This window comes from Archocentrus centrarchus, chromosome 6, assembly GCF_007364275.1.
Source record: "Archocentrus centrarchus isolate MPI-CPG fArcCen1 chromosome 6, fArcCen1, whole genome shotgun sequence".
In the NCBI taxonomy this organism is placed as follows: domain Eukaryota; kingdom Metazoa; phylum Chordata; class Actinopteri; order Cichliformes; family Cichlidae; genus Archocentrus; species Archocentrus centrarchus.
This window is the reverse complement of record NC_044351.1, coordinates 22244369-22316457: the sequence shown is the minus strand read 5'-3', so window position 1 is coordinate 22316457 and position 72089 is coordinate 22244369. Positions and strand designations below refer to the sequence as shown.

At 39.3% G+C, this 72089-nt stretch overlaps 1 protein-coding gene across 3 annotated transcripts; it reads right to left on the bottom strand.

The window, feature by feature from the left end:
* Positions 1–22876: 22876 nt before the first annotated feature.
* Positions 22877–49883, bottom strand: sema3d (sema domain, immunoglobulin domain (Ig), short basic domain, secreted, (semaphorin) 3D). Of its 3 annotated transcripts, none has more exons than XM_030731535.1 (19): positions 49622–49883; positions 49408–49440; positions 43307–43564; positions 40047–40207; positions 38186–38248; positions 37938–38057; positions 37756–37849; positions 37297–37425; positions 35467–35603; positions 33322–33436; positions 33052–33121; positions 32822–32966; positions 31981–32203; positions 31560–31648; positions 31345–31386; positions 29963–30120; positions 28420–28484; positions 27715–27854; positions 22877–24240 (listed from the first exon to the last, which is right to left on the bottom strand). In XM_030731535.1, the coding sequence occupies exons 3-19, from the start codon at positions 43527–43529 to the stop codon at positions 23776–23778; spliced, it is 2439 nt and encodes an 812-aa protein (XP_030587395.1). In that variant the 5' UTR covers positions 43530–43564; positions 49408–49440; positions 49622–49883; the 3' UTR covers positions 22877–23775. The 3 variants fall into 3 exon arrangements, with proteins under 3 accessions (XP_030587395.1, XP_030587394.1, XP_030587396.1); XM_030731534.1 differs by having other exon boundaries at positions 49408–49435; XM_030731536.1 differs by lacking the exon at positions 49408–49440.
* Between the last annotated feature and the right edge of the window lie 22206 nt (positions 49884–72089).

Here is a 72089-nt window from a genome sequence, read left to right as displayed (position 1 = left end):
ACGTATACATTCAGTTCAATTTAATTCAGTTCAATTCAATTCATCCATCCATCCATCCATCCATTCTCTTCCGCTTATCCGGGGCCGGGTCGCGGGGGCAGGAGCCTGAGTAGAGAAGCCCAGGCTTCCCTCTACCCAGCTACCTCCTCCAGCTCATCAGGAGCATCCAGATGAGCTGGAGCAATTGAATTGAATCAATTCAATTCAATTCAATTAATTCTTATTTATATAGCAACAATTTACAACATCAGTTACTGCAATTATAAGGCAAAGACCCTACAAGAATACAGAGAAAACTCAACAATCAAAACAACCCCCTTTGAGCAAGAACTTGGTCACAGCGGGAAGGAAAAACTCCCTTTTAACAGGAAGAAACTTCAGTTAGACTCACAGAAGGGTCAGCCATCTGCTGTGACCAGTTGGGGGTGAGGGGAGGGAGACAGGACAAAAGACACACTGTGGAAGAGGGCAGGAAAGTGATTAATAATAACTAATGATTAAATGCAGAGAAGTGTATAAACAAAGAGTGAAAAGAGGTGAGTGAGGAATAAACACTCTGTTCATCATGGGAAGTACCCAGCAGTCTATGCCTATTGCAGCATAACTAAGGGAGGGTTAAGGGTCACCAGCTCTAACTATAAACTTTATCAAAAAGAAAAGTTTTAAGCCTTATTTTTAAAAATAGAGAAGGGTTCTGTCTCCCAAATCCAAACTTGGAGCAGGTTCCACAGAAGAGGGGCCTAAAGTTGAAGTTACCTCCCATACCTTAAGAACCACGTACTTGTGGTGGCCAGCAGTCTGAAAGCAAAGTCCTCTATTGGGCTGATGTGGTACTATGAGGTCTTTGAGATAAGATAGGGGCTGACTATTCAAGACCTTTTATGTGAGAAGAAGGATTTTGAATTCAATTTTAGATTTGAACAGGGAGACATTCCTACAGTTTAACTAATTGGTGTGTGTCATGTGGATGAATAAAGCTGGCATCATCTACATAGCAATGAATATGTATGCTATGGCTTTTAATACTTGGTCCTAGCACTGAACCATATGGAGCTCCATAATTAATCTTAGAAGAAGAAGAAGACCCCCCTCTTTAGATGAACAATTTTGACTCAGTTAGATAGGCCTTGAAGGCCTGTGGTACATAGCCCATTAATAAAGCTAGATTGATCAAATTTAAGTCTTAATTTATGATATGACATTTTTGAGCAGTCTTGTAGGAATGGAGTCTAATAGACACATTGATGGCTTGGAGGAAGTAACTATTGTTAAGTTAACTTAGATAGATCAAATGGAGAGAAAGAGTCTAAATAAATATCAGTAGAATTGAAAATAGCTGTACATAATGATACATCTAAAAGGGGGGGTTATGAATAAATTTTTTTTTCTCTAATGGTTAAAATTTTATTTGTGAAAAATTCATGAAGTCATTACTAGTTAAGGTTAAAGGAATACTCGGTTCAACAGAGATCTGACTCCTCGTCAGCCTGGCTACAGTGCTGAAAAAAAAATATGTTGATCAGTTAATAAATCATTTGCCAACAGGGACTTAGAGAAAAGAGACATATTGTTTAATAATCCACAATTAACTATTTATCTTTGATTTAGTTCAGTTCAGTTCAATTTTATTTATATAGCACCAAATCACAACAGTCGCCTCAAGGCGCTTGAAGTTTAGGATGCTATATTGTTTTTTCTTTGTGAATGTTTATGCTTAAATTGTTTTGCTAATTTTTGGTTTGTTTTTTGGGTGGTCTGGGAGCAGACACAGTCTCTATAAGGATGGGGTTGTGGGGGGATGACAGGAGGAGAGATGATGCAGAAAGGTGTGCAAGACTGTAACTCTGCTTCCTGGTCTCAACCCTGGATGGTCATGTTACACCTAATCGAGCTAAACAGATTAAGCTACACAAAACACCAGTGCGCATTGTAAGAGATACCACAGTGAAAGTCAAAACCAAGTGAGAGCCCTTCAGTGAAACATTTACAAATCAAGCATAACATTATGACCACTGACTGGTGAAGTGGATAACACTGATTATCTCTTCATCATGGCACCTGTTTGTGGGTGGGATATTAATTCAATTCAGTTCAATTCAATTTTATTTGTATAGCGCCAAATCACAACAAACAGTCACCTCAAGGTGCTTTGTATTGCGGGTAAATACCCTACAATAATACAGAGAGAACCCAACAGTCAAAACGACCCCTATGAGCAGCACTTGGCGACAGTGGGAAGGAAAAACTCCCTTTTAACAGGAAGAAACCTCCAGCAGAACCAGGCTCAGGGAGGGGCAGTCATCTACCGTGACCGGTTGGGCTGAGGGGAGAGAAAAAAAGACATGCTGTGGAAGAGAGCCAGAGATTAATAACAATTAATGATTAAATGCAGAGTGGAGTATAAACAAAGTAAATAAGGTGAATGAAAAGAAACAGTGCATTATGGGAACCCCCCAGCAGCCTAGGCCTATAACAGCATAACTAAGGGGTGGTTCAGGGTCACCTGATCCAGCCCTAACTATAAGCTTTATCATAAAGGAAAGTTTTAAGCCTAATCTTAAAACTACAGAGGGTGTCTGTCTCCTGAATCCAAGCTGGGAGCTGGTTCCACAGAAGAGGGGCTTGAAAGCTGAAGGCTCTGCCTCCCATTCTACTCTTAAGTATCCTAGGAACCACAAGTAAGTCAGCAGTCTGAGAGCAAAGTGCTCTATTTGGGTGATATGAGACTATAAGGTCTTTGAGATAAGATGGGGCCAGATTATTCAAGATCTTGTAGGTGAGGAGAAGGATTTATATTCTATTATAAGCAGTAAGCACTGAGAAGATACATGTCTGTACACCATATAGTAAAGATAGTGTATATAATCTCAGGTTATCCTGTTTAGATAAAATCAATTTTAAAAAGCTCTCCAAATATGCCAGGGAAAACTGTCAAATGTTATCATTTGCTGTATCCAAGACATTCTTATTCCTTAATCTTATTTCTTATTCTTCACTCTCCTAAGTCCAAGAGGTCATTTTCTGACCCACAGGAATACTCCTCAACCATCAGTTTAGGAGGCAGAGTAGTTCATGTCACAGTCACACAGCTACCAGTCAGAAGAAAACATTTTAAAAAGATTCAGCCTCTTTACCTTCACCTTTACTTTACCTTTTCTGTTGCCGCTTGGTGAACTGCAGGAGTGAAATGACATATGGTGCTTACCAAATTTATTAGACCACCACCCAATGTAAGGTTAATGCCAGAGCTTCCCTGTTTTATCAGCATTGGTAATTACCAATATAATTTCTTCTGTTTCTGTAATGGTTAATCCACTACTATGTGCAATCTGTTTAATGTAAATGATATTTTTAATGATAAAATATGGCTATTGTTGTTATCCATGAGTTTTCAAATTTACTGTTTTACAAAAAAAGCAGAAAAATATTAAAGCACATTATAATTTGTTGATTAAGATTCCAAATTACCATTACTTGCTTTGCATTCTTGAACAGAAACATTAGTTTCAGCAATTGAATGTTATGCTTCATTAATTTCTGAGTTCTCAGAGAAGTCTAGTGTGCCGCCTCAAATTTGGGTATAAAAGGGTGAATTCAGTTTGTTATTTCTCTAATAAATAATAATATAATTTTTAGCTTTAAACAAGTTTTTGACAAATTTCTAAAATATTTGTTCGTAATTTTTTTATTTGTGTCTTGTTTTATTACAGGTAGTCTAATATATTTGTTACGCACTGTATGTTTGGGGGGGAAATTTGTGGAATGGGCTAAAATACACCCTTTTACAATGTTAAACATAAGATTAAAGAAAAGATATTCTATTCTATTCTATTCTAGGAAATATCTTACCACAGTCATGGGTCATCATACCTCGGGACACCTACTGCACTCTGCCAGATTCCCTTGCATGTGTCCTGACCAAGTGTGCTTCAACTTGGGAGTAATAACAGGTTGCTGTTTACAGTATTAGATTTAACATGTTTTGGAACTTCAACTTCTTCCATTCTATTACACTAAAAGATTTTTGACTTCTTTTTTTTCAACGACTTGTTACAGCTATTGTTTTTATAGACGTTGTATAAGCTATAATCATGCAGGGAAGGGGTATTTATCCTACATGGATTTTCATCCTGTCAGCAATTAGTCTGGCAGGATTTTCTTGTGGCATTCATTCATTACTTAGATTTTCTCCTGTGAGACATTTTAAAACTATAAATATCTAAAGTTTTGGTTTTTTTTTGTTTTTTTTTTGTTTTTTTAGGAAAATGGTATTTGCTTTATTCAAAATGTTTTCTTCAATTTTATTCACATAGCACCAATTCACAACTGTCACCTCAAGGTGATTTATATTGTAGACTGACCCTACAATATTGAAAAAAAATAAAATAAAAGACAAAAGTGGCTGCTTATTTCAGTGTAAAATGTTGAACATGTGATACAGAATATGGCAGACAGATTGTTATTTAACACTGTAAATCTATCACAGATTCTTAAGAGTGCATCCTCCCATCATGTCTACACAGACAGCATCAGAGGTCTGGTCAAGCGTCAGCATATCAAATTGCCGGAATAGCAAGAGGGTTGCTAGTTAGAGTGGAACCATCTGCAGGGCATTAGAGCTTCAGTGTGCAGTCCGTGTCCTCAGCTGTATAAAAATACACACTGTTCTCTCTAATCTGGCCTGCCCAGCCTCACTATTTATTTTTTTAACCTGAGATGGAAATGTTTGGTAACTGAATCTGCAGTACACTTGTGGGCTTTGTAGACTGTAGGTGAGTAGAAGCTGAGAAGCTGAGGTGTGTCCAACATTGATAGCAATTATGGTCTCCTTTAAAACAGACAATTTTGGGCCTTACATGGGTGTTTGGACTGCATTACAACTGCAAACAATTTGCTTGATCAGTTACCAGTAAGTCGTAAAAAATAAAAAATACAATTCAGAAATTCCAGTCTGAATGATATTCATGAATGTTAGCCTTATGGACTGTACAGAGTTTTAGAATAATCTGAGAAATACTGAGTGACAGTTTATGTAACTTTGTACACCACCACAATGGATTTGAAGCTAAGCAATCAAGATGTCATTGAACTGTAGACTTTGCTTTAAAATTGTTTAGGTTGAATTCATTTTTTAAGTATTACATTAATACAAGAATAATAATTGTTTGCATAAATTTGAAAAAAATTACAAAAACTGAACCACTGCCTAAATACTGTATCTCAGTGGCCAGTGGTGCCAAACCAGTGTTTTAACTTTCATGCTACATTTTGCCACCAATTCTTAAAATCTGTTTACTTTTGTGTTATTTTACTTTAGTAGGACTTTTAAAATGTTTAAGAATTTACTAAATCTGGGTTATTGTGTTGTTTTCTGTTTTATTTTGAAAATATTGCTACATCTGTCCTTTACTTGCATTGTTTTCCTGCCCTATGACCCTAGTTGTTTCCAACTGTGTTCTACTGTCCAGTGTGTGTGCAATTATAGTCCTGTTATTATGTATCTAAATTTTAGTTAAAATATATTTGGTTCATTTCACTTACCTGTTATGTATTTAGCATTTAACTTCTCATTTTTGAACCACACATGACAAACTGACTAAACATGGGCTGAGCAGTAGACTAATAAAGAAGACTAATAAACTAGACTAATAAATTTTAATTACTCACTTTAGTTCCTGCAGGGACTTTGGGGAACCAGAAATTTGTTTGTTATTAAGTACCTGACATGTTGGCTACTGTCTAGAGGTAAGGACTCAATTTTGGACAGAATGTCACCTTCAGGTTGGAACCCTTTTACTTTCGGCCAGTGGCTCCTCCAGTCGTTCCTCCTATTGTTCCAGTGCCTGCTACCCACCAGCCTGTTACAAAGTACCAGCTTCCTGTCAGCTTTGGCACAGACCAACACCTCTCTTGATTCCAAGTTAGCTGCGAGCTCATCTGCTACAGAGTCAGAATCAGCTCTCATCTCCCCTGTTCCTGAATTTAAGTCTGATGAATTCACTCAAGTTCTGACTCCAGGCAGCTACATGGTTTCCTCCAGTCAGTTGACCAATGATGAATCTTCTTGGATTCCTTGATTCTGATTGTGTGGTTCTGGTCCAGATTTCCCCACCTATCCATAAGCATGTTTTCCTGAGTTTTAATTTGTTGGATTCTCCTCTATTTGGCGTATTTGTATTTATGTTTCAGTAATGTTACTTTTTGTCCATCTTATCTTAAAGACCTTATAGTACCATATCACCCCAACAGAGCACTCTGCTCTCATACTGCTGGCTTATTTGTGGTTCCTAGGATACTTAAGAGTAGAATGGGAGGCACAGCCTTCAGCTTTCAGGCCCCTCTTCTGTGAAACTAGCTCCTAGTTTAGATTCGGGAGACAGACACCCTCTGTAGTTTTAAGATTAGGCTTAAAACTTTCCTTTATGATAAAGCTTATAGTTAGGGCTGGATCAGGTGAACCTGAAGTATCCTTTAGTTATTCTGCTATAGGCCTAGGCTTCTGGGGGGTTCCTATGATCCACTGAATGTTTCTTCTTATTCATCTCTTTTTACTCTGTTTATACTCCACTCTGCATTTAATCATTTGTTATTATTAATCTCTGGCTCTCTTCCACAGCATGTCTTTTGTCCTGGTTCTGCCGTGGGTTTCTTCCTGTTAAAAGGGAGTTTTTCCTTCCCACTACCGCCAAATGCTTGCTCATAGGGGGTCATTTTGACTGTTGGGTTTTCTGTGTAATTATTTTTTACCTTACAATATAAAGTGTCTTGAGGCGACCATTATGATTTGGCGCTCTATAAATAAAATTGAATTGAATTAAATTCCACTTGCCTGCCTACTGTGGATACTGCATTTGGATTCTTACTACAAAAAAAAAAATTGAATATTTTCACACATGCATTTTAATACATTGGTGCTTTCACTTAAGTAATGGGTGTTTTGTCCATCAACAACAAAAAAGAACAACTGTGGAAGAGCAGGAAAAAAAACGTCATCTATTTCTCCACTTTTTTTTTTTTTTCTTCCTCCAGGCATTTTGTCACAGGTGGCTACCGTTTGTGTCTGACAAAGGCTGATTTATTCTCAAAGCAGGAGGGCCACATGGTAGCTAGGAAGAAGAAAAAAAAAAACGTGAGCTATCACAGAGTGAAAGCAAGAAAATGAAATAGTGAGGTTCATGAAGAAATAAAAATTTAAAGTCAAATACTGCAAATATGTTCTCAGGACCTGAAGGCAATTAGAACTTAGTGGGAACGAGTGGGCACACAAACTTAAATGTTACACTTACTGCTATTTTATACATGTTTAATATTAAAGATATATTCATCTAATGTTTTATTGCAACATAACCATTTACTACCATAATTACTCATGTGAACTTTTTACAAAATAAGAACCACAGGCCTTCCTGCTAAAATGGACACATACTGAAATTACTTCCTCCTTACTTTTAGTATACAGATTTTACAGATTTAGTAGTAAAAAATATCACATCTTGAGCCATAAAAGTAAAATAGTTTTCTGTTGTCTTAACACTTAGATTGCAAGCAGTAAAATATTTGAAAAGCAGCATGTGTAAAAAATGCTTTCACACAAACACACACTCACTCACAGGCTGATTATAGGTCATGCAGGACTCCTAGCAGGTCATCTGTCTAGCCTAAGAGCAAATGAGTAGTCAGCCATTGCAGGACAATGGCCACAGTGTCCATTCTGCTCTGACCCCTCACACACTCCGGGGCAGCATGGAGAAAACATTCACAGCACCACGGGAGGCCTCGACCAAATGCACACGATACTGGCCCCTGTGACACTGTCCATGCATCCTGTTGCTGTCAGTGCTCTTTCATCTCTCACTCTCTCTATTTCATGCTTTCTCTCACTCTCTCCTTGAACTTAGAATAATTTAAGCCACTAATATGTAGTAGTCAACTCACTGAAAACCTTTCTAACCCTAATTGTTCATTTTTGTTGAATGCTGACTGATATGTAACTTCTGGACAATGAATCAGTTTTAAAAAAAAAAACCTGAGTCTTATATGTTGCTTGTATATGACTTCTTAAGACATAATTCACTATGATGCTAATTTCTCAACGTGATGTATGAAGTTCAGAAGCACAGTCCATATTTTTGGGAGGGATGTATTGCGATGTAGCCTATAATCTTTGTTTTCTTTCTTTATTTTTTTCAATAGTTGAAAATGGTATTTTCAATAGTTCTTTAATTATATAAATAAAAATAACAGCAGGGAATTAACCGGTATGTTAACATAATAACTTTATCTATAGAATTTTCTTTCTCACTCTCTTAAACTACATATAGCTCCGCTTTGCCAAACCACTAACCAAAAACAATGGACATCAAAGATGTGAAACAGGAAAGAGGAAAGAAAAGCAGAGTCAAGTGCGTGGGTGTGAAAACAGGTCATATAAGCTGTAGTGTTTGTGTAGGACCAATGAAGCAGGGCGGGGTGAACAGACACTATATATAACTACAGTGAGGGTACTTTGGTGTGGCTGCTCATCTCTCTACCCTATAACTGACTCCAACTCTATAAACTACAGAGGTACCAATGTACAACCAGAGCGTCCTGTTAGCTTTCAATAAAGCCCGAGTTAAACAGAGATCAAAAGCTGTGCCGGCTTTCCAGAAACATTCATAAATCAATTTACCCAAAATAAATAATTTCCCATAAGTAATTTTAAAAAACACAAATAATTTGTGTTCACTTCATTAAAGAGTTTGGATTTGGCTTGTTTTGGGACTTTATTAAAATCCCGTTAGTGAAATATTCAGCCCCACATCCTAATTTTTATAGCTGCTATTACATGAAATGGTAAAAGTTTTAAAATCATAGTAATTCATACATAGCAGTACATTAGAGCAATGAGTGTTTGCTGTGATGGATGCATTAAATTGGCCATATTTTTGCAGAAGTAAAAGAAATGATTGTTTATTTTTTAACCCTGCAATAGACAGCCAACCTGTCCAGCTATCACCACCTCTCGCCCTGTGACAGCTGGGATAGGCTACAGCCTCCCTGTCTTTCCACAACCTCAGCTTGCCAGGATGGAAGATAATGTAAGGGAAGGTAGGGCAGTGCTTCAGTCTGGGGTCCTGTTGGTGATTAATGTGTGTGAATGTGACCCTGAATTTGATGGCTGAACTTTGTACACTGGAGGCCACATGCAGAAACTAGTGAAAACGCACACACACCACACATATCAACAGACCTTTAGACCATTTTGCGAGAAAATTACTTTTCAAATATTCATTGGAAGTTAATGTCATTTTGGGTTCAGCAGAAATACTCTTTTTTTTCATTGCATTGTTGGATAGAGGAATGACTTTTAGTGCCATTCTCAGATGGTGAACAGTCCATCCATCAGCAGGAGTTTTTCCGGCTGCAGGGCTCGTAGACACTTAATGCCATGTCTTTCACCCCAGTCCCTGTCCCTCCCTGCCTTGGAATCCTTGTCAAATTCATTATTCTTCACCTCACATAACATCATATAAATTCTTTATTTCTACCTGCCCTGATCCTGCTAACTTTCTCTCTGTCCTTACTTCAGTTTTTTCTTTCTCTCTGGGCTTCTATACTTCTTTTTCCCTCAGGCACCATCACTTTTTTCCCCTCCTCCCTCCCACAGGCTGCACAGTAAAACAGGAGCATGCAGGCTCATGGGAGGCCATTAACCACCAGAAACACTGCCTTACAACTCTGCTGCAGCGCAAACGACTGCAGATTCCTTTACACAGCCATGAACCCAGTGTGGTAGACCAGCACGGAGTAGCGCCATGGTTCATATGACTTCTGGCCCTGCATATACAATTCACACTGAACAGTGATAATGTGCTGTTGAGTCTACAGCAATTTTTGCCAGAGTGGTTAGTATTGTTTTAACCTTGTGAGTCTGTGTGTGTGCGAGTGGGTGGGTGTGTCATTATATCAAAATGCACTCCAGAAGGATTTACCCACAAAGATGGATTTGAGTACTATGGCAGGAATTTATTTGTCTGTCTGTACTGATGTCTTTGCAATAGCATCACAATTTTGTGAACTACAGTCACAAATGTTTACAGGTGTGTAAATGAGAATAAACTGAAAGTTGAGTTTAAAGGGGTAGGTGCGGTCCTGTTCATGATTAATGGGTGCCAGAACAGAGCACCCCACTTAACTTCCTTGCAGTATTTGCATTATAGTTTTCATGTGTGTACGTGGCTTGGAGGAAAACAAAATTGCTTGGCTGTAGACTGTGTCAGGATAACTACCATGAGAATAAACCAGATCTTTGTCCTCATGGCTCTTCCTCTGTCACACACACAGACACATCCATAAGGCCTAAGCTGGCTGCCAAATTTGCATGTGGCCGATAAGACAGTGTCATTGTTATGAAGTGCTACATGCCTAAGACACTTACCTCAGCATTTATATGAGGAGGAATTCTCAGCTGTATCCCTCATCCAGAAATGTATGCACACACATACACACAAAGCAGCTACAAAAAAAAAACAAAACAAGACAAAAAACACAAGGCTTATTCTAATAGTCATAAATGTATGATAAATAAATATAAATGAGTCATAAAATAACTTAAAACCTTGTGTAAAAGATACATTGAGTTACCAAGCGGTCAATGAGAGGCTTGAATAACCACAGTAGAAAAAAAAGGGTTATAGCATCAGTTGTTGATTTGATGTGTCACATGCAGAGTCACTACGTGCATGCAACACATCAGGATCAGCAGAGATGTATAACTAAAAGCATGGGCCTTTTTGATTTGTGAAAGAATCTAGATTTCATTCCTTTAACCTCAACTTTACACAAAGAGCTACCGCCTTTAAGAATGAGTTAAAATCTTTTTTTTTTTTTAAACAATGTTAGAAGAACAGAAACACACATGCAATTATGTATTTAAGCTCTTAGCCTAAAACACCAGAGAAATATGATATTTTGCTTGCAGCTAGTAGATATAGGATTGCATTCCTATCTGAAATGGGAAACACATATATATATTACTTGCAATAAAGTGAATTTATATCCTGCATCATTCTTACAACTTAATGTAACATAGTGCTACTGCTGATTTGTGCAGATGCTATTGACAATACCATAAAAATCTGACTGCAGTGTCAGCTTTCTGCAACATTTAAAATATAATAATATAAATACTCCTTTCTCTTCATATTGCATTAGATATGAGGCCATCACCAGTAATACAGGCGGCCCACTTAGGTAACACAATCTGTGTAATACTTATTTAATTTAAGTTTTCAGCTGTGGAATATAAGCTTGTACTTTGTGGGGTGTTCTTCAGATTGGCCTCAGAGTTAAAGAGCTTAATAAAGATCAAATAGAAATGTCTCAAGAAACCTTTGTGCGTATGTGTATGTATGTATGTGTCTAATGTAACAGAGCTCCCCTTAACTGCTCCCCAGAGACAGGCTTGCAACTGAAGCTAAGAATAGCCCTGGCTGCATTACCACTAGTGGGGGGGGGGGGTTATGGGTGAGTAGGGAGGAGAGGAAAGAGGCAAGGGGGCAAGTGACACTGTGCCTCATGGGAGATGACAAGTAGACACAGGAGCCTTAGCTTAGTCCACTGCGGGACAGCTCTTTTACCTGGCATAGATAGTATATACACATGACCTAACCACTGACCCTTCCAACCTCTCAAAGACAAGAATGCATATATACACGCACGCACGCACGCATGCATGCACACACACACACACACACACACACACACACACACACACACACACACACACACACACACACACACACACACACACTGGCAGGCAGGTATTATGAAAGCCCTGCTGTGGATGGAGAAACCAGGTAGGCAGATCACAACCCGGTGACTGACAGTAGGTGATGAAGTTAAAGCTGCCTTCATGCTGCTCTGTGTGACTCTTCACACACACACACACACACACACACACACACACACACACACACACACACACACACACACACACACACACAAATACAAGCTGTTTGTGCACCTTACATGTCAGACATGCTTAAGTTTTACTGTTTGGAAATTAATGTCTCTGTTTTTAGTTTAATTACAGATGAATTGGGGATTAAAATGTCCTCTCCCATTAGGTTTGGTGGCATGAATTGTAGAAGGTGTGTGCAGAAGATGAAGGAATATAGTGGCCAGAAGTGAGGAATAATTTTCTTGACTTTAGAGTCATGGTGACTCTGGGCTATTGTCACTTATTAAAAGACACATGGAATCTGTAGCACTGCTGTAATTTCAACATGTATTTCTATAACAGAGCAACAGAGCTCTGTTTACTTGTGCTTTATTACCCTGGGTTTGAAAACGAACGTACAGGCTGAGACACAGAGGAGCAAAAAAAAACAACATGTCACTGGTTGCCATTCGGTGTGATCTGTGCTACTCACATGTCACACTGACATATATGCACTCACAGACTTCTCAGATGTCAGGTGAGAGGTTGTGACCCTGCACTAACAGCTCTGTTTCCTTTGCCATCGAATACGAGAACCTCCTCCAGGATCTCTGAATGGTTCAAAAAAGGAAACACTGCGCTGAATGACCTGTCAAAAGAGGTGCATGGCAGCAGCCCAAGGAATAAATGCATATGTGTACAGCTATGGATGTGTGTCGGTGTTGACACACATGGAGACATGAATAGCTATATTCATCCCAGCAAAGCAGCTACTCCAGGGGTGGTGCTACAGCAGTATTGTTGGTGATGTCTGATAATCACCTGTCATTTGAGATAACTGGGTAATTGGGGTAATGGACTTCACTGTGGTCCTCTGAGCTCATCATTACAAACAGGTAGGGAAGGTTATATTTATACCATCTACACTAGCTGTCCAGGCATATAAAAGGATGAGCCAGAGGTAATTAATGCCTGGCTCTGTTTTCATTTTACAGACTAGAGAATGACCACTGAGACAAATAGAAGAAATGGATTTGAGAAAAATAAAAAAGAAGAAAAGAGAGTGAGCTAAACACACTAAGCAGAATAAGAGATATATGAATGAAAAATATGTATCTAACAGCAACTGAGCTGCTCTGCCATGTGTTTAATGGGGACTCAGGACTGTTCAGTGTATGACACAGGGAAAGACAGAGCACATTACCATAGCAGCCTAACATTAAGGTCCCACTGCCATTATAGATTTAATGGCATGCTGTGTGGTGGCCAGCTACATTTAACCCACTCATCTGCATAATAGTGCTGCCCTTACAACACTCACAGAGGAGTAATACCTCGTTGTAATTAATCTCCTTCTCTTTATTTCTCTCTTGCAGCCATTCATACACACAGTCACACATTTACACGTAAGAGAAATTTACCATTAGCATACATTCCGTATAAACAAAAGCACTATAACGTTTACTCAGGAAATGTGTTTATGTAAAATATGATCAAGCCAAATAACCTTTTGTTCACATGTATCCCTGTGATATTAAATACTTTTTTTTTTATATGCGCTATTAAAATCATAGGCATCTAATAAAATATGTGACTAAAGATGACAAAAATAGTTTTGATGCAGGAAAAAAATATGTATTATGAGAACATGATGTAGTCACAGTACCAACATTGGTAAATGCTATTCTATTAATGAGGCAAAAAGTCCAGCTGAATGAAGTTCAAGTCCATAGTCTTTGAAACTTTCTATCAGTGCCTAGATAGGTGTCAGGCTCAAGTGACAGCAAAGCCAGTATCCAGTGAGCAGCAATGAACAACTGGAAGGACTGAATGAATCTTATAAAATGAGACTTTTCACTGAGAATGCTTTGCCATTTATCACATTTATCGAGACTTTTATTTCTTCTTTCTCTCTTGCTCTCTCTTAGTAACACTCATACACACACACATACACACACACACACACACACACACACACACATATATATACTGTAGGGAGTAGGAATCTGAACCACCATAAAATTCATAGCAGGTTGAATGTGACCTCCATTTCTTGTGTGAAATATCTTCTCCGCTTATTCCTTCACATATTTCAACTTTAAGCATGGCTGAAGGAGCCATAAAAAAGCAGTGAGTGCAGTCATCTGTCACTTGCAGAAGGCTACTGAACATTGTCTGCTCTGATGATAGCAGTGCCCTTCATGCTTGCCAAAACTGCTGCTTTGGTACCTCCTTACTATGCAGACACTGGCAGTAGTTGTGAGGAGTTGGTGTTCAGATAAGGGTTAAAGCAGGCATTTGCTGAGCATAAGAAAGACTGCAGTTTAAAATCATGTAACCAAATAAGCAGATAACTTTAATATTGTGCTTTTTAATGTGTACAGATTTGTGCATACACTTTTGCACATGCAGGAATATTAAGCCATTAAACATTTGTGTGTTTTTGTGTTGCTTGGTCCTCGTGTTGGAACACAGGAATGTGCCTGCCATGAAGCAACATGACAACCAAGATGCACATGGATTTCAGAAGGACTTCAAAGACTGAGCCATATGGGTAGGGTTACCAAAAACCACAGGAAGGAAGAAGGCAGGAAGGAAACAGCAATGAAAGAAAACACATAAATATATATATAAAGAAAACACAATCCATTTTACAGTCTAATATAAATAATAATCATAATGGACTACCATGTGCCTGGTGATGATTAAGGAAAGTAATTAGCTTGCAATGAATGTAGAATGAGCTCATTAAGACAAATGCAGGGAGACTAGGGCTTATCACAGTCAAAGACATACTGGCAGCTTCTCCTTTATGAAAGCACTGAATCATCCGTCTTACAAATCTGTTTAAAAAAAACCAGGAAGCTGCGTGAAGACCTGCTGTGATCACCAGGCCATGGCAGCAGTGTTTTGAATGATGAAGTAATGCATGGGTTGAAGAGCAATGGATGTCATTTTTCATTTACATATCTACACAAAAGGCTCCAAACTGGACCATTTCTCCTTTGATTGCCTTTATTTTCTGAGCCATCTGAATGGCAGGAACAGAGAAAAAGAATTTCCCTCAATATCAGCATGGCCCAACATTTATCTTTACAAGCAAAGCTGATTAATACTGGAAGTGCCAATTCTCACTTCTTGCATTCTACCATAGTGTGGTACCAGCAGCAAATCTTGTTGGCAGTTGTAACAAGAAAAGTGTCACATCAAATATATGTCGATTTCTGTCTTAGCCTGGTGATGCTATTGCACTCTGCCTACAGTAAGGTCACTGCAATATACCTACTGCGATTGTCTGATTCCTGTTATTGTTAAGCATGTGGTCTCCCATTTTATTGCTTCTTCTGGAAGTGAACTTTGCCCAGATTTGGTCTTATGTAATCTTGTTGTGAATTTGGCTCAGCACCTGGTTACTTAAATCAAATTCCCCTTGGTCTCAATAAAACAGTTCTGCTTGGATCTTATCCACTGTGAAAAAGAAAGGAACATTGTGCGTGCTATTGCAAAAGAACAACAGATTCTGCGAAAAAGCCAGTGCTGCCCTTGTAAAAATGTAGCGAGGAACCAAGGTAAACATGCAGAGGGTCTTGCATAAATGTTTTGAATTAAAGGAAACAAACAGCAGATTCATTCAGCAGAGACATAAAAATAGAGGTACCAGCAGACTTCATTAGCAGTATCAAGTGGAAATCCACAGTGCCACAGCTGTTACAGTGACAAACATTTAATTTAAGCTTTTGAGCTCCCATCACTGGCAGCTCATCACCATTCACACCTCTGGAAAATACTTAGATCATACCAAGCATGCACATACACGGTTACATGCATGCCTCGTTTGCTTATGTGTTAAAAAGGGCAATGATACTTTTCAAAGGTCCCTACACTTCTTATACCAGCCACTAACATTTGGCTGTGTCTAATATTTTTTTTCTCTTTAGGTCAATGTAACTGCCATTAGTGCAGCAGGAAATTGTAATGATCAAACAAAACATGTGACTAAGGCAGCACAAAGAGCATTTGCGTTTAAAACCAATGACCAATAAATGGCAATATTTTTAATTAAAAAAGGAAAGAAAATCTCAAGAGCAAAAAGGTATTGTATGACACTAAGTTCAAATATATGTATGGCACCGTGGTACTAAAATTAAATGAATCAAGCCATGGTCAAGGTTTGTGCTACTGTTTTTTGTACATCATCTCCAGAAATGCATAGTACACAAATATACTCAGCTTCACTAGAGTATGCCATAATACTAAATGCATCTGTGTATAGGTTTATTGATGTTCCACATAAAAGTAAGACTAGTTTAAGCACATATCAAATGTATAAGCTGTTAAGTAATCAAAATCAGTCACAGCCAGAATACAAAAAATGAACTTAATCATCACCAGAAAAATTAAGGAAAAATGTCTTCTTTGACCGAGTGGACTTTTTTTTACACTCACTTGGCTCAGTGTCACTGAATGAGCAGAACCATAGCAGGAAAAATGCAACTTTTCAAGCTGTTGTTACTGGTTATTCTGCATAACAAATGTAACACATTTCTTACCTTAGAGTAAAGCAGAGGCAGAGTCTAAGAGGAGAATTGCAAGGTGTTTGGTTTCAGCTGTCAAATCCTCAGTGGCGTGATGTCATGTGGTTTGACTGATAAAGGAGGAGATGCCATTACATGCTACAAGGCAGAAGAGGTATGCTAATTCCCTTAAAGTATCCACTTTTCTCTTTCACCTCTCTTCTGCTCTGCTGCCTCCTCTCCCTTTCCTCACCCTAACACCTGACAGCCTGATCACTTATCAAGTATCCTGCCCTGTCTCTAAAATCAAAATGTAAAAAAATTTCTCAGGCTTTACTTATGTATTCTTCACTGTCCTTCTTGTTTGGGGGGTCCCACTGTTGTTGTTTTGTTTTGTTTTTCCAACTGTTTTGTCAGACAAAAGCATAAAAATTACCCCTAATTTGTGTGTGTGTGCGTGTGTGTGTGCGTGTGCGTGTGCGTGTGTGTTTGTGTGTGTAGGGAACAGATGGACACTGATGGTTTAACCTCTCTCTGGTAGCTGGCATTTTGTCCAAGACTCCTGACACTGTCCAACAGTAACGCACCAGAGAAATAAAATGAGATACAATAAGGATACGAGGCCACAAATATCAAACATACTTATATAGATTTAACTGAAATATAAAACGACTGAAATCATATGAGAGTAATCCTGTGCATCCTTTCTTACAGTTGATATCTATTACATCAGGAAAATATTTTCCAACTGAATTTAGGGCAGGTCATGTGGCTTCACAGCAAAACAAGGATAAGGTAAAGTTATGTGACCAATTGGAAAACCAGATTAAAAGGCTAAAGGTCAATGAGGTGTGGCATCAAACTGCACTGAGAGCCATATCCATTTCATGGATATGTACACTGTGGCCCCTGGGATCTGTGGATGCCAGCAGCAATTTGAGACACACTCACACACACGAGCAAGTGTGCGCACACAAGAGCGTGCAAACTCACATACTCATATCTGAACACATCGAGTTAGGCACATTTTCTGTTCTGGTGTTACATACACACACAGCTATACTAACACACTGCAATTCCTAATGCAGTAAGCCTCACTGCTGATGTAGACATTCTGGTTGGACTGCCAATTCATTAATCATGTAAGATTAACTGTTTAATTTGCAAGCGTTTTCTGCAGCTTGGTACCGACATTTGAGCATCTAGAATTTCAAATGTGAAACATCAGTAAAATCTGTCATCAGCAGACACAGTCAGGGCCCTTCAGTGTTTCTTAAAAGTATGTGAATTTTGATGAATTAATTTAAATTTGCAGAAGTCATTAGATCAAATTTACAGAAATCATGCAGTAAATCTTTATTAAAGGTGGGAATATAAGCTATATCAATAATGTCAAGAAGGAAAATTATTAAGGAACTTTTTTTGAGTATTTGATAAATGTAACATGTTCATATAGTCATTTGTTTATGTAATATTTAATATTTCTTTCTCTTTTGTTTCCAAGAAGCCAGACATTTGAGGTCTTATGAATTCAAGTTTGAAATTTTTGATTCAAATTATTATCAATATGTACAGAGGAAGTCAGGAAACAGACACAACAGTGAGTGTCTACATGTAAAACATGGTGGAGGTTTTGTCATGGTTTGGGGCATTTCAGCCAGTGTTGTTGGGCATCTTGTCTAAACTGACAGAATTATAACCACACAAAAGTACCATCAGACTTAGATCCACTGTGCAAAAACATCTGGAAAGCAACTGATGAGCAATAGCTTCATTTTTCAGCATGACAATGATCCCAAACACATTGCCAATCCAGTAAAAGCATGGATAGAAAAACACACAAAGGAATACCATCAATCATGCACTTGCCTCCCCAGAGCCCAGACCTTAACATTATTGAAGCAGTGTGGGATCATCTAAACACAGAACAGAACAACAGGCAGCCAACATCCAAGGAAGAGCTTCGGAATATCCTTCAAGAAGCCTGGAGAACTATTCCTGAAGACTACTTAAAGAAATAACAAGAAAGCTTCCTAATAGAATTCAGGTTGTGTTGAAGAATAAAGGTGGCCATATCAAATATTGACTTTCAAGCAAATTGAACAAACTGTGTTTTTACCTTGCATTTCTATGCATCTTTGCATGTTTTGACTTTTGCACAGTATTGTAACTACAACAAAGCATCTTTGAGCACGTTTGTTTCTCACACAATGTAGAACAAACAAAAGTTTCAAGAATTATTTTTCTCCACATTCCCAGTCGTCTAAATTCCAACTTCAACCAAACACATCTTCAGGACTTTTTTTAAGTCGATAAATGAAATAACCAGTCAGTCATATTTAATCCTTATATCTTTATACATCAATCTGAAACTTGTCAGCGATAGATTAAAGTCAACAAAGTATTAAAGTGTGCCAATGCTTACCCAGAGTAAATGACAAGAATCTGACACTTTAAACACACACTGTCTATATTTTGACATAGCTGAGTTCATTACACTGACAACCTGTCTGGAAGTTGAGCCTGAAGGCTGTTTGAAAGGAAAATATAAAGAAAACAAGAGGGACCGTTTGTATATTGATTTCAAAATCAAGCTTGAAATTTGAGTGTTTTCTTGACACCCCAGCATGGAAAACTGTTGAAAACCCTACATGGACCATGATGTTCTGGAAGCATTCCATGTTTACTAAGCTCATCAACCTCTGTGGCTAAAGGTACTTTCTTGCTGATTTGGGATTCCACAGTGCAGAGCAGACATCGGAGAGGATTGCTTCCAGTCATACATAATATTCCGGTCCTCTCCTTCATGTATTATTTCAGTTTCCCTGTGGTCTCACTGGGATTTCCCTATCCTCTAAAAACCAAGGCATTCATGACACTCTCACATTTCATAAATGAGCCTACACAGACAAACACCAAAAGATGGAACAAACAAAACTGGGAGAGGAAAGATTTGGGGGGCAAAGTTAATTTGTTGAACTTTGGTAACCAGTAGAGATTACATAAACCAGACTTGGATACACAAAGCATCCTTCCTTTCATGGCATGAATGCTGTCTCCTAATGTTTTCTTGATTACATTCAGGTGCTGCATATTTTCAGAGGCAATTTTGTTTCTTCTTTCTTTTCTTTTCTTTTCTTTTCCTCTTTCCTGAGTGAAGCGTTGTATTTGTGAACCACGTCAGAGACTGGATGGGGTGGTGGATGTATGATCCACCACCCCATCCTTCTCTCTTTCACTGAAGACTTGGGTTTGTGACCAAAGCCTCATCTGTACTTAAGCTTTGGAAATAAATACCCTTCATCAAGGGAAAGGATTGCGACACAGAGTTTGTGACTTGCCAAAAATATTTATTTAACAACATTTCCTCACTATGTGAATAGTAAATTTGATGAGGTGAAACTGGCGTCATCGTGCCATTTCAGTTATTACTTGGGGGCTCCAGCTCCTTTCAGTGTAAACCAGGGGTTGTCAAATGATGCTTTCTTTGCAACGTACATACAACTAACATTAAAGAAACTAGTGAAAGATTCTTAATTTAAGATTTTGTCTTTCTTATGCCCAGTAGTGAAAAGTTAAAGTGAATATAATACTATAGATAATGTTTATCAAAAACATTTGTCATCAGTGTATCAGTATATTAAGTTATTTGCATATAATTCATCAGGGATTATCCTCAAGACATGTGTAGAAATAACCATCATGCCTCTTGCAAACAGATAAGACCATGCCTCTTCCTTCTCAGGGAACTTGAAACCTGATGGTGTCTTTTAGAACCCTTAACCACTAATGACAAAAGCGTAAGCCTGATCAAAATGTCTGTGAAAGACGATATGTATGGCATACAATATCCAAACAGCAGTGAACACCCTACAGCCAGTGCAAGAAAACATGCATCCTGATTAAGTCCCAGCCACAGAGAACTGGCCACAGCAAGGGAGGCCAATAGGGCAGGCAGACATCTCTTCTGCACAGAGGTTCAAAGGTGCTCTTTGTATAGCAGATGAAAACATCTATCATTGGGAGTGCTTGGAATATTCACTGCATCCTGCATGTCTTGCCGCAGATCCTGGAGTGAGAAGAGATCACTTATGTCTGTAAATGAGGCAGAGGGAGCACAGGTAGTCATTACTCAGAGGAAACAACTGTTTCTACCTCTCATTCACATACCTCTCTCCTTCCAATACCCGCGGGCCACCATCAATACAGCCCAGCCCGACAGCTATCATAGAGCACTTGGCTGTCTCCACCCATGCTCAGAAGTTCACTGTCAACGCCTGAAAAACACACATCTGCACAGCTGTAAATGCCCTGTAATATAGGACCAGAAACACCTCCTTGGTTTGACATCTCAATTCCGCTCTGTTCTCCCTCTAGTCTTCCTGTCAAAGTTTTTGATATCTTGATTCGGGCATGGCACTGTGGAGTTTGTGGAACAGGGTTTATTAGAGAACACCTTTGCAAAGAATTCTTGCACCTGGGCACATGTGCATAAAGTGACATTAATACTTGCTCAGCTGTGTCAGGATAATGGAAGCAGACAGATTCAGGTCACCAGATATTGCTGTATGAATTTGGTTTTTCATGCGTCAGCTAACGCCAGGCAGTTTCACTTACACTCTTGATAATTGTTTTTGAGGTGTATTTTGACTTTAAACCAAAAGAAACACTGGAATGTGTTGTTTGGTTGATTCAGGCTATTAAAAAAAATGCTGCAATGCAGTCATAGATAGATGTGTGAGGCAGTGGCTATTACGGGTTACCGACAGTTTTATGTTTTAATATTAATAACAATTAATTCTTGTCGCACAACCACTAAAATAGCTTAACCATTTTGTAATTAAGGCCTAACCAGTAGAACATCATTCCCATGTATAGAACCAGATCTTTAGTTAGTTGTCCATCTGGATCACTGATCACAAAGAAACCAACTTTTACAAAAGTAACTGATGGTGAAAAGGGGTATACTGTGTACATACACCTTTGCCTGTATATGTGTGTGTGTGTGTGTGTGTGTGTGTGTGTGTGTGTGTGTGTGTGTGTGTGTGTGTGTGTGTGTGTGTGTGTGTGTGTGTGTGTATACAGTAAAGCTTCACTCCTGGGCCTCCTAAGCACACTTGTTTGCTCATTACACCAATCACATCAAATTAACCACTTCCTTCTGGAGATTCTGGTTCCTTTCCATGGATACTGTTTCCTCGTTTAACCCCCACTGTTTCTGTCTGCCTGTCTATGACAGCAAATCACTTCACTCATGGGTTGTTTTGCAGCCAAATGTGAAGGTCAAGTTAAGTCTGAGTACACACGCTATGCTGAGCGATTGTGTGCATTAAAGATCTCTCATGACATCCGACAATAGACCTTTTATGTAGGATAGCACTTTAACATCAAAGCATAAACTCCACAAGACTGTTGGTAAAATAACCCACAGGAACAGTAAGCTGTAATAAATAATAAGTTGATGGCAACACTGAGCAGTGAGCTGCTGTTCTGTATTACCACCCTCAGTGGTCTTTTAAATGGGTTTCTTTGCAGAGTGATGGTACTGATTTCATGAGGGATTTCTCACATATTTTCTCTACCCAACAATGTTTTCCTAATCTCTCAAATATTTTGATTTGGACTTGTGAAATGTCTCTTTCCCTCCCTCCCAATTTTATTCACTATCCTCAGCTAATTCATTCACAGCATTTGGTTGTGAAGGGCTAAAGGGGGAAATTATTATGCTGCAGTACAGGGGGTGAGTGATATAAATAAATATTTGGTAAGCAGACCTCATTTTAATTGAAAAAAAAATGTATTGTTTGTCTGAAATTATGTACATGCATTTGTTTATGTGAACTAAATAAATAAATATTATTTAAAATGTGTTTGTAATATGTCGAAGAAAAGATTTTAAGCCTTTTCTAGTTTTCATAGTGTCCCCTTGCTGTTTCTTTTTTGGGGAGATGTAGTTTGTTCTTTATAGCTGACTGATGAATAAACAATAGACAGAGGGGAAGCACTTGAAATATTTATTGTCTTTGTTACAAGAAGCACTGAAAATCACTGTGGAAAAACACAAAATGGGAGACTTATATATACTTACATAGGCGGAAAGTATGCACAATAAAATGGAAGCCTTTGTAAAAGTTAAGGAAAACTCAGTGTCCATCATAAATGCAGTTATAGCTGCGTGTGGTGCGGTTTATTATATGACACAATAAAAATATTTTTTGAAGAGCCTTGTCATTTTATTTTCACCATTAAATACAAGCACTGTGTATCATATTACTTCCATTTTCATGTAAGTCAGAACATAAAAATCAGGTCAGGCACTCTGGGTTGCATAATGCTTGGTTTTCATGCTCATGCCTCTGACACTAACGCCATCTCAACTCTTTCTTTTTCACACATACCTTCACACACACACACACACACACACACACACACACACACACACACACACACACACACACACGCACTAAACAACAAACCAGCTGGTCCTGAATTATTCTGACATCTGCATAAAGTGTACAGGGACTTCTGTTCTGTTGCTATATCAGGAGAGGCTCAGCTGAACTAACCCTAACCAGTTCTGAGTATGCCTGTCATATGAGTGAATATACTTGAGACTTCCTGTAATTGCAGCAATAAAGTTTTGCATACTGATTTTATTTCTGTGGAGAATATAAGCAAACAGTTTAGAGAACAGAGGTTCCAAGACACATTTATTTAAATAACGTTCACGAACAGTTATAATTAAGAAATAAAAACCTACTGTACCTACAGTACACATGAGTAAATAAATTGTACAAAAATATGTACATTTTTAAGAATAACACCATACATGATTACTGATTATGAGTATATTGTGACTAAACTGAACATGCTATATCTCCTGTACATGTTATATAAATATTTACAGTCACCCATGATGAAAGCAATGTCATCATTTTAATTCCAATATTACAAACTGTATCTTTTTAAAGTCATTAAGTGTTCAAATTTAACATTATGCTTTAATGAAAAGAGAGAGAGAGAGAAACAGCAATGAAAACTATTGGAAAGAGCAGCCATGAAGCAGTCCTTCACCTGATCAGTACTACTGTAGCTTGAGTAATGTCAATGGATAATTTATGTACAAATTAACACTGCATTTCCCACAGGATACCTCTACTATTTCAAGTTGTTTCCAAAGTATGTTAAATTCATTTGAACTGTATATTTCATTGATAGTCTGTCATGTCACTTTGAGTCAAAGTTTACTTGCTCACCTGACACCGCAATTTCACAGTTCTTTCACAGTTCCTTAACCCAGTAAATATACGCATCCTTAATGTTTTTATATGCCGTCCCTTATTGTTCTGCTGTCCTCACTACCCTCCCTTGCTTCTGTTGTTCTTTCTTTTCCACACTCTCTCTGTGGTGTCTCCTGTTCCTGCTCTTCTTCATTTCCTGGATGTGTTTCCATTTGCCATTTCCTAAGCCTCGCCCTCGCACCCTCAATGGCCTCTTATCCAGCCACAGTGAATCACAGTATTCTTCTAGAGAGCTGAAGGGAGAGCTCAACGCTCTCAGGTAGTCTTTATAGCGCTGACGCGACTCCGTTCCATGGTGCAGCCCCCCGGCAGAGTCGTCGCTCGGCGTGGCTTTTCTGTCTAGTCGTCCATGTGTAACAAGTTGTAGACTGACCCGGAGGAGAGTGTGGGTGAAGTGTGTGTGCTCTTGAGCTACACAGATATACATACCAGCATCAGAAGCATGGAGGGAACGAATTAGGAGACCTCTTTCCGTGTGAACTACACGATCATCCAATCTGACCTGAGAAACAGTAAGAAACCAAATGAGAGCTACATAATAAAGAAAACCCACTAAAGAATCACTCTCTTTACATACATACATTTTCACACAAGATAAACAAGGTAAAGACCCCTGAAACAAGGGAATTAGGTGTGGTGAGTATCACAGGGCACAGGTCTTTAATGTGATTAGTGATCTTTAGGTGCATAATGGGAGTGTATGTGCTTGTCATTAATGTAAATGTCATGCTAATGTTTATGGCCCTGTTTCTATTTAGCATCCACCATCATTCCTCGGATGGTGTGGGTGTTGTCAAGGCCCGGAAAAAAAAAAAAACAAAAAAAAAACAGCTGTGTTAAGAGGACAGAGAAAGAACATGAGGGAGTGTGTGTCCAGGATGTGTGAATGTGTGGCTGCTTCAAAAGAATACCTCCCACAGCCCTACTTTGACCCCTGGAGGTGTAACTGATAAGAAAGCCAGAATATTACCAGACCTTTTGCCCATGTGTGTGCTGTGGATTTGTTTTCCCTTTTTTCTTACACACACAGACCTACTAGTCTGTCTCATACCACATTCTCATTTCCTGACCCACCTGCCTGACTTGACAAAACACATGGTGTGTGTATTTAAACATAAAAATTGCACTTACGCGGATTTCTGTCCTCTGCCTTTTTAAATCATCCAATTAGCATTTATGTGCCTAACTGATTGCTTTTTAAGTTGCCTGCATTCTTCCATCTAAAACCAAGGCATCTGTGACTAAATAGCAATGCCAGGCTTTTAAACTTACCCAGATGGTCTGTCTTTATTTGTGTGCCTGTTTGTGTGTATATGTGTGTGTGTGTGTCTGTGCATGCTAGCAATGCAGCTTTTATAGTGTATAGTGTTTGTAAACACACTTAGAAGCTCTTCTGTTTTAACAAGTTTGCATGGATGTGGAGTAATTCAATGAAATATAGCTTTTAATAGTTAAATGAAACACAGGTGAGGATAAGCATTTTTGCAGTTTACCTCTCAGTTAGCCGGATACTTCAATAAGTATCAAAAAGTATCAGATTAAGTACTTCTCACGTTAGCTAGGAAAGCTGTGCTTTGTTCTAATGAGCATTGTGCATCACATTCAACATTTTTCCATGCTTTTCTTATTAGTCATTCCCTAATAGGCTAGCATTCCAAGCTCCAGGAGGCAAATGCGCGTGCACGAACATGCCGTGAGAATGATGGCAACATTTCTTCTAGCTCACATCTTTAATAGCTGAGTTTTACTAGGAGATAAGAGGAGGGAGTGAATGAGGAGAGTATGAGGAGAGTAAGTTTTAGAGTGGGCTGCAGGTGCTATGAACAGCTGGCTGAGGTTGCCTTTATCAAAACCCAGAAACACAGGAGGGAAAACTGTGGGAAATTGTGGACACAGCATGAACAATATGAGGAAACTAAGCAGGCAAGGGACTGAGGGGAGGACGTGAGCAAAGATTCGAGGAGGAAGATAACCCCTTTGGTCATGATACAGGAATTTTGGTGGAAAAAAAAATAATCTTCTGCCTACATAATCTTTTTAGGTATGAGATGATGTTAAAAAATTAATATTATAGTACAATATATAACTATAGAAAGTGATGTACACAATGGTGTAAGCAGTTACCAAAGGGGATAAGAAACAGGTACGAAAAAGGGATGACAGAAGAAATCATAGTGGACAGACAAGAAGAGAGTGAGACATCGAAATGAACAAGACACTTAAATGATCACCTGCTTTGCAGCTGTGAGAACAAATAAACCATGTTAGCCAACTAGAAGTCCAAGATGCAATTACAAAACCCAACTACAAATAGGGTGTAATAAGAGTGTAACTTTAATAGAGCAATCTAAAAAGTGTTAAAAAAAAAAAAAAAAGATACACAATGTAATTTATACAATGCACTGAAGTTAGTGATTATAGAAATCAAATAGCTTTAGTTAGAAGAATGCTATCTGTACATATTCAAGATACAGTATCACCCACACAACTAAACTATGACTTCCAACATCTGAGAAGTTCCACACAGTGTGCGTTTCTCTGACCTCCAGCTTGTTTTTTCACTTGATTTCCTTCATTCTGTGGTCACTGTGAGCAGCTTTGCTGTAGTACAGTTTGTGATTACTGATACATTTCATCCATGTATGATAACATAATAATGTGCAAATATTTGTGCTCCAGCTTTGGTTGTGTTTCTTTATTATTATTATTTTTAACATTTGTGATTATCTTATTATAATTTCTCTTTTCTATTTTTCTCTTATACTTATACTCCTTATTATCTCTATTATACATGTATTTAAACTCTCTATATTGACTGGAAAGTACAGTGTGTGTGTGTGTGTGTGTGCGTGTGTGTGTGTGTGTGTGTGTGTGTGTGTGTGTGTGTGTGTGTGAGTGAGAGAGCTTTCTCTTTACATGTGGTATGAATCTTAATGAGATATTTGCTTCCTTAAAATTTAAGTTATTATGACTACTTTTTTTAACCTCTATCATATGACAGCCCTGAGCGACAAAGAACTCCTGCATTCCTGCAGCCTTCATCACTTCATCCGGAGTACAACAGGTCACATATTATTGCATGCCTACACACACAAACACAGAAAACGCCATATTGTGTTTATTGCACCAAAACACATGGCTGTCCCTAGGGAGTTCTCTGTTATAGTTTTCGCAGTAGGGGTACATAAAGAAACACAGGCACATGCATTCATGCACACACAGACAAAAGCAGAGCTTTCTGCTGTGAGCCCATAAAGGAACACATGGGTCTTTAGTGGCCTCTGCACCTGTCAGTGTGCTTACGATCACCCCTGAGAGAGAGGACAGAGGACAGTGGTAGGAGTAAATGAGTGTAGTGGGAAGTAGAGAAAGTGGAGAGTGAGGAGTGAGTAGGTGAAGCAGCAAAAGGGCCACTTGCAGTGGGTGCAGGATGGTTTGTATGTTTGGATAGGGGAGGGGAAGGCACTGAGGTGCTGAGTAAGCACATCTCTGTTGTCTCAATCAGGACACAACTGTCATCATTATTCACTTCCTTTCCACACCTCAAATACAAATGCATTACCTCTTTGGCCTTGTGTGTCTTTCTTTTCCCACCCTATTGTCGCTGAGATTTTTGGTTTTATTGAGATTGTAATTACTTTGCAATAGCTGGAAACTTTGCTGTTAATGCCTTACACACTGAACAGCATCAGTATGCAGTGATTTGTAGCACAAATAATTGCTGGGGAAAAAAAAAGTGCAGATGAAGCCAAGTATGGTGTGTCTGGATACTATGAAGCATTTCTGTAAGAAATCACTGCCACAGAGGCAAACACTGGTCTTACGCATTGTAACCTACCCTACTTTTTGATGTGGTGAGAAAATAAATGTAACCCCATCAACCCAAGCAAAACACATTCAGACCTCAGAAGGAGAGATGAATAAGAAAAAATGCAGGAAGATGTGCGTGAACATACAGATGAGTACACGCTCTAACCTCCTCTCTGCGTTCAGATCCAGGTCTTTGTATGTACCACCGGATACGGGCCTGCTGAGACTTGGGGATACACTCGAGGAAGGTGGAGTTGCTCTGCACCCCAAAGAGAACTTTCTCCTCCACATGTCCAGTACCAAGACCTGAAGAAACCAAGACAGTTATCTGTCTTTTCTCTGATTCCAACAAAGGTATAGTATGTGATGCATATCTCGTGACTAGGTAAGCAATAAAAATACAGTATAATGTAGAAGATCTTACTGTCATGAAAGCTGTATTTTGGCCTTTAAATCAACCTCTGCACTTAAAAAAATTTAAAAATTCTCCAATGGATACACTAGCACACAATTTTCAGTTGTGTGCTAGCGTACCCATGCAAGTATCTTAGAGAACTTGTCACATTCGTTTTAAACATTTAGGTTGTCTCAGTTGATTCTGTCTCTTCAAGTGATCCCAGACTGACTCCATAATCTTGACATCGGAGCTCTGTGGGAACGATTCCATCTGCTGCAGGATTTTTCTGTCTTTCCTGTCACTGTTTATAGTTCTTTATGAATCTGTCTGCAGGTTCATGTTCGCTGTCATGCTGCAGATTGAATCTGCAGATTGAATTTGGAACTGATCAAATGCCTCCCTGACTCCTTTTGTTTTTAATGTTTTACAAAAACGGGCACTGGATGAACCCCTTAAGAAACAAAGTGTACATACTGTCTTCTGTGTCCCAGCACTGAATGGCAGGATCTCCATGCTTGATGTCCTGTCTTCTAGCTCGTCTTGCAAGCAAAGAAGCAAAGATTAGTATGAGTATGATCCCATCCAGTGTTTATTCAGTGTCTTTCCATATAGAGGATAAAGAATATTTACTGCACAATGCTAATAGTAGTATTCTTTACAAGGTCATATGTACAACAGTTTCACACTCTTAGCATCCAGCATCATGTACATTAGATTAGTGGAGTATCAATTTATTAAATCCTTGTTAGACTTTTATCTTTGATTTAACAAGTTGAAAATTAGAATTTTATTTAAACATTTTAGATTTAGCATAATGTCACAGTTGAGGGTTCAAAAGTAATCAGACATACAAAACAAAAAAAAGCCCAAATCAAAGCTGGCAATGACACTGATATATAAAACTTATGTAAAGTCATTAAATATTGTACGATCACATTAACCCATACTCACGACAGTTTCTCAGTGTTGTATCTTCAAAGTCAGTCTGACACATTTCACATGAATGCCAAATTTCAAAGCACTTGTTGTGATAAATATATGAATGAAGTTGTTGGAGTATTACTATCTTTTCAAAAGCCCTGAATATGTTATTCAAGCCTGACCTCAACTAATAGTAGTCAGTGTGTTTCACTGGTTGACATGTGTACAGCTAAATGGACTACTACGTTTCTCAGATGATTTTGTCTATTATTAAGCCCAATAATCCTGCAAGAGGCTATATATGTATTATATAGAGAGACGTTTTTGCTTATGCCATTTGCATAGCATTATTTTTTCTAAATTACCCAAAACAAGGGAAACAGGCACTTTTATATCTATTTTCCTTCAGATAGAGCATACATGTTACAAAAAAAGAAACACGTTTCTTTGACCTCTGACTCGTGTTGCTCACTTGGGCTCCTTCAGTTTGTATTGATTTCTTCCTCCACTTCCTGCTAGTCCTGTGTGGTGGGACATCTGTAACCCACATTCCCTGACACTCTGAAGATCTGCTTTCAAAGAGCCCTGGAGACCAAAAGTTGGGGCCTCCACTATTGTACAAACCATAACAAAACCCCTACTGCGTAAGAATATGGCAGTATGAACCCTAACTGTAGGGTATAGTTTTTTCAGAGCTTAAATTCATGCAAAGCAAGTTCACAAATAAAAATACTGAACAGTATTTAAATTGCACCTCAAGTGCCACAAGTGTGGAATGACAGTGTCAGCTGAAAACATGCTGAAACATTTTTAATCATTACCTGGGAAAAATAATTACCTAATGGCTTGGAAAAATGTGAGGCGAAGATAATGAAAACAAACAAAAAACATTTAGCAAGAATTACGAACTTAAAGAACTAGCCTTGGAAACACACACAAACAGACACACCCCCTGGGCAACCCCCTGAGTCAGTGTTAATCAATCTACAGGTGTGCTTTAATGATTTTTCTTTTAGATTGATTTTTGTTCCCATACTTGTTTCAGGGTTAATGCTGTAAATTGATGCATGCCACATTAAAAGCGTTATGTATATACCTCTTAGAGGCAGGGATGTATCGTGCGCACGCGTGTCCATCCCAGGCACAGTAGGGATCTCGTGCCAGGCAGCATTCAGCACAAGCCTGGCCGTACAGGTGACATCTGCTGAGTGAAACCTGGGCTAGCCCCTCGCTTGAACCCACGTAGAGTTGTTGCTATGGTAAAACACAACATTGCTTTATAAGACACAAACATGCAAAGTACCCTCAAATTCAAGAAGCAGTACAAAAAGTACATCATCAGCGGAGGACATATCACTCTTTTGTGTAAACAGTTACTGCATTAGGTAAAACCTGAAACCCACGGAGATTTCTCTGTCTCAGAATAATAATAATTTTTTTCGCCATGTATTATTTTTATAAAGCAAAAGCATTCCAGGCAACATTAAATGCACTATATTTAAATTGCTCTAAGTGAGTTAAAACTGGTTTTCAGCAGGTTTGTGTTCTGCAGCAGAAAAAAAAACAATACAGAATGAAGACAGCATCAGTCAACAGAGTCAAGGCTGCCAGAACAACAAAAAAAACACCTACATGAAACACTAGACTACAGAGGAAAGGACTTAAGTGAACTATGTAATGCAATACTTGTGACTTGAATGCATGGTTGATTGTGATTGTCTATTTGAAAGCATTTTTGCTTCAGTGCAGTGTAAGATCTAATTTCAGATTTTGTTATATGTGTGGAAAACATGATCTCTGCCCATAGTTATTACTGTAAGCTGGCTCTGGAACAAATCCATATAAAACTGATCAGGTGATGTGTTCCTGTGTTATGTATGTCTTGAAAAAAGAGCAGTTAGAGAGAAGCATAGTTTCCCTATTGTTTTCTTTGTGGTGTGGGACCAAATTAGGAGACAGTATCCTGCTGAAAGAATGACTGCATGTAGATGTGAGTCTGATACATATTAAAGACATACTGTCTCTGGTTAAGTTTCTTATAAAATTTTGACAAGTTATAAACTTGTTATAAACTAAAGAGGATTTTTTTTTTTTAGATTTCTTTAAAGGTTGACATTTAGGTTGCAAAATGAATAGTTTGAATTTTTGCAGTTGCAACTGGATCTAGTCTGACTTGCCTCAAAACTCAAGCAGACAGGCACACAGACACAGGTCAAACACTGCTGGAGATTAATGGAAGCTGTGATTGGGGCTGAAGTGTCTACTGACATTCCTGACCCTTACATAATGAGGCATAGGGGTGAGAGAGCTACGAGAAAATGGGGAGGACGTAAGACAGAGAGGAAAATGAAAAATATGAATAAATGTAGAAAAAAAAGCTGTATGATTTGTGCCACATAAGGCATGTGCATACGACTGAATGCATGTGGCTTAATCAAGGCAAAGAGCAAATTTGCAGAAACAGTGTGCAGAACAAACCTGTTTGGAAGAGATCTCCAAACTGAGGATGGGAGAGGGAATCTGCAAAAAGAAAACAAAGTTCACCAACTTCAAAACCTATGGGATAATAATTACTGGAGGTCAGCTCACTGATGAATAACTTGTATCATAAACAAATATTTCACCGCTGATGAGTCACCAACAGCAGCAGAACATTTACTATCCAAGAGGAAATAAAACTCAGCAAGCTAAACCTGGAACACTTGAAGCTCTTCAAGCACCACTTCCTCTGTTGACCAGTTTTCTTGAGTGATGCTCACTACCTTCAGAATGGAGCCAGCATCTAAGGCAGAGAGTGAGACAGAAAGAACCAGGGGTGAAATTAAGAAAACCATGTCTTTTTAATCAAATGCAACTACTTTAAATCAGCCAGAGAAACTCCTGCTTTCATGTATAATAAAGATGAAGTATGTTCTGCACACGTTTTTCTCCAAAACAGTTTAAACATCTTCAGAGATTTGTAAAAGAAACAAAGTGATACTAAAACCTAGACTGGAAATGTTCATTTCACCCACAGCAAAAATCTGTTCAATGTTGATGAAAACAAAAGGTAATCTAGTGCCCTCTACTGGTCAAATGTAGGCTCTCAAGAAAACTGGGAGATGTGTGCCTCACCTGTTCCCAGGAACATAACCTCATACTGTCCATCATCTGCCAAAACTCTGTCCACAACAATGTGAGTCAAGGTGTAGTCCACTTTGACACGTGTGAACAGAGGGCGACCAGTCAGGGGGTAGACAGAGCGATACATTAGAGGGTGGAATCGAATAAATCTGACAACCTCATCCGGGAAGTCTTTGGTGGTCTTGATCCTTGGATCATATGTCTTGCTTGGGCACTAAAATGGGTCAGAGGTGGGACGACATGACAGTTGATTAGTGACTATGTTTCCTATATTTCTTTCCAGCAGATCAACTGTTAAACGGTTTCTCTCAGGCAATTTATTGGTGTGTGTCTCCTTCTAGAGGCCATATTAAGAACTGCAGGAAGCAAAACATATGTGGAACATCTGTGTCACTCCTGGAGCCCCTTTTGTGTATACTGTAGCTCCAACTCTGGGCTCACTCAGCTGTACAACCTGATGTTTACACCAAATTCTCCATCACGCTACCTTGCTTAATTAATTAAAAAAAAAAAATGAAGCATGAATCTGATTAACTTCTCAGCTAAACTCATCAAATGTAAGGGTAACATACACATTATCAGGCTGTATGTGCAGATGTAAGTATGCCCTCCAGCATGTTGAACATTTCATCCTTGAACCCACAAAGGCAAACTTCTACATTAAAGTCGTGTTTATTATTTTGTAATTAGGAGGAAAATTAAGTGCCTCATCTAATCAGTGAAAACAAAATATCTAAGCCTGATAGGTGTAGATGATTTCACTGGATGTGTTTTCTTTTTTCTTTTTTTTTTCTTTTGGTCTCTGTGTTCCTCTCTTTGGTAGACAACATACTGTTCCAGGACGAGGATATGGTATCCTCCCCTCGTATTCTACCCAGCGGTGGTCAGGCCCCTCCTTGTGGGCATAAGGTCCATTAAACACAGCCCTTATGTCTGCCATGCTATACACACACACTGCTGAGCCACGGAAAATGGAACTAGAGGGAAAGTAAAAACAATAGACCAGGTTAGTGCTTGGGGAAAAAAAGAAGGGACCAGAGGTTGTGTGGTTGAAGAACATACCTAGAGGTTGTGAAGACTGCATACACTTTGGGGTTTTTTTCATCTCTGGTTGGGAGTAGAAAGACATCCTCTGAGAAAAGAAAAAAAAAAAATCAATAACTGAACAGAAAAGATGCACATATACTTGAAGGAAAACCTGCAGTCAGTACCACTGCTACCCACATTGTGCTTGTTAATCTATTTCGGTCCTTTTATGAAGTGCATAAAAGGGTAATTTCTATTTTTTTTTATTCACCCAGATTTTCAGTTTTTAATCTTACAGTCACTTACGGAGTTGATCAAAGTGTGTGTCCACGCCATCTGGCCCTGGGATGGAACACACAAGTCTGGCTTTGAGGAAGGTCGTCCATTTATTGGTCAGACTCCTCAGCCCACCCACATCATTCTGAAACAGAACCACATACTCTGTAACAAACCGTCATCGGCACAGTGAAGCTGTCCAACAGGGCTAAACGCAAACTGTAATTAATAATCTAAATTTTGGCACGAACACAGACCAACTGTAATCGAGCCAGTGCAGTCAGAAAGACAACATACAGCATCACAGACTGACTCAAGTTTCTTTCGCTAATTATGAAAATAAACAAGTGAACCACATGCCTCTGGAATACATTTACTTGTTTCACTAGCACAAAGAAGACCTTCAGTCAGGAGTAACTAAAAAGTGAAAGGAAAACAGTGAGATGGAGGAAAAACATAAAAAGAAAACGAAAGAAGTGGAAGTGCGGCATGTTGAAGGAGAGTGCTAAAATCAAGTAAGGCCACTGATTAATAATGCAGGTTTTACTTTAGCATATGAATTGCTGTCTTAAATTGAGACCTTTGACTGAGGTTTGGTAAGAGGGTTCAAGTGTGCCTCTTTGTCATGCATTGAAAACTGAAGAGAACCCCTTGTTAAGCTTAGCTGAGTGGTGTTATGGTTTAACACACAAAAACACACTTGTGTTTGAAGAGACCCACCAAAATGTAAGCACTTAATGAGGATCTTTCAAAATGGTGATAATCTTCAAAGCGGACTGATGTAAAGAGCTGCCATTCATATTACAGATAATGAATATGAACGTATGAGAGAGACGTGGCTCAGAGAAGAAAGGTCTCAGTCTGCCTTACAGTTTACTCTTGAGTCATAACTACACTGAAAGCTTTTTTTCTACAAATGTAGGAAATAAATCTCGCATACTAATACTCAACTGTCACATCACCTAGTTCCACTGTGTCATGATGCCTAGTCTGTTACATGATGTACAACCTTACATTTAGGACTTGATTCTTGTTTTGACTTTATTTTTCATCGCCGTACCGTGCGCTTCAGTGTGTGCGTTGAGTTTAAGTTGCACATTTGTGGGTTTTGTATTCCTGATTTCCTTCACTTAGCTTTACGTCTCATTTGGGGTTTGTTAATTGTCCTCTCAGTGTTTCCTGTCCTATGCCTTCCTCTGTCTCATCTTTCTGTGCTCCCCCTGTATTGATTCATTCACAGTTGAGCATTCCTTGTTTTTATTAGGGTCGTGGTGCATTTGTTTTATTTTGTTAGCTAGTTGTCTCTTGTTAGTATTACTTCCTCCCCTGTCACATTGTCTTGATTGTCTACACCTGTCTAGTTTGCCCCAGGTGTCTCCATTTCTTTAGTCACCCTGTGTGTATAAATAGCTCAGTCTGTCCCCTTCATATTCTCCTGTGTGCATCTGAACATTTTGTTATTTTTCTTTGTGTTTTTGGACTTTGCATCAGCCATAATAAATGGCTTGCTTTATATTCTGCTCACTCTTCCTCCTGCATCTGGTTCTGGGTCCTCTCACTCCTATGCACTCCACCTTACATGACACGCTGTGTGGTGCACAGAGGGCCTCAGATCATGAATCTGTCCTGCGTCTGCCCACAGTCAGCTGTGCAGCCCACCTGAATTTATAGCTGTTTTGATTTCCTGTCAAACAGAACCTAAGTGGCAGCAACACATTATCATCAAAGGTCTTTCAGCAAAAAATTACCTAAATCTGTCAGCTACATTGACCTCAGTGACAGTGTAGGTAGTAAAAAACACAGCAAGCATGAGGTCCACAACCATGAGTTACTGTCCCAGACAGAGTTGGATGACTACAAAAGACGAATGTATTGGGAAGGCTTCGTCCCAGCCAAAGATCCTTATCTGTTCGGGAGCGATGAAACCCTTGCATATTTTACAAGGTCTTATCCTGGACCTGTCTTATTCTTAGTCCCCCTACTTTATGCTGTCTTTTCAAGCAACATTTCTCTGCTAGTACCACATTACTACCTGGGGCTCAGCATCCATGTATAGTATCATAGTTTGTTTCATCGCCTTTGCTGTCTCCCATCTTTACACCCATTAATTATACCATCCCCTCCATTCCACTGGACAGCTCTCGCTTTCCACACCTCTCTTCTGTAATATCTCACCTTGCACACGCGAGCCACTCGGGAGAGGATGCTTTTGTCGTTGCCTTCCCAGGACACCTCGCGGAAGAAGAAGTATACTTTATCGTCATCTGGATTGTAGGTGTCTGCGATGGGATGAGCAGATATAAACCTGGCCTCTGAAGACACAGGATGGAAAAGGCAGAGGAAATAGCATTAAAATGAGCAAGATAATAGTTTTGGCATTAGCCGTGGTCTTAAGGTGGTATTAAAACTACACTTAGTATATGTTTATTTACAGTCTCTTTCTGTTTCTACTGAAAGGTCTCATTTGTTATTGTTCCTCTTTACTAACACTAAAGCCTTAATGGACTGCACATAAATCTTTAAAGTACACTTGGCTATGTGTGGGCTCTTGCAGCAACTGCCAAAGAATTTAAATGACTTTAAAAGCAGTTTTGTTTACTTCTATATGATTTTTAGTATGTCAGGCAGTAGCTATTATGCACCAATGTGCTGCATAATAGCTTACCCTGGCTTAAACATCTGCATTATGTTTAAAAGCAGCTGTGATTAGTGTATAAGTCCTGCACTCAAGACCTTGCTTACTGCGTTTTTGGGGACCGTTTGGTGCATTAAAGCAAGCTATCAATATGAAATTCACATATTACCAACATGAAAGTTGAACGTGTCAGCAAACATTTACAAATTTAATAATATGGAACAACTTTATCATACATTTGATGGCATTATTTTCATCTGCATGATGAGTGTACTGTAACTTGCACAAATACCCATCTGTTTGGGTGTTATGTGCTCCTGAGCTCACAAAATAGGTGCTTGCTTGGTTTCGCACACCTCATACAGAGTGTATTTACCTTCTACAAAGAGAGGTACCTACTTTGGTCAAAAGCAATGCTGATGCAAGAGGTGACAGCAAACCAGAACAGCTACAAATGCAACAACTGCAAAAGAAAAAAAACTGAAAAAAAAGAAAAACTTAAAACAGCCCACGCCTCTGAAGGGAACAAAAGAGCTGGGAGGTAATTTTTTGTCTATAAATGTTTGGACTAGGAAAAGGGTAAACTGTTGAGAGCCTATGAATCGCTGTGTTAGGGCGGTAAGTACTGTATGTGATGTAGGAAAACAGCAGTGAGGAGAAACAACAGCATGCTGCCCAAAAATTTAAACATTACATCAACATTAGCTCAGTGACCTAGAAGCTGAGCCAACCATCAGAGGGTGATTCCCCAACTTGAACAGCTTAATATATGATAGCTAAGACACGGGACAGAAAGTCATTGTTAGTCATGGAAAGATGTTTCACTGAAAAAAAGAAACACTGCCCTGTGCAGACACTCGCTGTTTATACACACTGACAGAGAGAGACAGAGAGCATTACTCCAAATCTCTCCAACTGTCTGGTTGTGAAATGTGGAGCCCATGTGTAAGGATTTAGAGTCTGGTGACAACTGTTGATACATGACAGTCCATCAGTAGCTGTAAAACACTGCAGACAGGAGATGATGCATGCACAGGCCTCTCCTCTTTCAGTGATGACTGTGCATACCCCTGTGAATAAGAGCATGTATATGTGTGGCTAAGCTGTGGTGTGACTAGGACTGTGAACTTTGTGGCACACTGTAAATTCCCTTGTAGGTGTGGTCCCTGTTCAGCTATGGCATTCATATAAAAGTTCCAGCTAAATGAGTAAGTGGGCTGTTTCCTTCCCTCTGGAATGCCAATAATCATCCTGAGGGCACAGAGAGGCTCTTTGTTCCAGTAGAGAGGCCAGAAGTTATAAGAAAAAGCAATAACATGTTTTGAGAACACTCAGCCTGTTAATGTGGACGTGTGCAAGCACGTGTGTACCATTGATCCAGCAGTCTTCCGAGATATCTGTGCGTATGTAGTGCTGGTCAGGAGGAGGGCCTAGGGAGCGTGTGAACGTTGTATCTTTGCCCAGGAAGTCTGAAGATGTGCCCGCATACAGGTACTGATCTGAATAGAGGCATAGCAATCAATTTTCAAAATCTTTTATAAATAAACTATATATACAGTCAATAACACTTGTTGTTTATATTTATCTGCCAAGTAACTTTGTTGTTGTTGAGAAATGTAAGTGTGCATCTTTTTTGGCCCAAAACACTGAGAGAAGAGGGCTGAGAAACAAAGATATGCATACAAATTTATTGGAAATAAGTGAGTGAAGCGTGGTGAAGTGAAGCGTGGTGAAGTGAAGCGTGGAGCTCTGCAGCAATAACATTCTGGCTCGGAAAAGATAAGCCAGGTAGAGGACTGCTTTGTACAGTGTCACCTATGTTATCTTACCTGTGAGGACTGATGTAAATGGCTGAAAGGGATCAAAAGGACATTTCAATCTGCCAGACTCCGCTGTATTAGACAGCAGCTGGAAAACGCCATCCTGAGAGACAAAATTAAGAGGATTCACAGCCTATTCATCCACTCGAGCCAAAATGCTTCCTGCTAAGATTCACTCGCATCTACTTTACCTTTTTGTGGCCAATGATTTCAATGAACGCACAGGTGGGGTGGAAGGCCCCTGTTCCACAGGCATAGACATGTGTTCGGTTGTAATTGTGAAGAACCCTGATAAAATTTGCACATTCCAGCTGGAACAAGCAGGGACAGAAAAAGAACAAGTATAAGCTATAGTGGAAAGAATGATTGAACAGGTATATTTAGTCATCACAGAAACTTAAAATCTATAGAGAAAAAAAATGTCTTTAGAAATACTTACGTTTTCCTTTTTGCCAGCCAGTTTGCACATTTCAACTCTGTCCTTCAGAGCAGGCCAGTGAATCTGAGAACAGATGAATAAATCACCAAATTGGGAGAAATCAACTTCAACTTACACAAGTCCTCTTATACTTATTTACAGTTTATATGCTATATGCCAAAATATTAAGTTCTAAAGATTTAAACTTTTTATCCATGACAACATATAAAGTGTCATTTACACTATGATCTGCAGTGCTCTGTATGTCTGTTTTTTAAACATTATAATCTCCTAAAGTTGCAATGCCTTCAGAAAGCTGAAGCTACAAACCCTATCATGGAGAGCTATCACCAAACTTATTGATGGCTGAATATTCATACAGAAAAGCTGACTGACTGACAGCGTGCCTGTGTTAGACTTTCAATTGGTTTTGGACACATTTTTATACACCATGTATGTGCACTTCTTTACAATCAAGGCAGAAACACCTGGAATGCCTGTGAGCATCATAAAATGCTTTAGGTCCCATTCCAGGTATGCTTCTTCATTAAGCACTAAGTTTGCATGGGTGTATCACATTCACTGTCAAGGCTGACCTCACAGGACTCAGAGAGTTAGACTTTCAGTGCATATCTCTCTGGTTTCACTGACCCCAAGAGGCAACAGAAAGGCAACACTTTAAGAGCAGGACTAAGAGTTAAAACAACCAGATAAAGATCAAATAAACACACTGTCTTCCCACCAGTGGATCAACCTCAGCTGCATAAACACACTAACATCTACAAACTTTAACATATGGCATCCATCCAAATGCATTTGTGTGTTTGTGTAAAGTCTGAACATGCACACTCCGACAAACGTGTACATAACTGATGTATGTAATTGTGTGTGTGTGTTCATGAGTGTGGGTGGGTACACGTGCCCTCTAACTTGATGACCCTGACCTTACCAGACAGATAACTTCAGACCGCTGTTGACTGAAAGGTGAGTGTTTCTCTAAAACAATATATAGCTGAGTGCATTTCAGTAACATGGGAATGGAAGAAAGCTTCTTATCGCCCCACTTAACGGCCAAATAGGTAGCAGCTAAATGACTATGTATTCCATAATGTGTTGTTCACATCAGCTTACAGGTCACTTAATATGTGTGAAAGATTCAAACTTGAATTTCTTCTAGCACTATACCTCTATCAAAGCATGCAGGAGCTCTTAAAATTAGAGCCTGACTGATATATGAATTTTAAGACTAATACCAATATTTGGTGATTTAAAATCCGATATATCTTCCAATATTTTTTTTTTGTTCGAGACACATGAAACATAAACAGAGTTCCCTATCATTTCTTATGTGTAATTATTTATGATTTCTTACTAAGATAATATGGCAATGCAATATAAAAATAATTTTGTTTTACTGTCACAAGAAGTCTAGGATTACTTGTTTACGCTCTGCATGACTGCTTTGATCAGCTGGTTATTGTGTTTGTGATGTTCCAAACAGGTGTTGCCAACAGGGAAGTTGAAGCGTACCCTCTGGTGGACAAACTCAGTAATAGCAATACTCATAGCATGGCTGAAGGGTGTTTCTCTGGTTCCTTTGTTACTTTTTAATTTTTATTTATCAGCCATTATAAATGCCAATACAGATATATCAGCAAATACTGGCTAATATATTGTCTCTGCCAATATATTGTTCAGGCTCAACCTAACATTCCTGTAAATACAGTGGCATCTCTCTAAATAAATCTTTTGAATATAACAAACAGAACAGATGCAAAAACAAAAAGTTGTGCTTTATTTAGTACAGTGTTTTGTCTTTTAGTTTGAACCTGCATAATTCTTTATCACAAATTTAATTTACACATGCCTATATTTAGCATACCTTTCTAGGGGACTCAGCCAGATTGTCAAGGTCAAGCAGGTAGATGTGATCCCTGCCTCCCAACAGAAGACGACCTCTCTCCTCATCCAAGAGCAGCGACTGTGAGTGAAGGCCATTGGAGGGGTCCAAAAACAGAGAAACACTGCCTGCCTGCAGCAATTCTGTCCCAGTGTGGGAAAGAGACAAAGACATTAACAAATATCCCCAGTGACATGTGAACTTCCATCCATCCATCCATCCATTTTCTTCTTATCCTTTTAAAGGCCGCGGGGCAGAGGGCAGAGTGTCATAGGGGCAGGTCGCCAGCCTGTTGCAAAGCTAACACAGAGAGACAGACAGCTATTCACATTCACATTAACACCTATGGGCAATTTAGAATCAGCAGTTAATTTAACCCCATTAAGTACAAGTCTTTGGACTGTGGGAGGAATCCAGACAAAACCTATGCAAATGTACCATCTAGAATCAAATTATGGTACACTGGAAAGACATTTTTGTAGGATTACACTGTGAGGCTTTACTTATTCTCTGTAGTTTACATCCTGTGCAATCCCAAAAACAGGCACTGAGATGCAAAGAAAGAAAGGCTTGACTTGAAGTTGCCTCATCCTGTTTAGCTGCGCATGCTGATAAATAAGATTTTTTGTTTTTTTTGGCAAAAATTTAGATAGCCTAGATTCTCAGTAGGTATACTGTGAGACATCCCCGCCTGGGAATTTTCATAGCGACTTCATTTTCCATGAGGATCTCAAAAATGAGCAAATTACTTTATTCTAAAATTGTCTCTCTTTCAGTAATTGCCTTACTAGGCCTCATTTGCTGATAGCTGAACATGTTTCATAAACAAGAGCTGGAGCTGCAGCATACGCTTTGGGCGATGTGAGATCAGATCATGATGAGAGCAGGTGGAAAACATGTTGCTCATGATGTATATAATGTGGTACATGTAGTGTGTGTGTGTGTGTGTGTGTGTGTGTGTGTGTGTGTGTGTGTGTGTGTGTGTGTGTGTGTGTGTGTGTGTGTGTGTGTGTGTGTTGTTGGTTTTCCTGTTGTTTGTACTGGACTCGCAGCTTGTAAGGCTCATAGATTTCTGGGAGCTGAATACGGTCTACATTTTCAGCTCAGTATTGTGTCTTTGATCTGAAACAAAGGAAATATCTTCTATCACCAGGCTCCTTTCAGAGCACCACACTTGCAACATGCCTTGAGTAAACACTGGCTAAGCGCAGAGGAGTCCTGTGGGAGTTACTCTAAAAGGATTGACACTGTGATTACCCTCTTGGTGAGAAGGATTGGAGAGGTTACCAACCTTCAATATTTGAACTTCTTAGACCCCTCCACACTACACCATCTTGCTCAATACCTCCTCCATTACACAAGCACTCTCTTTCTCTCTCGCACACACACACACACACAGACTCCACGTGCTGATGTATCTCCCTCCTACACACGTATCATGCCCCAAACAGAGTAAAACTCACAAAGCGATTAGGCCTGCTAGCCGTTGGTGTGGCGTCCAGTAATCTGTTCTGTAAACGCACAGCACCATGAGGCCATTGATGCAGTCAGCCTAGCTATTGCTACTTGGCCTTGTCTCCACACATTTCTTTAAAGAAGAGAGCCCTAAACACCATGAAAAGCTCTTGATTAGCTCCTTTATCTAAGCTCAGAGTTGCTGTCATGTACACATTTATTTGAGTAAGACATCGCTTTAGATTTGGAGATCTCTTTACAGCTGTAAACACTGCTTGAACTTGCCCTTTCTCACATGTAGCACATGGAGGGAGGTCGTCTGACTCTGCATCAGACAAATTGTCACTACTGAAAATACTCCATATGGTGAAGGGCATGGGTGTGCAGGACGCTGGGTACATCGTGCCCATATGTTCGCTGTGATTTCTCTGGACAATTGCCTGTTCAGTTCGCCTTTGTGCTCAATCAGACATTACAAAGCCTTTGGGTCTGCTGGACTTTGTAGCTACCAAGGTAGTAAGTCCATTTATTGTATGATCCATCTGGTCATTTACATAGGATGGTTTGCTTATAGTTTCAGGTCAGGCAGTCGTTGATTAGAAGCTAATGCTACATGTTCACTAGATGAAAACTAAAGTTCATGAGTTTTCAGTTTCAAGCAGTTGGTTTGGAGGTGCTCCCTCACTGAGGGATTTTTACTTTGATCATTTCACCCTTTACTCATTGAAGCTGTATTTTCACAAGGGCTGATGTGATGTTTGAAGAGAATTCACTGCTGGGTGGTGTTGCTTTTGAACAGTGTGCACCGACGAGATGATGACAAGATGAACAGGATGTGTGCACTGGGTTAAGCTTTTGTTTTTTGATGGATTTTTCTTTCCCTCAGTGATTCTCACTGAGAAAACCAGATATGGATATTGTTGTCAGATAGCCATTCACTTCAGTCAACATTAAAGTAGTATCTAGCCACATTCAAATGCAATCAGAGTAAACAACATGATAAACTACTTTTTTTTTTTATCGACTGCTTGGATTGGAATGAACATAAATGAGGCAAACTGTAGAGCTAAATACTAGCCTAACTGCTGAAAAAACAGTGTCCCTGGTAATCCTTATTCCTACAGCTACTTGCATATGTTTTTGTTGGACATGTAGGACATGCAGATGTATCTATTTCCAGACATATTTGGTTTTAGAAGCCTTGACCAAAAGAGAGCTTTTGGAGGTTGAAGTCAGCATGAGCCTATGTTTAGGCCACAGTAGGGAATCAATTTTATGGAACAAAAGTGAAGTTAATTTGTGTGGTTTCTTGTAGCTGATACACAGCATGAGGGTTGAAGACTTTGATGTAGTTTGCACTGGGATTTAAGGAGTGCAATAACCTAAATTCCCAGTGGTGGCACAAAGCAAACAGACGTGGCTTATGCAAAGCTAAACACATGGACACAGTGCACATTTCTAAGATCAGAGAATATCCAAACAGCAGACTGATTGAAAGTCTGCTGTCTATCAGGAGCAACATAAGCTGATGGATTAATAAGTGAGAAATTGTTCACGCTGCATCACACTTACGTGCTAAAGATCATTTATATAAACAGCACAACTTTTTGCAATTCTCCTCTTACTATTCTTTCTGCCTATTGCACAAGCCACTTTAAAATAATGATAAAAAGATGCACACTGAAAGACAGACACACTTAAAGAAAAAAGATGGCAAGAAAAAATGAATATATCAAACAGCAATATTGTTTATATTAGCACAAATATCAACAATAGTTAGTTCTTACCTCTGTGACTGAGTTTGACCCTGGGGACACTCTGTTTGATGCCTGCTCCAACAGGGAGGATGGCCAACAAAATCAGTCCAACTAATGTGACCCCTGGATGGAAGAGTGCCATAAGCCTCTTCCCTTTGCCTCCATAATTACTGCCAGACAAGCAGAACAGAGCCCCAGCCGTATTCCAACTATGATTGCCAGAGTCCTCTTTCTTCTTACTGTGTAGAGTCATCTTGTAGTGTTTTCACTCTGTGCTTTTCTGCAACCCTGGAGGGAGACCAGTGTAAAGAGTCAAGCTAGGGAGGAGCAATCATAAGTGTATGTGTATGAGGATGTGAGCAGTGTCATCTAACTTCAGAGGGGGTATATACACAAACTTTGTGGCCGTTTCGCCATGGAGCCCTATAGGCATGTCCCCTTCCTTTGCTCATCCCACATCAGCTGTTGCTTGTCACTGGCTCTCCTTTTGTGTTGCCTTTAAATCTGTTTGCCCCAAACAAAGGTCAGACTAACAAAACAGTTGCATTCTACTACTCTTCAGCAGGCACGTCTCAGCTTCTCTCTCTCCTCCCATATCCTTTTCAAATGGATAACGCAACTTAATTCTTTGCCTTAATGATATGTGCCAGTAGTTTCAGGATTGGTTGATGACCTGTCACTGCCTCCTTTATATCCTGTAAAAAATGGGCTATGCCTTGTTTAGGACATCACAATCAATTAAAAATGCCTAGACATTAGCTTAGACTCTGAAAAGTTAGCTGTCTGGCTAGGATTGAAAAGCTGTGTTTTTAAATAAATGGGTGGTTTAGAATTAGTGGCGGGAGCACAGAAATGTTAATGCTTTATGTTTAAACAGGTAAGAAAAAAATCAATAAATAAAAATTAATTGCTAATTAATTTCTGAAAATCTGCATTTTAACATATTTATATGTTTTCAATGGTACTTGAAAACCTAAAAAGGAAGCAGTGAAGTAGAATCTAATGATTGCTGTTTGTCAGTACAATTTATACAAAACGACAGAGCTATCCATATTAACTCATCCACCTCAAGAAGAGTGAAGAATGTCTGCCCTTTATTACGCTGTTGATGCATGCACTGCATCTTCAAAGTTCAAACTGAGTATTGCCCCATTTTTAACCTGCATTCCTGCAATTCCACAGCCATTAAGATACTAATTAACCAGACTATTGATGGAGAAATTAATGAATGCATCGAAAGAATGCCTCCCCTTCAGACCTTTTGCCACCCTCATTACTTTCCTTCCACCTAATTTCAGAAAGCACACGTCAACCTCTCAGGTTATAACAAAGTCGAGCTAAAAATTTAGATGTGATTTAATGGCGATATAGCACACACTCTAACATATCTCTGATACTAACACCAAGTACATTGCTTATATGTCCAGCACTGGACATACAGAGAACTACCATTTGACAATGACCTGAAAAAAGTACATATATTGATCCAGGCCTATGTCCACAGGTTTATATTGCAGGGTAAAATGTAAAAATAAAAAATAATGTATAAGTACCACTCACTTAAGTTAATTAAATTTTTTTTTTTCATCATTTCATGTTTAAAACTGGAGCTCTTTGTGCAGAATCAGGGGAGAGCGGCACCCTTCCAAGTACCCCGTAGCTTTAAAGTGAAGAGGATTAGACGTCGATAAACAGACTGGTGTTTATTTAGGATGACAAATTGAGACATGTTCACACCTTCAGGGTTAGAAATACAGATATAGAACTCTGTGTGATGGATGGGCAATCAGTAAAGAGAGTGAGAAAGTTAGAAGGTTAAAATCCATGCAGTCTTTGCACTTTGTGAGCGACACCAATAGTGCTGATGGTGGAGCTTATCCTCCCTACAGTATTTCCAGGAGAGCAGTGACACAATTTCACTCAAGTGAGAAGCACTTCAGTAATGTATCTCTCTTCACGGCTTGAGTGCCCACATCTCTCAGCAGTACAGGCATGTGCAGCACCCGGCTAGAAGAATACCCCCAGAAAAAGCACAAGAACACGCTTTAGAAGAAAAACTAAAAAAAAAAAAAAAATTAGTTCAGAAATGGACGATACACACTGGAGCAGGAATACCAGTGTACCACTGTACCAGTATTTTGAAAGTGTCAGTAATAGAGATGAAAAGGCAGATAAGGAAAAAAGTACCAAGAGACATGAGTAAGAGGAGAAACCAGCTTCTTGTGCCATGTAAGTTAAGCTAACACCCCTATTTCCTGGTGACTAGAGCCCTTGTTGTTTTTGGCAGCATGGCCGGCACACAGTGCAGGGTGTCACAAGAAACAATCCTGACAGAGATGGTGACAGATTTAAAGCTAGCAGCCAAGTGCTCCTGGCTTCTGATCGCTCATCAACACAAAGCACCTTTAGATTTACTGAATTTTCTGTTTGGGTTCAAACAATACAGTCTTTACATGCCATAAAACATCTACTCAATAAATATTATCAATGAATGTGGAAGCTGACATGCTACACAAGAATTGTAAAGAAGCAAAACTTTAGAAACTAGCTCAAGTGACTGCACAACACTCCTTGCAGAAGTTGCCAACAGTCATGAAAACAGAGCAGATGGTGAAGAAGTGCTCTGGCTATGGGCATGCTTGCACAGAGACCACCCCTAATGAGGCATTTAGCAACACTCAGGTGCCCTGTAGAGTACACTATTATCTAACCCCTCCATCTCCACAGGACAGAGTGCATTAGCACAGCTATTTGTCTTTATTCCCTGACCACAGGCACTGACCTGGTAGAACAACATAGGTAATTGTTTCTAGTTCTCAAGACATTAGTTGTTTTTCTTGGCAAGAGTCAATCATCTTTTTTTAGCCTTGTATTTAAGCAAGCATGTAACTCCCCATCTGTGTCTCATAGGGAAAATACTGGAAATACAAACTATAAAGAATTTGCAAGAAGCATTAAATTTAAAGTGGTTTTATTAACTATAGATTCAGATATAGATGGTAGTAAAGAAAGAAACACATCGATGTACCAGAGAGACAAGGATGGCACTTACTCTTCATGTTTTGACACTGTAATATAGAATATAATTTATAGAAGATGTCAGTTATTTTGCTTTCAATAGAAAGCTAAAAGACTTTATGACCAAATTAAAGTAACACTAGCAGCTCTATGTCCACAAGCTGACAATAAGACTGATCTAAAGAGTTCAACATCAGTGTCTTCAAACTGCTGCCTAAACATTTCCAGCCTTTATAATGTTGATACCATAGACATCTAGTGCAGATCTCACTGGGTTTAACAGTATGTTTGGAATTACTGCTGACTCAAAACAAGTAAATATGAAACACGTGATCCCTGAGGCATTATTCTGGATACAAATCAAAACCCCCAACCTACATGCTATTAAATTAAATCTTTTGGGCAACTTTCATAGTATAATGTGTTAATTATTTTTTCTGTAATTTGCTTACGCATTTCATAAAGTAAACATCAAGGCCACAACCTGCGATTCATTTAGGATTTTAACCACTAACATTATCCCACATTATCTGACTGAAACACAATATCTAACAGCGCAGGATGTGCATCTCTCAGGAAATTAGATAACACTCCAGAAATTGAATCCAAAATAAACTGCCAAAATATACCCTTACATGCAAAATTTAATCATCCAAAACATGGTGATGGAGACAGAGATGGTCTTTGAAGTTGAAAACACTGCAGTAAATTAGTCCTAAATAATCAAGGAATACATAGTACACACCATGCTGGGTAAAGATGCCTAATACTTCTCCATAGAACAGAATAGGGTTTATTTGATCCCTTACCAGTAGGAAAGCCTGGATTTCTTGGAGCCACTACTTTTAAATGTGTCCTATAAATCATCAAATGTGTTTTACCAAATGCCTCTCTCACACAGCTAAACAAAATTAAACTCTACAGACTCCAGACAGTCACTTCTACAGCCCTGGTCAATGGATTTAAGTGAGGATTTCCCAAAGCAAATTATCCAGGCCTTAATTTAAACCATGTAAACCTATTCAAAGCACCACATGGAAACTAAAAAACACCACTTGACAATTACACTTTGCTCTAAACCACTATGTATGAAATTTGTGAATGGTAATGCCCAGACAAGAGGACATTCCAGTTGAATTCCTTCCGCTTTGGAAGTGAAGAGTATGTCTGTGGGGAATACCAAAGAAGATGGATTAAATTCCAACCCTGAGGTCTTGTCTGTCTACATTTTGTCTATTCGTAAACACTGGAAAGAGAACACTACTGGTAGCTGCTGGTATGGAAACCAAATACACCAAAGCCAGATAATCTGGCTCACCACCTGTTATTAAAGACTCACTTTATGTTTACTGTTGGTCTTCACCAATGGAAGACAGAGTTCACAGCTCCTCACAACCATGTGCAACTGGGACAGGGCCAGCTCAGGTCTGCTGTCACACACAAGGGTTAATGGAAAGGTGGGAGGAAGGAGCGAGGAGTGATACTTGATCTTTGGTTTAACTCGTCGACAGAGAAAATTGCAATTAAAAAACATAAAGTGGAAACAAACCCAGGGACTATTCAAAACAGAGAGCAAACCATGCAACTGAGACAGTTAGAATGTGTATGAGTGCCTGCATGTATGAACAAATGTGTGCGTGTAAGCTAATACCATCGTGAGGGAGGCAGATGGGAGCAATATGGGACACGAAAACAGTGACTGACATTTGCAAGTGCGCCCACTTCAATCGTCATGGCCTGAGGATACAGGGGTACACCCATGTATGCTATGCAACAACTCTTTTCAAGACCAAACTGTCATCTACACACTTGAGAAGCAGCTATATTGCTCTTTTTAATTGCTGGAAAGACTTTGTTATGCAGTTTATCTCCACACAAGCTTAAGTACAGTTCATTTACCGAATGAAGACAGAGTGTGGCCACAGAAAGAAAGACAAAACCAGCAAGTCTGTCTGCAAGTCATTGGCACCTAGCTGTTGTAGATACTCTAAACATGTTAACATCACTGCAGTAAATGTGTCTTCCTGGTTGCTTTGTCTGTCGGCACTGAAGGATTCTGCAAACATGACCATATTAGGCCAGGCTAGTGTGCAGCATACAGCATGTTTTAATAACACTTTCCACCCAAAACCTGTTGAGTTTTGAGAAAGACCTCTTCCGAGTTTAAATTTTCATCACTGTCCAGGAAAAAGCCTCAGCCTGGACTGCATGGAGCTGTGACAGAGCACAGAAGTGGTGCTGCAGATCATTTAAAACACAGCTGAATACTGATGTTGTGATTGTTTTGGAGTGATGTTGGATCGGTCCAGACATGCCACACAGAACTGGAGTGAATTAAAGCACACAGGAGGTTCAGCATTAGCACGGCATGGGAGGGGAATTGATTGACGCAGCAAACAATGAAATACACCCCCTTAACTAGTCCAACATAATACCAAACTTATTTTCCCAATAATACCAGAACTATCACAGCTCAGATTTCAGCAGCAGTCTTCAGCCTGCCTCATCCTCAGCCGAGAAAACATGGGATTGCATTTGTATACAGCATTGTGTATTAAGTATGCCTGACAGCATCTCAGTGACGCAATATTTGGACAGTGTTTAAAGGAGAAAATCAAGATTTTCTGTCTTGTCTTTCTGTCGCCCAAGGCAGAAGTCATTTATTTACCTCAGTCATGCTGATCGAAACCCCTGAAACACTGCCAGAAAAATCAATGCATCCACACTACCACAAACTCTCCATGCTGCCTCCTTTCAACAGTTTGTTTGCTTCTGTCAGAGCATCCACCTCAACCAGAAGGTCCTAATTCAAAAGTTAGATAAACCTTTAAAAACAAAATATGGGGCGAGTGGGCCACTGAGGCTAAGATACAGTCAAGGATGGCTCAAGAACTACATCAATAGTTGTTTTCCTTTCTGAAGGATTGTAAACCATTGCTATATACACAAATAATGCATATACGTTCGCTTTAACATTAATTAATCACATACATGTGATTAATTCAGGCAGGGTAAAGGTGCTTGGCTTAAATACATGTAGTCAATATCAGTGACTCCCCCTCCCCAAACACTATTAAAAAACACATTCAGAAGCCAAAGATTTCCCAACTCACCAACTTCTCGTACATCTATATACAGTCTCTGTGCTTTCACGGATCCATCAGGAAAGAAAAAAGAAAGAAAGAAAAATTAAATATTGATTAATGCGTTTAGGGTTATAAATCTACTACTCTACAACAGAAATATAAATTTAAACTCTAAAGCGGTGCACCTGACACGCGGTTCTAACAGGCTGCAGATTATTATCGTCGTTATTGTTAGTCTCACCTGCTCGTGCGCTCACCTCGTCTCTGGCGTGCAAGCGCAACACATGCCAGCGGTGTGAACAGCAGCGTCTCTGAAAGTTGCCGGTAGCAAAAAAGAAAGAAAAAAGAAAAAGAAAAGCAAGTTTGACACTTGGCACAACCTCGTCCCGACCAAAAAGAAAGTGGATGGATAAAATGAAGTCTGTCCGCAGATATTTCCACTGCCCTAACTGAAAAACGCTCTTGAACTCTTGGTGCACTGCGTGTGTGTATTTTGGATGGCTGGCTAGTCTGTGGCAGTACGCCCCGGGAAAGACAGACAGCAAACTCCCAGTTATGCTGCTGCCGGAGGGGAGGGACCCTCAGCATCTGTACCGTTGTTTGGTCACCGCACAGCTTCAGTTTCAGCCCCTCAAAAGTGGTTGGAATATGAGAATTACAATAGGCCTTTACTAAAGGGTGTTTATTTAAGCTATTAGAATGAGCAAAAATGGCTTATAAATTATCTGAAAAGCATTGATACCGGGTTGCTTAAACATGAATAAACCCATCAATCACAGCTTGTAACGTCTATAAAACGTGTTTTATTTGTAATTATTATATGGTATTATATAATTATTAGCTATTATAAAATATGGCAAAGCATTAGATGCAGTAAGGTCACTAGATTGAACTGACCACCAATAATCAATAAATTGCCTGAGTTTTTTTTTTTTCTGTAGTGCTTTTCTTGTCTTATTGACTGGTTCACTCTACAAAACTGTATTCATCCATTCATGCACACACCCAGATCCTTTAAGTCCTGTAAATTGCGAGGTGGGCCCTCCACAGATCAGACCAGTTTGTCCAGCACATCCCACAGATTCTTGATTGGATTGAGATCAGGGGAATTTAGAGGCCAAGTCAACACCTGAAACTCATTGTCGTGCTCCTCAAACCATTCCTAATTTGCTTTGTGGCAGGGCGTATTATCCTGCTGAAAGACACCACAGCCATCAGGGAATACATTTCCATGAAAGGGTGTACATGGTCTGCAACAAGGCTTAGGCAGGTGGTACGTGCAAAGTAACATCCACATGGATGGCAGGACCCAAGGTATCCCAGCAGAACATTCCCCAAAGCATCACACTGCCTTGCCCTATTCCCATAGCAAATTCTGGTGATGGCCGTGTGTGTGTTGCTTACCTGGGGAATTTCTGACACCAGAATTTACCAGGCCGTTTTCTTCCATTGCTTTTTCAGCAAGTTGAACTACAGTAGCTTGTCTGTTGGACTGGACCACACGGGCCAGCCTTCATGCCCCACGTGCATCAATGAAGCTTGGCCACCCATGATCCCATCACTGGTTCACCTCTGTTTCTTCTCTGGACCACTTTTGATAGATACTGACTACTGCAGACTACTCAGCCCAACCGGTCGCGGCAGATGACTGCCCCTCCCTGAGCCTGGTTCTGCTGGAGGTTTCTTCCTGTTAAAAGGGAGTTTTTCCTTTCCACTGTCGCCAAGTGCTTGCTCATAGGGGGTCGTTTTGACTGTTGGGTTTTCTCTGTATTATTGTAGGGGCTTTACCCACAATACAAAGCGCCTTGAGGCGACAGTTTGTTGTGATTTGGCGCTATATAAATAAAATTGAATTGAATTGAATTGAATTGAATTGCAGACCGGGAACACCTCACAAGTTTTGGAGATGCTCTGACCCAGTTGTCTAGCCATCACAATTTGATCCTGTTCAAACTCGTTCCTTACGCTTGCCCATTTTTCCCACTTCTAATACATCAACTTTGAGGACAAAATGTTCTCTTGCTCTCTAATATGTCCCTCCCACTAACAGGTACCACGATGAAGAGATAATCAATGTTATTCCCTTCACTTGTCATTTGTCAATCATAATGTTTGGTTGGTGTATATGACCATTCATGTCCAGTGAAAGCCTACGCTGGTCATCTTTGTAGACTTATGTTACTCTGGGTTTTCCATTACCACTAACAAGCAGAAAGAACCAAGAGCTGAATGTTGGTTCAGGCAGTAGATCTTGGCTGTGCATCATATAAGACTGTGCAATGAATGGAGGAGTTGATTTTGAAGTAAACAAGGATTTCTTTGGCAGTCTCTATTGATATACACACGGACATGAGTCAGTCCAAATCTGCACTGCCAAATATGCACAAAGAATACATTCTTTCAAGACCAGAGCTGTAATGTTGGACCCAGAAAAGAGAGTTGCAGGATGTTCCACCCATGAACTGAGATGTGATATGCTTCTTATTGATTTTTGGTTGTAATTATCCTACCACTGTTCCAGTTCTGGGTGTGTATCTTCAGCAAATTTGACTGGGTCCCGGTTACTCAAGAGGATTAGGTTAAAGGTCAACAGGTGAAAAGAGTATCCTCCTGCTCTGTTGGGAGGTTTAGTGTCAGGGTGTGATCTTCCTCAGGATATCTTTCTCTTTCGCACACTCACACAAATACACATAGACAAGCGGAAACCCATTAATGAGGAGTTGTACTGACGACATAAGAGTGCACACTGTCCAGTGTTCATTTGATCCCTGCCCATTCTCCAGAGTGTTTTGTCAAACGTGGGTGTGTGTGTGTGTGGTGTATTCTTGTTGTTGTACAGGGCTGGATAGTTGGAATTAGGACAGTATATGGTTAGATAATATGGTGTGGTTGGAGCATGAAACAGGAAAATAATGCAAGTCAGTGTGTGAAGTGATGGAAATAACTGTGTGCATGCATGTGTTGGGGGATGGAGTAAAATTCTCACAAAACTTATTTTCCTTATGGGATATGGGTTGAGTGACATAAGAGTTTAGCCTCATGAACTGGAATGCATTACTACATTTCACAAGTTCGAGGCACATATATTTGTCCCTCAAAATACCCAAATCTTTTATTTATTAAGCACTGGGCCCTTATGTTCTGTAATTAAACAGTTGTATAGAAATTACTCAAATTGTGGAAGAGAGACAACAAAAGAAACTGGGCCCTACAAAGCGAGTTCAGCATATCCAGGGTATCTTTGCATCATCTGGATTCATTGCTGATCAGGATAAGCAGTCACATGGAGCTGGTTATCACCTCTCTCGGTTAACCCAGGGTTTTCCCTGTGTGTTCACATGAAAGGGGGGGTGTTTATTTCCAATTTAAAAGGGGCATTTCACAGATCACATGACTCTTCTACAGAAAATGATCCCTACTCCAGAGACATCAAATGGATATCCAATCCAAATCTATAAAGACTATAAAAATTATGTCAGTAAAATGCAACACTTCTATTTAAAAAAAAAAAAAAAAAAAAAAACTTGTAATCAATACTGGAGCAAATCTATAATCTGGTGATTTAGTGCACAGAGCGGTAAAACAAACATTTTAATTCCAGTTAATTATTTTCTGGCTGACTGCACTCTGTGCTGTTGTTTATTTCTAAGGTGACAGAAGCATATTCGAGCTCTGAAACTTTAAACCGGATCCATTTGAACATCAAAGCTTGTGTTCCACAGCCTAATAAATGAGACGTGGAAATCACTTTAGTTTCTCCACAGATCAAAGTGAAATTGGTTGAACAGGTTTTCGTGGTGTGTATTCTGTGTTTCCAGCAGTAAAAGAGTCTCAGCAGCAGATTAGAATCAAGTACATTTATACATTTTCTAAATCACCAAATTATACCATGACACTGTGACACAGTTTGTGTTTCATTCAGTGGTTTTAGTATAGTACAACTTCACAAGCTGCACATACAAAACATATTCTCCCAGCAGAGAATGTACATCACACTTAAAACATGCTGAGAATAAAAACTTCAGTAAAAACGTGGCACCACCAACTGATTTTAAACCAAAACACTGAACATTTGAGTTTTTATTCTCTCAGCTGCAGACTGTGTTGTTTAAGGGTTTGAGAGCAAAGATTAAATATAAAATTAGAATTCAAACACAGACTTAGTCTACACAAAAATCAGCAAGTACAGTTTAGATGTCCTGTTATAGGATCATATATTAATGCAGAATAACATTGTTGTAAAATTGTTTATTTCCAACAAAGAAATGAATAATAAAAAAAAAAAAAAAAAAAAATCAAGGAATAAAATTGCATCTAAGAAGCTATCTTTATTACTAATGCTCTTCTGGGAAATACAAATGCTTTAGATGCTACTAGAAAACGTCAGACCCTCCTACTCTCCCCACAGAGTCTTCCAAGAATGGTGACACCTTTTTTCTGAAGAACTAATTGGTCAGCAAGTGGTGATCTCATACCTGTTGATCTCTAATGTGGAACCTCAGCTGCTCCGGAGCAGCTGAGGTTCCACATTAAAGAACAGCAGCATAAGTTACCATGGTGATTTACCACTGTCATGGTACAGAAAGGCCGGGGTTAACCCTGAATAAGCCAAAATCCTGCTTCGTAGTAGAAGGCCCAGGTCAGATTCAAACTGGAGACTTTGTGGTGCATGACTGGCAGCTTAAACCTTATTAGCTACAGTAGCACATGTTGGGTAACTCTAGACCCTGTGTGATTTCTGAAAGGTTTTCCCAGTTATAAGCCTCAAATCTGAATGATGCTGACAGTGATTTCAGTACCACCAGGACGTGATTTTAGGGAATAATTTAACAAATTGTGGTAAAATTTTCAAAAAACAGCTCAGCAAGTTATCCATTTTTCCAATTAACACTATAAACAGTGCATTTTGTACAAGTCTAGCTGCTTATCCAATTGGAGTCATAGGATGCTAACCTATTCCAGCTTACACTGGGGCCCTTGTCTCAGGCAAATGCAGACTGAAGCATACAACACATTTTTAAAATACATAACAGATAAAAGCAAATACATGCACAGAAAGCTGTTTCCCCACACTGCATAAACTACTTACAGTATCAAATGAGTCAATTCTTTCTACAGTTCTTTTTTCCTATTTCCTGACATATGGTAAATGGACTCTCGTTGAGCAGTCAAAAGCGCTTCATACAACATGTTTGCATTCACCTGTTCTCACACAATCACTTTTTTCTATTTTTAAGTGCTTTCTAGCCAACATTCATACACAGACTCACACTCCTTAGGAGAAACTTGGGGTTCAATATCTTGCCCAAGGATACTTTGGCATGTAGATTGGAGCAGCCAGGAATCAAACCACCAACCCACCAATTATTAGATGACCTGCTTTACCTCCACGGCCACCCCCAAATATAGTGTGAGAACACAGAATTTTGTGGTGCAACAGATAAAGCAAACTAAAGAACAGCCCCTAATCCCCCAGTCACTAATGTTATTCAGTTGGTTCATCTTAGGATCAGCATTCCGTCTGGATGAGGTGGGACACAAAAGTGTGAAATCAACAGTTAACTATCTGAAAAACACATCTTTGAATTGTGTTAGCCTGAAAAAAAATAGTGATGCATTACCAAAATATAAACAAAAGCTTGTGGGTAATGGAGGAGAAAGAATGTCTTAAGAGGAGCATAAATGTCTACAAAAATGCAAAGATCCTCACTCTTTAAAATTGGAAACACTGTCATAGGGAGAGTCTCTATTTGGGACATGTGTATGGCCAATATATCATATTGTAGTACTGGGATCATATTTCTCTTCCTTCTTAAAGGTTTTGCTAAAGCACAAAAAAAAACTGCTGGTGTAAGATTGAAGGTTTTGTTTCTGGTAAACCTTAAATGAGGGGAGAGCAGGAATTCTTAAACTGTGACATTAATGTACCATTAGTAGGTTCACAATCCTCACTTGTTTAGGGAAGGAAACAGCTTTTCTTGCACGCTTGTGGTATTTATTGGCAAGAAGGCCTTGTGCACAGTCACACAGTGTTAGAGGGCAGAATGTAAAGCAATCTGTGAGTAATTTCTAACACTAATCGTTAAGATCTTCAGTAAGAGGGCAGTTATTCAGGCCTGCTCACAGGCAGCTCCTATTTTATTTTGGACACACACGGAGGCCTCCGAGATTTAGTTCCAATAGACCCGAACTGATTAACTAATCTTGATTACAAGAACTGCCACCAGGCTTATGGTGCTCTAAACAACTGGAGCAGAGTTAATTGTCAGTTAGTTATTGATGATTAGGGATAAGATCATTAATTAGAACTCAACTAGAAATGCCAACAAGTAGTGTAAGGATTTGAGAATCTTAAGAAAACTGAACTATACAGAGGCACATCCAACTCAAACTGCTCATACCTCATTAGGACTCCACTGGGATATCAAGAATGTATGTTGCTCACTGTAGGTGTTCCTATGTAGTTGCAACTGCACAGTGCCTCACAAGAAAGAACACCCTCTTTCAAGTTTAAGGTTTGACATATCAGGACTTTTTTCTTTAAAAAAAAAAAAAAAAAAAAAAAAAAAAAAAAAAAAACACACACTCGTCCTTACCAGGTTCTAAAATTGTTTAGTGACCACCACATGACATTACACCATGTCAGTATTCAACAAAAGCTAAAATTCAGATGCACTGAAAAAAAAGCACTACCCCATGATTCAATGTGTGGCAGGGGAAGTTACAAGAGAACTGAAAGATGACTATGCTGCCTGGGGTATTACACCCCAGGAAATAATCTGATACTCATATTACCAGTTGGTAGTAAAAGCACACAGACTCATTGGCACCGCAGGGGTGTGACAGGTTAATTTCAATTCTTTAATGAAACACTAGACCTGCAAAAAAGGAAAAGTAAAGTTAAAATCCACACAAAACCCATAAAGTCTGACATTACTTCATAATGAATTTGTTAAAAAAGTGTATCTCCAATCACAGTAGTAAATACAGCAGCACCTCTACCAGCTATAGGGCAAGAGGCAGGATACACCCTGTACAGGTCGCCAGCCAGTCGCAGGGCTAACACAGAGACGGACATAATTCACATTCATATTTAAGGGCAATTTAGAATCACCAGTTAATCTAACCCCAATAACTGCATGTCTTTGGACTGTGTGAGGAAACCAGAGTACCTGGCAAAAACCCACACAAATATGGGGAGAGTTTGCAAACACCACACAGAAAGGCCACAACCAAGGTGGACTCAAACTAGGACCTTCTTGCTTGTGAGGCAAGAGTGCTAACCACCATGCTGCAAAAACAAATCCAATAAATAATTAAATTAAAAAATAAGTAAACAAACAACAATTGCTATCCAGGTCCATCCTTCCATAGTCCAAATTAGAGTTGTATTGCTGTTGTTGCTGCTCACCACCATGAGGCACTGGACAGCCAAATATAGCAATCAAGGATTACACCAGGATCAAACGATAACATAAAGAGAGGATAAAACATGCTCTAACAGGCAATCTAAACCCATTAAGCCTATTTTCAACATACCTGCAACAGTCACTGCAATCAGAATGAAACCAAAAACCCAAGAGAGACTGAACAATGAGCTACAGGTGCTCCTTATAAGCTTTGATTGGAGGAGGAGTCAGGGTTAATGCTGCGTTCAAAAACACTCACACTACAAATAGCTTGATAACATCTTGATTTTGTTTTTCAGCCAGTTTGTTGTAGGTTTGCTGGTGTGCTTGGGATTATTGTCTGTTGCATAACCCAGTTTGGGCCAAACTTTTGACTCTAGAATACTTTTGTATACAGAGAAGTTCATGGTTGACTCAATAACTGCAAGGCGCCCAGGTCCTTTGGCTGCAAAACAAGCCCAAATCATCTCTCCTGCACTACTCTTCTTGACAGTTGGTATGAGGTGTTTGTGCTGATATGCTGTATTTTGGTTTAATCCAATGCAGTACATTGTGTCCAGACATCTCCAGTTTGGTCTTGTCTGTCCAAAGGACATTGTTCCAGAAGTCTTGTGGTTTGTTCAGATGCAACTTTGAAAACCAAAGCCGTGCTGGTATTTTCTTTATAGAGACAAGAGCTATCCTCCCAGCATCCCTTTCCAAACAAGCCATACTTGTTTATTTATTATTTTACTGTCCTGTCGTGAACTTTAACATTTAACATGCTAACTGAGGCCTGTAGACTCTGAGATGTAGCTCTTGAGTTTTTTTTTTTTTTTTTTGCAGTTTCTCGGAGTATTGCTGTGATAGCCACTCCAACACTTCCCATGTTGAGAAATCCAGGAAATTGTTTATGAAGTGACATCACTGATGGTGTCTGAAGCCTAGGTCGTTCAGGTAGTGGTTTGAGTTTTGGCATGATTTATAAGGAATCCCTGCAAACTTTGTGTGTTAGTGTTCGTGCTGGAGTTTCACCAGTTTGCCTGTGACTTTGAGGAGCTGATTTTCATGAAGCTGCTAAAAGTGAAGCGTTTCCCCTGCGTGGCAACACTTTATGCTGATCTCCCCCATATTACACATAATATGCCCATAGATAATCAAACGTGTTACTACTAAGTCTTTGCCGGGGTAGAACAGCAACACCTCATCTATAGGTATCATAGGCAGAGGTGCATGTATACGAGCTTGCTGTGGGATACTTGTGCACTCCTGCCTCCTCAGCACCATGTGAAAAGGTTTTCTCAAACACCAGAAAGGTTATTCCCAAAAAGAGAAACAGACTGACTTAATAAAAATGAATAAAGTCACCATCACCCCAGTAACATAATCATTGTCCCATCTTTTGAAAACACTGCTATATTTTTAACATAAACATCTCATGTTCTATTGGATTTACACTGACTGAAATCATAATGACAGGTTTGACATTGATAAAGCTGGATGGAAGCAGTAAGAGTGTTTTTTTTTTCACACACTGATTCTACATGTTGGCTTAGTGTTTTGTTAAATTGTATTAAATTGTAAATGTATTAACTTCACTCTAATGGATGTTCATCAGAACATAAGAGCGTTTTTAAAAAGTTTGAGCAAATTATTTCACTGCATTTGAGTTCAAAGGAACTGTTTTTGTTGTTCATTTTTTCCCCTGCCTTTGTTCCCACTGTGTGACTGTGTAAACGGATCTATATCATGAGTAATTCAAGAACACACACATAGTTATGTATCCATGGCTTCAGATGGCATTACAGAGACTTAAAACACACCATCGTTATGGAGACTTGCTTTTTGTACTCATAAAGAAGTGAACTCACCATAATGTGACTTGATTAGTGAACAGATTTAGTTCCTCACAACAGAGAAAATACATAGACCACACACACACATATACACACTCACTAACCCCAGCAAAATGCCACAAGACTGCATTTTTCTGACTAACTGCAAGGCAAACAATCACAGCTTCAAACATCACAGTCCAGAGCAAACAATAAACTCACAACCCATTTAAAAGCATTTTCCAAATACACACACAAACACACACAACACACATACGCGTAGGCCCATTAGACTGAAACTTGTAGCAAAAAAGATACCATCCGAGTCAGAAGTTGAGCACACAGAGAAAATGAGTTTGTTATTTCCTGTCTGCATTTTGTTTATTTTGTGTTCTGAATTTGTTAGTGATTGGCAAGTGTCTAAGCGTGGGATTATTTATTTATTTTCTGCAGGAACATTCAGCTTTGTGACTGACAGAGTGACTGTCTCTGCAGTGGGAGTGAAGTGACCTGAAAGCAGAAACAGGTGGGATGTATGGCAGCTGGGAGAAGAGAGCGAGGGAGAACATTTTAGACACCGAGAGGTGTGTTCCTAAAGGAAAAGTACAGACGAGTGTATTTCAAACTAAGGACAAAACTGAAGCACAATTTCTTCTTTCTTCCTTATTACTGCTACAAGAATACAATTAACCATGTTGTATATATATATATATATATATATATATAGTTGTTATATAGTTGTTAAATGCAGTCAGGGATTATTTTGATCTCTAAATTATTTTATGGGTGATATTTAAAAACACAAGCACAATAAACCATTGCATAGTATTTGCTTCCTTCTGATTATTTTGAGTCACTGTTTGTTAACAAAATATTCCACTGTGAACAAAAAGCAAACTGAGGTTATTCTGTGTGTGAAATCAACAAAAGGAAACCATAAATGTCTTACTCAGGTGTTGAAATGCAGTGTAAAATGTAGGGCTGCCAATATCAGCAGCACTTTCTTCCAAACATTTATCTCTTCTGTGGAGGAGAGAGGTGGAAAGCACCGTTTAGGAAGAAGGGAGTGACTGTCCTAGGAAATGAATGGTTGTTATCTTGCCATGACTTGTAAAAATGAATGTTATTGCAAGGAAAAACATCAGCAGACTCAGCTTTGACAGAAAATACCAACTTGCGTTCTGCATAATAACTTTGAACTTAATATTCTGCAGAATAGTTGCTGGATTTCCGGGACTGTAAAATCCCAACAGTGCTTCCATCGTCACTCTATCCTGTCATTTAAATGAAATCAAGAAAAACTCGGTAAAGCTGTCCTTTTATTTGGCATTGCATCCAGACTAAATAGTTGAGCTGAGTCTGATCTCTTGATAGGCCTTCACATTCCTTTCTAGTGAAAAAAACATCTTGGGAACTCATCTGATTAGACAACAACACTCCACTAAAGAGGAGGAGGAGACAAAGGGAGACTTAGAAGGATAGAGTGTAAATTACACCTTCAGGGCAGGAGGCTGACGTGCAACCTCAGATGGTCTGCAAGTCTTTGAACAAAACACTTTTAACAACATTCTCCCCTGTGTAGCTTGAGTGTAGCTTTGACGTATGCAGCTGTGAGATATGGCACAGCTGTGTTTTATGTCATTTTATCACGGAAACCTCTCCTCCCCTGATCAGCTGTTCATATTGTGTAAAATAAATCCCGAACATACAGTAATGGTTTAAACACAGGAGGTGTTTAAATTGCTGATCCCAGCAACTGTATCCCCATAACTCTGAAATTTAAAAGATTAATAAATACTGGTGTTATTGTAATATACAGTATCTCAGTATTAATCAGTCAAAGAAAAGCCAGAACCAACATACAATACATAAAGCTTTAGCTTAATAAACTTATATTTATTTTACACTGGTGATGTATTGCATTTTACTTGTTTAGCTATCAGAGAGAGTCAGATGATGGGATCAGCCACAGACGAGGGGAAGTGCAAACAGGAAGCGTGTGAAGTTTACTTCCTGTCAGACTATTGTAGAAATCAGTTTTCTTAGATCATGCTCTCTAATATACATTTTCCCCACTCTCAGCACATGTGATTCATATCTCTCCTTTCGAGCAATTAAAGATAGAGAAACCCCCAAGGGGAGGGAGAGGGTGGAGGGAACTGCAGATAGAGACACAGCGATGCCTGTGGCCCAGCGACACTGGATTTTCTTCAGACTTCTCACAGCTTATCAAACATCGCAGTTCACTCGGTGAAAGGCTCGTCCCTTGAGGCCCACATTCATAAACACTGAGACTGGGTGCCTATAAAGATAGAGTTGATGTTTGACATGCCAGAGTAAACAGATGCAGGCCTGATTCCAGTGAACAAAAGCTTGAAAAATTCCTAGAGAAATTTTTTGAAAAATTGAAATACAGTAAAACAACATGTCTTGTTTTATCAGGCTCTAGCAAACAGGCTCCATTTTAGGGTGGTTCCACATAAGAGGCAACTGTGTGCACACTCAGTGCATTTTATTGATGTTTACAGTATTGATGTAGGAAAAATGATACTAAATAGTATTTTAATGTGGGTGGTAAGTGAGGTTTTGTTGCAAGTTTGGTTTTCAGTGTGTTAGCCCTCTGCATTTCCTAAAATTAGTCATTTTAAATCACTGTTGCATTCTGTGCTGTTTCCAGGATAAGCATGAGAGGCAGACAAAAGAGGAAAAGCACCAAACAGAACCAGCATTCCTTTGTTCAAGCTACCATTCCTTCACTGGAACTTTGAAGAGACGTGCCAACATACTTTAGACAAACTTTAACCATATGATCATATTACTGATACAGCATCAACTCTGCTGTTATTTCTAATCTTCTTAAACGCACGACTGACTTCTCTATTCAGCCGGTTATTATTAGGCGTGTGTTTCCACACCTATTCATTAAAACAATGGAATGCATTTACATTACTTTCATTAAGTCTCAGAGGAACTCTTCGATGGGAATATGCACGCCAGTGAAGCATAACCTCCAAATCCCAAAAGTATACCTCAGCTGTGTTTTTAATCTAATTCTTCACTTTGGGGAACCCTGAGTGTCAATATCTGGTGTTAGCTGGCCCTTTGGCATCCATAAATCACCCTATTACAGTATCTAAAAACAATTTAGAGCAATTAGGAGCATTTAAGCAATTACCACAGCATTCTGATAATTGTGGTGCCTCTGTATCATTACAGAGGAGTTCATTTCTAATAATGTCACATCTCTGCTGAGGTGATCCAGTAAGTTACTTCCACTATTTTAACTGACCAATTTTGTCTAATTGGAAACAATTTTCAGCAGTTATGAGTATCAATAAAGTCAAGCCATTTATAAAGCGGTTCTGTGGGGGCCCAACATGGAGGCGTATAACGTGCCAGATGTGTGAGTAATTACAGGTGTGTGTGTGTCTGTGTGTGTGCCCGCGCGCATCTGTAAGTATTTGTGTGAAAGACATTTGTAATAAGGCCCTCAGAGAGTGCCTAATGTGCTACCTGACTGAACAGGTCAGAATGTGTCATAAAAACACCTTCACCTCCATTAAGCCCATGAGTGCTGAAGGCTGCTGGATCCTGCACTCTGGCTGCTACCACACAGCTCATGCCGTCACTGGAGAGGAAATGAGGAGCGATTGGTACAATGGCTCACTGTGATTTGGAAGTGGCAATGGGACAAGCCAGAGATCTATATTAGGAGTGGTGGCAGTGCTCATTAACCTGCAGGGTGTTGGTGCTGAAACAGGAAGCAGCTTGTAGCCCTTGCACTGCTGCGCATGTAACTGCTTGCAGGACAGATAAAAGTGGCAGCCCAGTGCCGTAAATACAGAATTTCATTCTGTGGTGCCAGCCTCCTTTTGCGCTATGTTAGCACACCTCCCTCTTTCACACCGTCACAGGCTGGTAACACTAAATTGAGTCATGCAACAATAATCTCTAATGGTTCATTGCATGAACACAGATGGAGTACTGTGTGTGAAAACATTCTTGCTGATATAAACTTGAACAGCTAAACCCTTACTACTACCAATGTACAGCTGATGAATTCAAGCTAAATTCCAGCAGTGTGATTTCTTTTGCTCTAATTGGATCCTGTTTGGGAGTCAGTGACAGTACAGTGCCTGACTTTGACTCCCATAACAAGAGAAACTGGCAATAAATAGAGAAGAGAGAAGTAGGAGGAGGGTAGAAAAGGGTAACATAGTGATAAAGTTTGGAAAATGAGACCCCTTATCTGCTTTTCATCTGCAGTAATGGTCATTAGCCGAGTTTGTGCTAGCTTGCAATAAATTTTTAACCTTTCAAATCACGGGGTCATTTCTTAGAATCTGTAAGGAGACCGTTATAAATCTAAAGGGTTTTATTTTTTTCCACAGGGTATAGCTCATTAGATTGGAGCAGTGCAACTGAAACCAATACCATATGGTTGTTAAAAGAAGAAACTCGATTAGAAAGCTAAAAGGGTCACATGAAGGCACTGGGTTTCAAAAGTGAGATGTGCAGACAGAAAAGAGAAAGCTTAGGTTCTATGTGTTTATTTGAAGAAGGAAGCTAAGCCATTTTAATTGTTTCTCAAAATATTAAGAAGTTAGGAAGCAAGAAGACTGGTGAGCAAAGCAATCTTAAACGTATGTATATCTATTAAGGTAAATCTATTTCGCTTTTTAAAAAAATTGGATATATGTGCTTCCCTGCTGAGAGTTGGATAAAATATTATTTAGCACCTACTAATAAGATCAGAAGACAGATAGGGTAGAATAAAAACTGGAAACATGCAAACATCTAGTCTAGAGCTTAAACATAAACTCTAGCAAACAAGGGTAAACCCCCACCACCACCACTCCACCTTTTGCCCCCTTCACCCCTTCAGCCAGACCACCTCAGAAAATGTCTCTAGTCTCTAGTCTAACCTCCACCAGTTGGAAGAACTGAGCATGAATCATGACCTCACGCTCGTTAGTTAATCACATCACAAAAAACAATGATCCCTGCAGGAAGCGAGGCTTAAAAACCAGGAAGTTCAGACAGAAGGATAGCCCAAGGCTAGTAATCAATCACTGGGTGTCTGGTGTGAGGTCACCTGCATGTGTGTCTGTGCATGCTAAAAGCTCTCATTGCTTCCAGCTTATTTTTGTATCTAGGTCTGTTAGAATCCCTGATTTTTAAGATCATGTCTATATGATCTTGTCCTTGTAAAATAGCAAAATGAATAGGATAAAGCATTTGTGTTGCCAGGCAACTGCTGGTTAGGTTTGGCCTTACTGAAATTCAGACCTATTTTGATAGTAGACCTTATGATGACAGAAATAATGCATCGAGAAAAATACTTCTTGCTGAGATTATTATTAATGTTCCATGACCTTCATTGCTGTGATTTGTGAATGTAATATGACCCTTAGTTTCCAGGGATACAGCATGGTACCATCCAATTAGTGGCAATGTTCTGACTGACAGCTAGATGCACTATAGGAAGCTGATATTCTCCCAGCTTCACACCATTTTCTTCCTCTGACAGAACAAGGAATCTAGGGGGGGAAAAATGTTTCATATTTCCTTCCCTGCTTTTCTTCCCAGTGTCAGTGCACTCTTTTATCCACTTGCTTTCGATTTACTTTCAAAAATACTGCTTCCAATTTAAATGTCAATGATGATTCTTGCATTTTTTTTTTTTTTAATTGTTACATGATTCATGTTCAGCTGTGGCTAAATTTTGGATGAGACTGTTTTTGTATGAAGATGCAAAAATAGTGTCATCTAATCTTTTAAAATCATTACCCAAGCACACTGTATTCTCATGAGAGACAGTATTCACGTTTAGATTTCACAGTAAAAGTGGAGCAGAGTGCTTCAATCCCACAATCCCTTTGGGCAAAAACAGAAGAACACAGGCTGTCAGCAAAGAAGAAAACAACCCATCCTAGGGCCTGTGGCATGTGTCATTATTTAGAGTTGAAACAGATTAATTCCCTGCACTGACTGGTGTGAAAGATCATATTTAGCCTATACAGTGGTAATATATCACAATAATATGGAATGTACTTCAGTTGATTAGCTTCCTGCCTTCATGTGTATGCACACACCATACAGTTCCAAAATACAGGGAAAGATGCTTGTTTTTCTCAGAGAACAGCTCTGGGAGTAATTATAGTGTTCATGTTAAATCATCGGCAGCTTGATACACCACACCTGTTGGCTAAATGAATGAGGAAGGCATCTGTAAATGCATATCATGCTATTTATAACTATGTGTCCTAAGTGCCGTAACCCTCTGTCTGCCTTTCTTTCTCCTTAAGCTGTCTTTGAGAAGCCTTTTGTAATGGGTAGCTATGGTAAATGTACCATATCACTGTATGTGACACACCTTCCTTTCATCATACTTCTTTACTATACAGAAAATCGGAACATTATGTGCTTATGGAGCAGATTGTTTTCATAACGTCTCCATTACCGTCAGGTCTTGTGTAGGTCTGAGGAAGCATGAATCAAAGCACTTGTCCAAAAGAGGGTAAAAAAGAACATAGACATTGATCCTTTTCCTACACTGAGTGAGTCACATAGTGTGGTGAATGCAGTCAGAATTATGGAAAATATCTACATTTTATTTTTCACTCTCGTACTGCAGAACAATTCTCAAGGCATCAAAATTACAAAATAATACAAATAGAATCATGGAGTCACAAAGGTGTAAACAAAACAAATATGTTTTAAATTTTAGCGGCTTTTTACTTTGGTAACAGTTTCGCACACTCTTGGCATTTTTTCTCAAGCAGCTTCAGGGATATGCTTTTCAATCAGCTTTGAAGAAGCTGTTAATGCCAATACACAAAGAAGAATATGTAAGCCATTCTAACCTCTGGATTTTGTGTAACTCTTGCTTGGCATCTGCGGCACATCATTTTTACTCCTATATATTTTTTAAAGCTTAGAGTTTATCAAAAACAAATGTTTACCCTCTGCCCCGGCTACAGTATAAACCTGAAACCACATGGCTTACCCATATTGTCAGTGTCTGTACATTAAGTCTGGACTGCTTTCTTAAAAGTGAGTCATGAAAGTAAAATGTTTGCTATGATATCCTGAAAACATTACCATGAGGTGCAGCTCTTTTATTAGCCAAGCTGTACAACCTAAAGGAAAAATGCTCTCATGGATGTTAGCTTTCAGAGTTCTTTGGGGAGGAGTCCACAAATGATTTCCCCATCTCCCATCCCAGCAGGACATGCCAAGGATTATAGATCTCTGTTGTATTAGAGCTGTCTTTGGGCTGTTGACAAAATATCTATGCAGCACCCCTGGTGACTTCAGCTGCAGCAGCTTTGTAGACTCTGTCAATGAATGTCAGTGTTGTAAACCTATTTTCATGGACTCAGTCTCCTCCTTAGGCCAATGAATTTTATTATTACCTTTAAAAGGAAACAGTCTGTTGACTGCCTATCCCAAAGAGGTGGCACTTTTTCTCCGGGCCTGGGGAGTGACCAAAAGGAATGAAAGGACAGATGGACCCAGGAAGAACTGAAACCTTTGATGTGTGGTTAGCGATAGAGCTTCAGGTTGATGTGTTTTGATGTCGGTGAGCTGAGTGGAGCCTGGCAGGTCAAACTCAGAGCATGCAGTCAAACTCAGAAGATACGCTTTGAACACTGTAGAACAGATATTTTATCAAAGGATTCTGCAAATTCATATACGTGCATACTATATGTGTTGATTAGTAGCATGAATAAGTTTTTGGTAAACAGAAAAGATGAGGAAAAGATGAAGTAATATGCTCAGTTGTTAGAGATCAGGAGGTTCACTTCATACATTTCTTTGTATTTGATTGTCCAAAAGACAGTCATATTATTTACCAGATGTTAGAGTGTACACATGCTGTAGTTGTTGTTTTTAATAGGTTTACCAATTACACTTTATAACCTGGGACTCAAAACTGCAGAAACCAGAGTTGAAGTCCTGCTGCTTTGTTGTTTTTAACTTCCTGATGTTTACTTTGGGTTTTTGTTGTTGTTGTTTTTTGCTTGTTTGTTTTTTTTTAATACAGAAACTCCCTGATGTTCTTTTTTAAGAGCATGCCAAGTATATACACGAAAGATAAAGTACTGTAAAATAGCGGCTATTGTTCTAGTCATAAAAGAGCCTTAACAGAGTTTCTCTAACAGTAAAACAGTGGGAACTCTGTATATACAGCTCACACACACTCACACACACACACAACACACATACATTTATAGTATGCAGCTTCAAAGACTCCCCTGATGCTGCCCCAATTAAGCCTGACCACATGAAAGCCACTGAGTGTGAAATTGAAAAACATGGACACCAATATAATGTTAGTGCACTTACTCTTTAATAGTAGTTCAGTATAATATCAGCATCCCCATACAGGCAGCCAGTCCCAAGTAAAGACCACTGACACTTGCAAAGCAGTGACTCAGTGTGGTACTGTTCCTCATAGATGTGACGCAAAGTTATCATCATCGTCGTCATCATTTGTTTTAAAATGCCATAAATAAGGGAATGTTTAGAACCACTGGAATGTAGCTTGCTGCAAGAACTCGTTTAGGCAATACAATAAGTGATACTTGAACAAGGAAGCAATTACCCTTAAAATGCTCCAGCTAGAGCATCTAACATTCAAGTGGTTCATAAAATTGCAACACAGCTGTTGCTTGGCCACAGTGGTAGGCATAAATATAAAACTTTGTTGTGAAAAGGGGGCGTGAAATTAATTAGACAAATAATTAAAGTCAAGGAGAAGAGTAACAACTTTTTTTTTTTTCCAAAGACCTGCTTGACAAAATCAGAGAGGAAGTACACACGTGTACTGGGGGTAGAGATTGACAAAATAAACAGAGTGAAACTGTGTCTTATTGATTTCAAAAGACTCAGGGGGTGGCATCGTATTTCATGAGGTTCAGAACCCTGTGGACAGCACAACCAAACACAAAGAAGTTTGGTTAGATACTAAGTCAGAGTTTACAAGCTTATTGTTTGTGGCCAAGTACAGTAATAGTATATACAGTGTATAATAGAGAGAAGAGTATATAAAACATAATGATTCATTTTCTTTTTCTTACTGTTTTCCTACCATTTTAAGGTTCTTTGCTTTGGACATGTTATTCCTCTGTGCATTCTCTGTGCTCTAAAAACAGAAACAAAATAAATTTCATTGTCTCTCCTTTTATTTCTCTTCCTTGTCCAAGTTATAAAAGCTAGGACAAAATCATGGTTGCAACTCAGAGGGCCTAGAACATCTCCTTGGCTTTGGTCTTCAAAGAAGCCCCAAGAGAACCACAATTTTTTGCCTCTTTTAACCTTCCTTCCCCTCGTTTGTCAGAGAACCACTCTGCTGACAGCAGACCCACTGCACCGCTCACACTGTCAGCTGTGTGATCCTCTAGCCAGAAGGTTCACATCTCGACACCTCCAACCCACTATTTCCCTGATACTATCTAATTATCTGACCTGAGTTCACATTGTCATCACTTTGGCACTTTGGCACCAAAACTGCTACAACTGCTGTATTCTACCTCTTAGGATTAAATCAAAGGGACTGACCCAGAGAGTCAGAGTTGTCCTCTGGGATTCTCAAGACCTTTGAGGCCCCAGCACTGATATACTGATCTGTCATCTCTTTCTGTCTTGTTCTATTCCATCTGTCTGTCTGTTCCCTGTAGGAGCTGGGGCGTGCCTCCTAATGTGTATTTAAAGTCCTGGCTACCCTGTCACCACATAGTTAGGATGATGTCTGCACTGCCGTTCTGCAGGGTGCTCTGTTTTGATTTGATGACAGTGGAACCACTGGTGTATGCTCTGCTGGGGCCTACAGGCTCTGTGTCTGTCTGCTTTTTATCCCTACATCCGTCCTATTCCTCCATCCCACCACCCCTCCTCTCCTGGGGTTTATGTCTCCTTTTCCCCTCTTTGTCACAGCTTGTCTTGTCATAACTCACACTGGCTATCTGATGACACAAGAACACAGAAGACAAAAAAATGTTTATGTGTATGTCTGCGTGTGTGCACTCAGCATCTTATTACATCGTAATCAGTAGTGTAGCAGCCAACAGCGGGGAGCAAATCACATTAAGATAATTGGGAAACACTTCATGTTGGACAGCTGGGGCTGTGCTGGATTGATTAAATAAATTTGATGTCACACAGAAAAAAACAGAGACCTAGAAACACCCCTGCGCACGCCCGTGTGTGTGTGTGTGTGTGTGTGTGTGTGTGTGTGTGTGTGTGTGTGTGTGTGTGTGTGTGTGTGTGTATCATGCATGGAGGGGAAAAAGACCCAAGAGAGAAACATTCTGAAAAACAAGAAAAGGTTTCTTCGCCTGCTAGTTAAAAAAAAAAAAAAAAAAAATCAAAGTTGAAATAGTTCACAGCAGAGAGAAAGAGCTGTACTTCCTTTGAGAGAAAAATTGTTACATCGAAAAATAAGTGCTTTGGTTTGTCTTCAGTACATGGTCAACACGCAGGCCTTAGAATTCTCCTGAGTGACCACTAGATGTCACTATTATCTCTGTGTCAAATCCCACTTAGACAGCAGCTGCTGACATGTCTGGCTCACAAAGAATAGCACTTGCCAGATTCGTGTATACTGTTCTTTTTAACACAGTTCCTTGAATCTGTAACTAGACCTGTCCCAAAATGATAACTGCATGGCAGGAAACACACCTTGTGAAAACACAAGGAAAGCGACATACAGTAGGGGAGAAATGTGCAACTCTTGCCTTCTGAGGTCACCTCATTTCCACTGGTGTGGGGCATAGTGTCTTAAACTAAGAGTATGCAAATGAGGAGCAAGTAATCAAAGTTCAAACTGAATTGTTTAAGAGTTCATTGAACTGGAATAAAAAGATGTGCAGGAAATTACTTCAGTTTGTCATCGCTGTGGCAAATTAGGCAAGGACTGAATAAATGGATTACAAGAAATGAGTGTGTGTGGGTGTGTGTGTATGTTTTGTGTGAATATGGAAGCATGTGTGTGAGCCTGCTTTAATTTATCCATACACACAAATATGTTTGGTGTGTGTGTGTGTGTGTGTGTGTGTGTGTGTGTTGTTGGGTTTTTTTCTGTGCTTTGTTTTTGGGGTTTTTTTTGTTTTGTTTTTTTTCATCTGCATGGTGATGACTAGTGAGATACATGGCATAGCTTGGCATTTTTTAATGGCGTACATTCTACTCCTCCCTGTGTTGTCATGGTGATGTGTCCCTTCCCAACCTTTTTTTAGATAGGTATGCAGGGTCTGTTCCTTCTTTGCAATCTGACACACATAAAGCAGAGCTACCATGAAGCTATAACATATTACAGGTGCATTGAACAAGTAGACAGCGTATGGACCAAAATTCAAAACTTACTTGCACTCACTTCATGAGGATGAGCTAAACTCGTACCCAAGCTTATAAAAGACTTAATGTTAAACCTAAACAAACCTTGAAGGGATTTGAATTTTAAAATAACATTTTCCTTTGAGGTATTTACAGAAATGCAGATATTACTCACTCAAAGTTTTTTTTTTTTTTTTTGAACTGTCCACCTTGCACAACCCCAGAAGGTGCAACATAACAAGGTAGAACTCTCATGCCAGGCATTTGTAATCCATTAGGAGAAGAAATGAGGACTTGGCTGCTGCCAAGACTTTAAACACCTAACTGATCTTATTTAGATTTAGTCAAGGAGAGGAGAAAGGAGAAAGGAGCAGTCTGGATAGACAGGCTTTAGGGTCTTATCTGCAGCCTGTGCTAACATCCACTTTTCACACCTTCTGTTCTATCTGCTGCCCACATAGACATGTAAACACATGCACGCTGGTACAACAGAGCACACACATGCACACTTGAGCACACGGCTGATAATAGAAACGTCACTGCATGATTAATTATCACATGTATTGGAAATTATTTTGCACAGATAATATATTTACCCTAGCAGTGAGTTGTCCAAGCTGCCGTGTACGGCTTACATGAGTGTAACATTGATTTGTTCATTACTGCTGCAGACAAAAGAACAATTATTATCCCAGTGCACAAAATTCAACACACCTGTAGCAACTCTATTATCTCAGTCCATAGCCTGTTTCCTATTTACAATCGCCTGTTGTTTTCTGCATCTGAACACAACCTTTATCCCACACAAATACACACATTTGCATTCAGCAAATAAAAAAACCTCTTAACATTATTATCAAGACAGACAAAACAAACCATTTTCCTTTATGAGTGGTTTCCTATTACATTTCAACAGGAAGCAAATTAGGGTGAGGAGACTGTTGCTGATGAGAAGTGTGTGTCTGGATGCCAGGTGCAGTGGAGTGCTCGTTTTGCATATCAGAGAAGTGTGATTATGAGTAGAGCCATGCATATTCCACATTAGTGGACGTAATGACTGAATGAGGTGTGACTAAATGAGAGGTTACCACACACACACAAACACACACACACACACCCACACACACACACACGGAGACACCCACACCCACAGTTACTTATGCAGATAGACACACTAATACACGCACAACTTGCAATGCTTAAAAAAGCACACACACACTGTCTACTGTATGTGATAAGTGCAGGGTTATCAGTAATGGAGCAGACTACCCGAGAGAACACGACACCGATGGATCCACATCTCCATAAAACCTGTTCTCTCCTTACTGCCTCCATACATATTCAGATGGGCTGACTGAAGCCGTGCCACGTCGTTAGCAAATGAAAAGTAGTTTAGCATGAGAATGAGCCCAGGGGTCACAGGAAGAGAGATGCACAGACACAGAACAAATTCCACTCGGCCTGTAATTGGCACAAGGGGAAAAAGGAAGCATGGGACAATGAGGGGGAAAAAGGAACATTTATTTAATTTATTTTATAAGCATTACATTCATGATGTTTTTTGTAAAGAACATCTGTTTGCATAATAGAGGTATTGTTGCTAGAGTGAGCCATCTGATATTGAAATCACAGTGGCCTTTCTTTGCAGGGCTTCATATTCAGGTAAGATGATACATTTGCATCAACAAGAGATATGAGTTTGGATTTTGCACAACACCGCACAACAGTTGCAACTGTAAAGAAAACATTCTTACTTTGAGAAATCTCTGTAAATGATAGTATGCAATATTGTAATTTACAGAGCTATATTAATGGGGCTATTCTTAGAGTTGTGGTGGCAGATAAAGTTCATTAGATAAAAGTACTTAAAAGCTGATCAGGCAAAACCCGTAGTAAGGGGTTTCAGTGCTTACCTTACAGCCTTTCTGTGTGGAGTTTGCATGTTCTCCCTATGCTTGCATGAGTTTTTGCCAAGAGTTCGAGAAAAACATGTTCGGTTAATGCTTCTTATCTTGGCCAAGGACACTCTTACAAAAGAGATTCTTGGTCTCAAAAGCTTATGGTCAAACAATAATTTAATTACCAGTAAGTAGACATTAAATTATTGTTTATTATTTTTAATTTCTAGTAAGTAGAAATTAAAAAT

Excerpts from the sequence above, each read along its gene's own strand:
- sema3d (XM_030731535.1), bottom strand. The coding sequence starts at position 43,529 with ATGACTCTACACAGTAAGAAGAAAGAGGACTCTGGCAATCATAGTTGG. Across the intron at positions 37,850-37,937 it reads AAATCATTGGCCACAAAAAG|GATGGCGTTTTCCAGCTGCT; the intron begins GTAAAGTAGATG and ends TTTGTCTCTCAG. Across the intron at positions 28,485-29,962 it reads TACATCCCTGCCTCTAAGAG|ACGAGCTAGAAGACAGGACA; the intron begins GTATATACATAA and ends TTTGCTTGCAAG.